General features: G+C 40.8%; 3 protein-coding genes across 5 annotated transcripts; all 3 read left to right on the top strand.

Annotated features, from left to right (window-relative positions):
- Positions 1–15,011: 15,011 nt before the first annotated feature.
- LOC309879497 (carnosine N-methyltransferase 2-like) lies at positions 15,012–28,558 on the top strand (the record flags this gene model as incomplete). Its single annotated transcript, XM_082763230.1, has 8 exons — positions 15,012–15,135; positions 16,646–16,784; positions 18,532–18,584; positions 21,898–22,005; positions 22,117–22,247; positions 22,837–22,930; positions 27,197–27,237; positions 28,385–28,558. 8 exons carry the CDS (start codon positions 15,012–15,014, stop codon positions 28,556–28,558), a joined length of 864 nt encoding a protein of 287 aa, XP_082619356.1.
- Positions 28,559–28,945: 387 nt separating this feature from the next.
- Positions 28,946–55,583, top strand: ERCC3 (ERCC excision repair 3, TFIIH core complex helicase subunit). 3 transcript variants are annotated; one of them, XR_014317761.1, is made up of 15 exons: positions 28,946–29,022; positions 29,124–29,329; positions 30,077–30,313; positions 30,403–30,452; positions 31,000–31,135; positions 31,342–31,506; positions 32,556–32,760; positions 33,770–34,084; positions 35,330–35,514; positions 38,141–38,343; positions 41,447–41,543; positions 41,737–41,854; positions 45,091–45,209; positions 47,186–47,339; positions 49,357–49,489. XR_014317761.1 is itself a non-coding variant. In XM_082763323.1 (15 exons), the coding sequence occupies exons 1-15, from the start codon at positions 29,004–29,006 to the stop codon at positions 50,226–50,228; spliced, it is 2,343 nt and encodes a 780-aa protein (XP_082619449.1). In that variant the 5' UTR covers positions 28,946–29,003; the 3' UTR covers positions 50,229–55,583. The 3 variants fall into 3 exon arrangements, 2 of the variants coding, with proteins under 2 accessions (XP_082619449.1, XP_082619450.1); XM_082763323.1 differs by lacking the exon at positions 47,186–47,339 and adding an exon at positions 50,094–55,583 and having other exon boundaries at positions 49,357–49,509; XM_082763324.1 differs by lacking the exons at positions 47,186–47,339; positions 49,357–49,489 and adding an exon at positions 46,028–47,162.
- Positions 55,584–59,369: 3,786 nt separating this feature from the next.
- CYP27C1 (cytochrome P450 family 27 subfamily C member 1) lies at positions 59,370–71,005 on the top strand (the record flags this gene model as incomplete). The annotated part of the gene is made up of 6 exons (XM_082763325.1): positions 59,370–59,708; positions 63,468–63,658; positions 65,267–65,466; positions 66,825–67,034; positions 68,509–68,672; positions 70,835–71,005. The coding sequence occupies 6 exons, from the start codon at positions 59,370–59,372 to the stop codon at positions 71,003–71,005; spliced, it is 1,275 nt and encodes a 424-aa protein (XP_082619451.1).
- Positions 71,006–71,343: the final 338 nt, after the last annotated feature.

Genomic DNA, 71,343 nt, shown 5'->3' with positions numbered 1-71,343 from the left:
TCACTGTGAAGTGTAAGGGCACAGGACTCCACCATCCCTTGAAATGGTGTAGCGTTTGGCTATGTTTGGTGATGTGGTTATATTTACACCTGGGGAGAAAAGAATCGCCCTGAGTGAATTGTTAGAATGGTAATTGTAGGTACAGGATGCTTTCTGCATGGATTTTTAGTACATACCCTTATATCTTCCAATCTGATACAGTTTGTCCTTACTTTAAAATGTAAACAACTTTCATTGGTCACACACGAAATGTCTCAGAAAAGAATCCAGAAACCCCATATTTGCACTTGCTGGTAATTATGTTCATTTGCTTTGATTACATGGTTTGTTACAATAGCGTATAGAATGGACTCTAGACAGATACACGGGTTAAAGCAATTTATGGGATTTATCCTGTCGGCGAAGAGATGTTTTGATGGAATGAAAAATCAGACTCAATTTCCTCTGATAAGGAAGAATGTTAATTTCCTCCTCTGCTTTATGAAAGTTCACCTGCATGTTATGAATATTGTGGTTGTTACATGCCAATATGACATTTGGAAAAAACTCTTCAAACATAATAACAGGGAAGAATCTTTCAACAGTCCACGGATGAAGTGGAGCACCCAGCATTAATTTTGCAGCTGAGGAAGATGGCAGTTATAATTTTTGAGGCAATCTGGCTTCCAGCCCATGTGACCAGGCTTCAAGTGGCTTTTCTGCAGAAGTGTCAGGTGTGGGCGCAGCCCAGAGCTCCTGCTTCCAGGCTGCTGCCTCTGCCCTGTAATCACACAACTGTGCAGCAGCAGGATTAGACCAGGGAACAATGCGACATTTCCTCTCCATCACAACAAGCCTTTGGGAACTCCCTTCTGAAACTCGCAGTGAGCAGGCAGTGACATGCAGGTAGTGTCACTCCTCTGACACTGTTGTAGCATCAGGCCAAACCCTTCCTGGAGATGGAGGGATGTATCTGATCCAGACAGAGTCAATACATGATGCCTGTTGATGTTACATGGAGATGATCACATCAGTTTTAAGCTTGTTGCTTCCTTAGTTTTCCAACTTTGTGTCCTTTGCAAATATGAATTCACTGATACAAAACCATGTAATTTGGGAAAGTAAGTGATTTACTTACACCAAGTGTGCCACAAGAAATGTGGTTTGCAGCTGCTCTGCAGCAGAAGGGTTAAGCTTCTTGGCTTACATACATTGGGTAGAGCAAGTGTATGCAAATTTATTTAGTTTGAGTAGTTAGGGTCCACCTGAAGACAGAAGTACAGGACAGTTTCAATTCTGAGAAACAACAGAGATTTAAATCTAGTTTATCATCTTTTGCGCTTTGAGAAAAAACAATGCATGAGATTCACAGTGGCAGCTGACATCTTGTCCTCAGGTAAGTGAGCTGGAGGAGGACTTTGCAGGAGAGATTTCACTGTGAGAGTGTTGTTTCTTCCACGCACGCTAAGTGGGACTGTGGGAGTTGCAGCACAGCCAAAGCATCAGCGACTACTTGTGTTTCAGCTGCTGTAGCTGAACAGCTTGTTTTAAGAGGTGTAAGAAACACATTTGCTGAAACCCAGGCAGTGTGTCTGAGCCATCTCTCCCGTGACAGACACAGTGAGGGACTGCAAGACAAAGTCACAGCAGAGACGGGTCAGGCCAGAGAAACTTACAGCTATGTGGTTTTCTCTAACCACCACTTCTGAATTGGGCAAAACACTTCATCTTGCAGAGTCTGGCAGTCTGGGAGTGGAGAAAACATGGTTTTATATTTCAGCCCCAGTTCTAGATCTGGTTTCTATTGCAATGGACTCAGCAGAGGAGCATCAGAGACAGGTATCTGCATAAGCTCTACCCCATGACCAACTCCCACTCTTTGGGGCAGAAACAATGACATTTGGGGAGGTTCCTCATTGCTCAGTGGCACCACAGGGCTGCAAGTTCTTCTCCAGTGGTGAATGGTGGAAAATGTTACACTCATACACCTAATGCAATCAGCTGACAGAGGCTATTAAAATCTGGATTGAGATGAAAAGCTATAATGCAGATGTGTCACATCACAGTTGCGTTGTCACTCTATTTCTTTGTATAATATGGCAGATCCACAGCAATTATTTTTAAATGCAGTCTCTGTCACTACAGAGCACTAACGAAATATTTACTATTTTGTTTGCCTCATGCCAAATGAGATTTCACTCAGTTCGTCATTAAAACTGCTGTCCTCTTCTGAGGAAAGAGAGTATATTTACATAAACTGCTCTTCAGTAATTCTGTGTTTTCTACAGGAATAGGTGCTGGCATCATTTCACAATCTCATCAAGCTTTGTCCAAAAAAATCTGTGCTGATAAGCCCATGGGACTGAAGGCAGATGCAAGGGAAAGGAGTACAGATCTGTTCATTGCACTCAGCAGGCTGTAGAAAGGATGATGGGATCAAATTCCCAGTCCTTTGTCACTCCTGTTCATGCAACGCAGGTCACTTGCGACCAGAAAAACCCACCCTATATCCTTCCATTTTGCAAAGTTGTGCAGTATTTTTGATGTACTGGCAGAATGCTGTTTAGAAATGAATGGCTGCTAAGATAAGCCTGCTGGATCCCATTTACAACGCCCACTTCACATGGCTGTGATTTGCTTTCTATAGAAATCATAAGACTTGCTGAATTGGCAACCCCTCTCACAAATCATTAGGGCTGACTCTCCCAAATAATGAACATTTTGAGGATTTTTCCATATAATGTTAGTGCTTTTACTGCTCATCACCTTATTTCCATCACCATGACAGCCAGGAAGATACAACTCTAAAACCCAGAGAACCGTCAGGCTCATGCAATTGCGTGAACCCAAGAAGCAGCCCAGGGCTTGGCCGGATTTGAGTCTCCCTTTCACAAGACAAATCATCTGTCTCTCTTCCACTGGAGTGACGCAGTTGTGGTGTGGCTTTCTGGTAATCCTGGCAGGACTGCATTAAAATGTAACCAAAACTAGAAAGAAGAGAGAGGCGAGGCGAGGCAAGGCAAGGCAAGGCTCGGCTCCCAGGTCTGAGGATAAACCCCACTGCTGCTCAGGACCAAGGGGCTGACATTCTAACAGTGATAGGCGAGCCAGTGCAAGGGTCTTTGGGAAAGAAATCTCCCCATTACAATTCTGTCAGTGCCCTCAGCCGCTGCTCTGTGCAGTCAAGCACGTCCTGTGTTTTGTATTTTGTTAATATTAGACACTTTGTCTGGCCTCTTCTGCTGTTTGCTTTGTTTCTATTAATTATCTTTGATTTTCTTTTGCTTCTTTATCAGCTTTGATTACTTTGTCTGTGAAACTTCAGATCAGCTTTCGAAAGCGAAGCAAAATGTAAAGTGGAGCTTTTTTCTCCCTTGCTGACACCAAGACAATGAATATGGATCAGAATTTTCATTTCCTTTTTTTACCACATCCATTTGCTTGATAGAACAAGCTTGCCAGGCTAGCTTTTCCTTGATAAACCTAATAAGGAAAAAGTGCTTTCCAACTCCATATTATTTTATGCCTTGTTTGTGACTTCAGCATCCTTTATACAGGTTTAAAGACAATTTATGTTTTATTGCCCTTGAGTCATTTCATGAGAGCACTTGTGTTTTTCCCAACATAAAAACATCTCCCCATAACGTGATGCATATTAAATAGGTGCTTGAATGAAGATGCAGGGGCGCCTGGCAGCTCCATTTCCCAAAATGTTGGTGCTGCCCAGCTATGGGAACACGGCCTGGCCTCTGAATTACTTCATCAAATGGCCAGTTTCACAAATGGACCTAGATGGGAAACCTCTTTAGGGGGAGCACATCCTGCCTGCATGGGGAGTGCACTTTGCTTCCCAGCTGGAAGCCAGCGCTGGCTCACAGCAGCTGGAGCGGGGCTGGCCTGGGGCCTCCCAAAATCTGGGAAACGTCATGGTGGTTCTGCTCTGTGGTGGCGCACTGCTGCTCTCCTGTCCCCATGCTGAGCTTCAACCCCAGCAGAGCACAGGCACAGGCCCAGCGACAACACAAGTCACAAAATGGCCGACCATGGTGCAGTGTGGGGGTGGCCTGCCTGGGCCACCTGCCTGGGGGAATAGCGGCAGTGGTGGTGCGGGTTGGGTTTGTTGTTCTCCTGCTGCAGGTGTTTCTCTGACCAGTGAGCTTCGTGAGTCCGTATTGCATTTGTCGCTGATGGAAAAGTAGCTGTGCTAATAGAGTGCAATGCGGGTGCCCTGATTGAGTCAAACGCTCTCTCTTTATGGTAACTGCTTTTCCACATGGGAGGTATTTATTTTCAGAGGATAGAAAAATGACTGCCTCTGCACTATGCTTATAAATACACAGGGGACAATCAGATTAATTATCACTTGCTTTGGTAAAAATGGCTGTGTAAAGGTGCAGAACAAATACCATAAATCTACCCAAGATTATGTTAACTAACTTATTCTCCCTCCTGAAATAAAAACAAAACAAAACAAAGAAACCACTCTCCCATACTTGCATTGGGTAGGGAAGTTCTACAAAATTATTAAGCAGTAGTAGATCTGGTAAGCAAACATGAGTATTAAGACAACATGAGTGTAAGACTATTCACCCAAATAGGATATTTTTAGTATTTAAAAAGTACTTTAGTATTAAAGAAGTACAAATTGAGTAAAGCTGTGTTCCCCTTCCAGGCCCTGACTTTGGGGTGCCCACGAAGGCACAGCACAGCCCCAAACACAGCATTCATTGCGCTCAAGTCATGGCTATAGGAAAAGAGAGCTCGCATATCTCATCACAAAACTAAAGGACTGTGGTGAAACAGCTCCCGTCTCTTATTTTCCCCACCGGTAAGTGCTTGTAGAGGTGTTTTGCAACCTTGCCGTGATGGCAATAAGCCTTTATCTGAACAAATTGATCCTGAGACACTGGAGTTTGTACCTTGTTTGCTGCCGCCTTGCCTGCTGTTTCTATCCTGGCTCCGAGCAGGTACAAATAATGAATTAACTGCTGGATAAGCCCTGTGGTCCCCTGAGCAATTATTCTGGCTTCTACCATAGCAGACTCAATTTGTCCTGCAATAAGTACAATTTTCTGAGAAGTTAGTTCTGGTTCAGGCACTAATGATCCACATCTGTGCAGCACAGTTGTTTTTTGGGGGAACCAGTTGTGAGCCAAGCTGTCGGGAAGAGCCATACATTGGCATGCAAAAAAGCACACTGCTCAGTGCTGCGGTCCTTCAGGGGATGCAAATAAACTCACCGCTCCGTGCGGTATTAGGTCAATTAGCAGAGAGAAGAGCAGTGTAAAGCATGCAGTGGTCTCCAGCACACGGGCAGCGTGTTAGCAAGCCTTGCTTCGCAGTCTCAGGAAGATTGGCGCTGGCAATTACACAAGAATTTCGATCTCAAACATGTAAAATTTGTTTGCAGAAAGTACTGCAGGATGGAAATGCAGGTCCTGGTTAGCAATGTTATTTCATACAGCTGCTCATTAATTCTGGGCAGGAAGTGTCATTGTATGGTAAGAACGAGCACCACCAAATTACGTGTTTGAGTAGCAGCAGAGGAGACTGTCACCACCTCCAGCAGGACAAGCAAGCTGGGTGGTGATGGGGAGCCATCAGGCAAGAGATGCTGAATGCTTGAGCCTTTTTGCTATTTGTTTTATCTTAAAGGTGCTCAAACATGGTGTAAAACAGGACATGATTTCCTTATTTTGCTGTTCTAGCAAGGTTTGTAAGAGTTTCCATACCAGCTTCATCATTGTAATCAAAGTTTCATTCTTTGCATCATATTCTGCTGAGTTAAAATTGCCTGGCCTGGTAAAAGTTACAACATCTGTAAACAATGGTAACTATACAGAAATGGTGTTAATCATGTGTGAAACCTCTGCTGCATCTCCAGAGTGCTACAGGTGCTTTGAGCACATACATCCTGCACACTAATAACCTCCCCGCGTCACGCCTGTGTCCAAAATGCAAAGTCCACTGCTGAGATGGTTTGGCAGTGAGGCTTTATGGTATTGTGCCCGATCTCTAAGTAGATGCAAAATCACGGACAGCATTATATCCTGTTTACTCATTTTGAATATATTATTAAGTGTTTATCGGTACCAAAAGGGCATAATTAAATAGCATGCCAGCTGCAGATGAACACTGTATTGATGATAGCTCATGGCACAGGAGATGAGTGAATTTTATTAACTTCATCATTTACAATCCTCAGCATTATAAAGAACTCAGACATTTCCTATTACAGTTGCAGATCTACCTTAACATCACTAAAGCAATCATAGGTATAAACTGAAAAATAATTAAAGGCCTGGTGACAACTTGATAACACTGGATAATTAAAGTGTTGGTAACAAAACCTGAATTTTAATTTTTCTCATTATACCTGATACTAGAAATTGAGATGGAAAACATCCTCACTATAGGAAAGCTCACCCACGAATGTATTATTTAAGGAGGAGCAGGTGCCAGAGCTGAGCACTGATTTTCCTGAGACATTTGGTGCTGGTCCTGTCATGATCTGTCACACCTGCCTGGGCTCTACCCCACCTCCCAGTTCAGTGGTCATGCCCCTGCTGGGGGAATTAGCTCAAAAACTGCTTGGGGAAAAGGAAATGAGATTTTGAGGCTGGGTGGGAGAGCAAGGACATGTGGAGAGGCCAGGACATCATCTCCTGTTGTTGTGTCAGTGCCCACAAAGGCAAATTTGCCTCTAGTAAGTGTATACATATATATTAATAGTTTGACATTGCTTCAAAGACATGTTTAAATAACATTGCTGAAATCTCTAAGCTGTACCATGAGTACAAAGAGCACCAGAGAGTGAGCACCGAAGACCATTTTGGCTCTGGTTGCATCCTTAGTGTTAGGACTGGCAGTGAGTGCCTCTTCAACTCTTATCTCTTCCACTTCTGATCCTTTCTAGGTTATCTTATTATCCTCTGTATCCTTGCCATCTCATTTGGAAGCTCTTTAAACCAGTCTATTCAGTCTTTACTTGGGATTCCAGTGAAAATCAAATTGTAAGTAGAAAACAAGCAAGAGTTTTGGTAGGACTGGGACATAGGTGATGTCTGGGGAATGGATATCTGTCTGCCTTCCCAAAGAGCAGTAAATCTTGAGATGAAATAAAGCACAAATACCCCAGAAAACACAGACTCTGCTCCCAGAAACCAATAATCCCAGGTAGCAAAAGGGAAGCCATCAGGAGGCAGGAAGGAAAAGAAAAAGTATTTTGCCGGGGGCTTGCAGCTCCTGTGCTGCAGGGATTTCCTCCATGAAGCTTACTCCCACAATTATAAGTTTCTCAGACATTTCTGTAATTCACACAGTCTCTCCTAAGGAGCCATGGGGAGCCTGGCCCCAGGAGGAGCAGCGGTTGTTGGGGCGCATCCTGCACATCACCCATTTTGGGACCACAGCTCTTGCCATGGTGCAGAGCCAAGGGCAGGATTAAGGTGCATAAAGGCAGGAGTTTCCACCCAGTTTGGCTGTGCTGCCTCTGCCAGAGCTGAGCAGCACAGCGGCAGATTGTAAAGGGACTCAGGGCCCTGCAACTCTATCAGTTTTGATCAATTTTTCAGCCGAGTTAGTAATACACCGGAGAGCGTGTCAACCTGCTTTATGGAGGTCTGCGAGTGCCTACCATGGCTAATCCATAACGCTCAAATGGTTTCCTGGAAAACAGACATTTTGTTGTCACCATGAGGAGACTGCTAAGCAGCGTGGGGGGGACATACAGAGGAAAACGATGTGGCTGCTGCAGTCCCTGCTGGAGCTACAGGTAGCTCCAGGCAGGACTCACCTGCAGCACACAAGGGACGGGCTGGGGGCGACGTGGGGCAGTGGGGAGCCCCGAAAAAGTACCAGCACTTCTTTTTCTTTTTAATGGAACCTAGCGATCAATTTTCAGCAGCTCATGGAGAAGCAATTTGAAACACAAAGCAGTTTCCTCTCCTTCTGCCCCCCAGTTCTGAAATCGTGGCTTGCTCTGAACTGATGGCTTTATCTGCGTGCTTTAGGCATAGTGGGTAAGAAGGACAGTTCGTCACTTAAATATGTGAATGCTTCTCCTGGTCTTCTAGATTTATCATTCTGATACAAGATTATTTTGCTTTTAGGGTACTTACCAAAGCCTTTTCTCTCAGAGTCCCTGTCGGAGCTGATTTTTCAGCCCGAGGCACTCTGACTCCCCTTCCCCTTCCCCTACTCACCAGCTGCTGAAAGCTTTCACAAAATTGCCTTTAAATGAACCTGTGCCTGGACTTCTTTCAAAGCATTGGTGTGGTTCCTGAGGTCCCTTCCAACACGAGCTTTTCTATGGTCCCAGGATTCTATGAGTCATCTTTAGGGTGCCCCATCATATCCCAATGGCCGGAAATTTACCATTAAAAACATGCTAGGAGAGCTTTTTCCCATTCACCTGACTCTGGGAGCTGGGAAAGCACCAGCATCCCAATGCCAGGTGCTTGGTGCAGCAGTCCAAGGCCAGGGCTGGTGCATGTAGGGGCCCTCGTGCACTGTGTGTCCCCGTATTCCGTATGTGCCCTACAGACCAGGGCTGACCATGCCCGTGCCGCTGCCAAACCAGTCTTTCTGACCATGTTTCTTTTCTTATTCATAGGGCAAATGCCAGTCTCACAGGAGGAGGAAAAAATTGCCTGGAGATTTGACTGCTGAGCCTGAGGAAAATCTCCTGACTTTTTTCCATGGTAAATGTTCCGAACTATGGCCATTTTCAGAGATTACCTCTTTCCTGACAACCCTTTTTTCCCCCACTGTGTTCAATATAAAGTACTTTTCCTTTCCACAGCCTATAAAAGAAGGCTAATCCGCAAACTGAAAGCCAAGTCCTTTGCCCTTCCCGGTGCTGAGCCGTGACGCAGAGAAAAATACTCTGCCAGCAGTAATCACGTCGTAACTGTTGCCTGAGGCCTGCTCTACACAGGATGGAAAGTCAGCAAGTGATATGTTTCCAAATGACCTCTGTCAGTACCTAAGAAGAAAAAGCAAAGACCACAGCAGCCCGTGTTACTGGGAAAGGCCGCCTCAAGCACTACCGAGGAAGAGCCGAGGGAAAGAGGAAGAGCAGAAAAGTGTCCTTACACCACCATCTAGTGGCTGCAGGTCGCTCTTGTTCGGCAAAATAAACCCAGCGCCCATAGGACCTTTCGTGGGGACAATTTCTCCCCTGCTTGTTAATGCCTCGCAACCTGCCAAATGATGAAGCACATTGCTATACCTGTATCAGAAATGCTGGGCTGAGACAAAGCTCCCAGATGCATTGTATTTCTGTGATACAGCTATAAAAGCTCCAACTTCCCATAAATGTACCATATTTTCAGGCTCTCTTGAACCAGAAACCCTGCTCAAGGAGTGTTTCTCAAGGCTCAGTCTCCACAGCCTTACCTTTTGCACAGCTGACTTTGAAGCAGGGCCAAGAGCTCTTCCACTGGCAAGCCTTTACACATCTGTACACTGGTGTTTGAAAACGCCCTGCTTTGGGGCACCATGTGTCAGATGTGTTGAATCCTGCCGATGAAGTGTTGTGAGCAGCCCCTTCCCCAGTCTCCAGCTGCTCCAGGCTGGCAGCAGCACAAGTACAGCCGTGGAAATTGAAATTCTGAGCATATTTTCCCCGTTGAAGACCTGTGAGCTACTGAGGGTAAAAGGCACACTTCACCATGACTGTCTCTGCTCTCAGAGATATATTTTTTAAATGCTTTATGGTCTGTAGAGCAAAAGCTGGTCTTCACCTTGAATCAAATATCCTTTTTGGAGGCGGTCACATTAGACTCCCCCTCTGCCCTCGCCTTAGCTCTATAATTACAGCTACATGAGATATGACCTCTAGTCAAATAGTCTGAAAAAAGGTTTTTTAAAAGCTCTGGAAGAACTGCACCAGCAGCCAGACTTTAATGAAAAGGCAGGAAGGGCTGTGTTAGAAAAAAAATGATCTCCAGACCTAGAAGCTTCAGTTTTTTGGGGAGATAGATTGAAATGAAACGCCACTGGGGCAGGCACTTCTCCGAAGTAAGCCCCAGGGGCTGCCTGCAGAATTGATGGGTTTGTTTTCCTCCAGAAAAGGGGCACTCTCTGGGAGGAGTGCCCTGAGGCTCCCTCTGCAAAAGCCAGGGCAGGCACAAGGGTGTCTCCTCTTCCCGTCCAGCATGGGCACATACTGCTGGTCCCCCAGTACGATGCTCCCTGCCTCTTCTGTAAGCATCACACGGGTGGGCACTGCTGCAGTACAAGGACCAGGACATGCTGCTGCCATGCATTAAAGTATGTAATGAGTAAATGAGTATTTACCCCATCCAGGTGTTTTTCCACGCAAATGAGAGAAGCATTGTAAACTGAGAAAATGTTTTTAATATCCAGATCAACCAACAGAGGCACTGAGATATGTTTGTGTTTCCTTGAACAAAGAAAATACTGAAACTAAAATCTAACTGTGGTCCTAATCGAGGTTTAAATCCAGTTTGGGTAGCTCCCAAAAATACAGGTTTTAACTCAGCCAGAACCTGATGGGTTGTTGCTCAAGCTCAGGGCTCTGTACTGCCCCAAGGGCCCAGGTGGATTATGATAACTGCCTCTTACAACCAGTACTTCTTTTGCTTTTTCAGTGCTTATCAGAAGTCATATTCTTTTCCCCATAGGAAAAAATCTGCACACACATATACTGCATTTTAAACTCCAAGATTTGATTCTACCTGGAATCTATTAAATATTTAATAGGATTGGTGCAAAATAAAACTTATTCCATAAAGAGAAATCTTGTTATTAACTACAGAATTGCTAGTTATCTTACTCTGCACCAGATCTTGCCTAATGTAGAATAACGTGTGCACCTTCACTTAGGAGAATACAAAAACTGATGGGTTTACCTTAGAAATTTTGTCTAGAAAACAGAAAATATCTACCTGATGAAAACACTTCCATTAAAAAAAAAAAAAAAAAAAATGCTAAGGAAGAAAAGAGCTCTGCTCATAATAAAATAAAAGCTGTATTTACATGGAACTTAATCAATTGTTCCAAACAGAGTTAAGAGATTTTTAAAAATAGGCTAAAAATACCATGAGGAGCTCTGTAAAAATGCTGAGAGCCTTCCTGACATTCATCATCCTAAAAGCTGATCGCTGCGAAATGTTAGAAGATAAATTCATCAAAATTCCATGTACTCACCGAAGTGAAATTGGCCAGATTATGATGTATTTTTTTTTTTAAATCTTCACAGTTCTAAACAATAACAGCAACAACAGAATATCAAAAAATCCCAGGTGGAAATGTTTGGGAATCAAGAGGGCATAGAAAACTGGGATTTAAAAAAGGATTTTTTTTTTTTTTTTCTGGGTAGAGCTGTTGCCCAGCACTAAGGAGTGGTGCAATCAAGGTGTATGTGCTTGACCTGGATTGGAACAAAGCACAGATTACCTAAACCCTATTTTCTAACATTAGTCAGTCCCAAACTGAATCCACAAGCTGCAAGGGCACTGGGAGCAGGCACATGAGGAACATGTGCCCAAACTATGCTCTCTGCATCCCCAGCCGCCTGTCCCATCGCATCCCAATTGAATCTGAAGCTGCATCTCGGAGGTGGGGTGAGTCCCCAGTGCATCTCACCTCAGGCCAGTGGCTCAACAAGCCATGACATGAGCCCAAACTCAGCCTGGGTGACATGCCATGGCAAATCGATCAGGGATTTCCAAGTAACCAGATGCACTTATTTGGAGGCACAGGTCTGAGCCTTGTCTCCGCAGGCTGATGGAGAAGGGGACACTGAGGGGGCATGGCACACTGTGGGTGATATCAAATCCTAAGGAACAGTGGCTGACCTGTTCCTGCAGGGCCAGCAGCTCCCATACTGGCTGCAGCATGTAGGGAAACAGTGCCCCCTTTTTTTTTTCCCCAGCAGGCGTCCCTTAGCTTTAGTCATCATACCCCTGCAACCCTCAGGGCCCAAACCCCAACCCTTCTACTTGCACAAAACACGCAGTTCAGCACAGATTTAGTCAGGAGCTTGCCAAAACACCCAAAAGCACAGTGTGCCAAGGGTCCAGCCCCCAAAGCTGTGGCTTCTCTGAGGGCTGGCAGTGCAGCAAGGCTGTGCACAAGGTGCCCTTGTCCCCCATGCCGTGAAGCAAAGGCTACTGCTGTGCGCTAATGCCGGAGGCTTGGTGGCAGGCAGGGGGGTGATGGGGTGGGAACGGGGCGGATTAGCCTCCAGTGATCCCACACAGAGCTTTCCGAGCACCCTGCAGCTCCCAGATGCTGGAGGTTTCTCCACAGTTCCCTGTTGCTTCAGGAAGGTAAGGCTGCGGGGTGCCCAGCCTGCTGAGCGCAGTGCCTCGGGGTGGGGCAGGCAGGGCTTTTGGGGTGAATGCTGAGAAAGTGAGCAGGATTTATGTGCCTTCTGCCACTAGCTCAGGGAGAGGGTCTTGTGGTTTAGCAAGTCCCCCTGGCCACCCAGCATCCCCTCCCCATGTCCCCATGACCCTGCTCCTGCCTTGTGCCCCCTCTTTGGGGATGTCAGTGGGAGGCACAGCAGGGCTGGGGCAGCCAGCACGAAGGAGAGGCAGAGTTCAAAGCAAATTAAAAAGTGCATAAAATAGCCCCTGGGTCTGCTTGGTAGTGGTTGATGTCCCTCAGCCACTTCCACTGGAGTTGTAAAGGTCTAAATCTGTCCCTTTTTTCCCCCCTTAAAAACAGCACAGCTCCTTGCCAAAGCGTTTCCCCTGTCATCCTCTGTGAGGGAGGACGGCACCGGGGATGTCACCGCTCGCACAGGGCTTGGGTTTCCCATTTTCACTCAAATGACGCTGTCTGTCCTGACAGGTGCCGGGCAAGAGGCTACCGCCAGCATCCCTGCAGGCTGAGCAAGCAGCTGGTGCAGAGCAGGACACCGGTGGCAATGCTCACCTAGGATACCCGAACCCGGGCACCCACACATGGTGCTGCCACCACACACACGCAGCCAGGTGGAGGAGAGACCCCAACTCCAGCCCCAACCATGGAGCCGGCCCCCAAGATGAAGAGCTATGTGGGTTTGTGGAGGGCGTCCCCATGCAACATGAGGATGCATGTGATTTGGGAATGAAAGCACTTGTGCCCATGTCCTGGGAGGGACGGGGGCTTTGTGGAGAGATTCTCTGTGTTTAGTGGTGATGGAATTAGAGAGATTCTGGGCTCATGGTTTGGGGTTTCAGTCAGCCCCCAAGGAGGCAGGAGCAGGAGGCTCCTTGTGCCTCTGCCCACACTGCTGCCAGAGGGAGCCTTTGGCTGCTGTGCTTAGTGCTCCCAGTAGGTTTCGGAGTCCTGGACTAGCCGTGGGATGGACAGCTCCAGCACAAATTGTTACAGTCAAGTCTATTTTTAATCTGTATGTCCAGAGAATGGAGAATGTCCATTTATTCCCAGTGATAAGTAAGGGTGTTCCACCTTACCAGCAACAAGAATTAAGCAGTTTTAGAAACCCTGCCCGGGGAGAAACACCGAAAACCTCAGTGGAAGAATTAACTTGGCATCATCCTTCTTGGTGAATACTTGTGCTGCACAGTCTGTCCAGGCCACCTGGCAGGTCTCCTGGGATGGCTGGAAACATTTGACCAGTCAGAAATGGAGTACGTGTCCCCGGACCATCTCTGTGCAGGGGGTACCATGCCACCTCTCAGCATTTTAGTGGGAGATTTATTCTGAAAACCATCTTGCTCGGTTCAGCCGGCAGAGAGGGCAAAAGAGTCCTCTCTTTTGACATGCAGAGACGGATGAGGTCAGAGGGTTGAGTGGAAATTTGAGGGACTGGCCTGCAGCCAAGCTGGAGCTCATGGAGGGAGGCTAAGTTCAGGCTCATTACTACTGAACTTTTGCAAGGCCTTTTCTGGGAGATTTGAGTTCAAGATGGTAGAACTGAGACCCTTGATCTGCCTATGGGAGTCAGGGGAGCTCTTTCTACAGGATTTTGGCCATGATCTCCTGTAACGGACTGTTCTTGAAGGACTCTGGCACTGCCCCAGCGTCTCCAAGTATTCTGGGACACTTTTGTCTCTTCTTCATTGACCAAAGCAGTGCGTTATTTGCACACGCACCCATTTCCATGCTACCTGCTAGCACAGTCATTGTATATTTGTGGTTCAAAGCCTCCACTAAAAGACTCCCATTTTTCTTTTCTACCTCCTGGCTTGTTTCCTATTCATGTGAGAGATTTTCCCTGGCAGAGGGGAGTTGAGGGCTGCTTACCGCTTTTGCAGACTGTTTGTCATGAAGCATTTTGTAATGACAAAGCTTTGGGAGCAGCAATATGGCTAAACTGAGGTTATACAGGAATATCACTCCTAAGTAAAAGATGACTTTGCATAGGTAGATTCATGTTAAAACTTTCTTTGTAGAAACGAGGTCTTCAATTTCATTTCTTACCTTCCTGAAATGGTGTCTCATCCCTATTTCATAGATGTGGCACATTATCATAGGAAAATGAAGATGTGACTTCATTGCTGGAAATCTTCACATGCACAAAAAATAATCAAAAACCTATATTAGGAATGAAAACAATACCTGAATGAAAATAGTAATGGTACAATGGCTTCTTTGCCTTTTGCCCTTTGAATGTTATGTCTTCTAATATTCACCCAAGTAACATTTGCATCCAGGAAAAACTGAAGTTAAAAAACAAAAGCAAAACAAACACTGAAACATTGGGCCAATCAATGCACTTCAGATGCTGAAGCTCACTATAGCCTTTTCCTAATTTCACTGTTATTTCTTCTACTCCATTCATGATTAAAGGCTTCACAGAGTGTGTAATATCAGTTAATCTAATGCCTTCCACCGTATTGACTGGTTAATGATTCTTCAGAGGGAGAAAAAGCTTCCACGGCACATCTCAGACAAGCAGTGGTGCAGGTGGCCACTCCATTGGTGACACTTCTGGGTGATCAGCTAACCAAGAAGTTCTGACTTTATTTTAGTAAAAGAACACAGACACTATTGATTATTGAGCAAGGACAATTTGTCCTGGAGTATCTTCCCTTTGTTCTGCATTTTCAATGCGGCTTCATAAAAGCGTACAGGTTCTTCAAATAACTGAAGTGCTATACTTTCCTTACAGGAATAGGTTCCCCAGCATGAACTTTGAAGCAGAGATTCTGGCAGCTCCACACGATAATTCAGGTATTTGGGAGAAAAATCAAAAACTGAAAAGGAGATCAAAGTAAACTACCCACTCCACTTGCTATCACTACAAATATATCTTGTTTTGGAAACAGAGTTGGAAGTTGTTAAAAAAAAACAAACAAGCAAACAAAAAAACAGGATACTACACTGAATACAGTTCAGGGGATGTCCCATATACACTAGGGTATAGTTCAAAGTGCTGAGGTTAGATATTGATACCTTTTCCTCCAATAGGGCTAGACATTGGATTACCATTTATACCTTGCAGAAAAACAGCAGCCAGGGACATGTGATTTTGGAAAGAGCATAGGTGTCCACTTAAGATTGCACAGTCCTGTATGACACATACGAAGTCTTTTTACCAGTAGCAACAAAAAGCAGAATATCAATAAGCAACTCCTCAAAAGGCAAAAATGAGGATGAAGATGCTCTGCTGAATCCCGTCCTGTCCTTCATTCTAATTTTGTTTAGGAGGAAAAGCTGTTTTTTTTGTGGTTTTTTTTTTTTTTTTTTTTTTTTTTTTTTTTTTTTTCTTTCTGAACACTACCTTTTTAACGCCGATCTCAGATGTTGAGGCTGGCACTAGCACTGAATCCCTACTGCAGTCTTCTGTCTGTGATAGTCCCCACAGGCAGTAGTCAGCTGAATAGCAAATTCTGGTGAGCCTCAAGTCCTAGTCTTAGCATTGCTCCTCAGACCCAAGCAGCTGGCCAGAGCTTGTGCCCTGGCAGGAGCACCGTTGTTAGGATGAGACTGCAAGAAATTGTGTTTTTGCGATAATTGCTTTCATCTTCTTGAGTTGCCCTGGGCCTTTGTTCAGAGCTGCAAATCTTCTTAGTCTCGGTGGCCTGCACTTGAGCATGAACCCATTCAGCTGAAATGCTGTCATCTGCCCTCATGGCCACAAGCTGAAACTTCCAGCAGGGAATTCACTTACCCGGCAGAGCACTGCTGTCCCACGCCAACGAGAGTCGGAAATGAGGCACACAGTGTAACTATTTTTGCTTCAGCTGCAGGTGTGCATTTTTGTGTTGCATCACCCCGAGAGCAAGTGTGCCAGCAGCTGGCGGTTTCATTTATCCTGTCCAGCATGTGCGAGAGCCACAGCCCTTCCAGGTCTGGACCTGCTGAGCAATTGCCTTCTCATTCTTTGCCTTTAGTACTTCAGTCACTTCCCTTTCTGCAAATCAAGTCGTATCCAGCTAAGCATCTTCAGGAAATAACGGTGCCATTTTCCTAAGGGCAACCTGCAGTACTGATGGTGACTTAACAAATATACTGGTGTCAAGGGGCATCAAAGAATATTTTTCACACCTTTAGTGTCAACACACAGACAGTTTTTGTGTGAGCCTGCTTGCATGGATGGCTCCTGGGCTCTGTGTCCTCCCAAATCTCTGGCTTCTGTTGGGTTGGGCTGGGTTTGGTTTGGTTTCTTCCACGAGGTAAGTGTTTCGATCCTTCATTTGCCTTGAAGTCACTAACACACAATTCATATTTGTTTCTCAAGAGCTATATGTGGTCCCCTCCATGAGAAGTCTCATGGCTGAGGAGTATGTAGAGGCCTTTAAGTCATTTTTGGATCATTCGACAGAGCACCAGTGCATGGATGAGTTCAACAAGGAAGAAATGCCTCACATCATGGCAGGGTAAGGAGCACGTCCACCGAGGTGTGAAAGCCATCTGTTATCTGGGGAGGGCAACCTGTGCATAAGGGTCAGCAAACATGTTTAAGGGTTTTCTGGGGCGTGAATGAACTTTCAACGCTTTTCAGTTTTAAGTCCCTTAACAGTGGTCTTTAGGATATTCGGTTTAATGTCTCAAGTGTACACGTAATTTCAATTAATACATTGTGTTGCTTCTCAGCTTATGTTAGGGAAAGAATCAAGACCTTATTTTCATGTCCATCTGCTTTCATTAGTTGATTTTCAAAGGATTAATGATTTTTGGATTTTTTTTCTCCCCCTCCTTTTTTTTTTTTCGTCAAAAGAAAGCTCTCTCTTGTGCTCTATGCCTGCTTTTGGGACTTCATCACACATCAGTCCAAACAGAAACACATCTCTAATTCTATTCTAGTGACTAATTCTTGCTTTTCTCAATCCCCTAAGACCTCCTTATTTCTATCCTAAGTCGATTTACATTGCTTAAGTACCAAATGATAATCAGTTTTGTGAAGTACTGATGTAACATATTAAGCCTGTGTGACTGCAGATAGTTTCAGAACAGGCTAGATCCAAACCACAAGAAAAGTCTTTCAAGTCTGGATAATTTTTGGATGCTGTAGAAACTGTATTCTCCTTTGAGAAAAATACTTAGGCAGGTAACTTCAGATGCTTATATCTATATCTGTCTGTCTCTCTAGCTAGCTATCTAAAGTAATAGAAGCAATAATAAAGAAAGAAATTGTTTGGGGAAAATTTAAATGCAGCATTTCCTTATGTGAATTTTAACCAATACTGTTTGCTGGACCAATACGAAACATTGCAGTTTAGTAGCATTCTAGTTTGGGGTTGGTCTGAGCTTCCATCTTCCACCCGTGACATCTTTAATCCCGGAACAATACACCTCCAGCCCTCACTAGAGCCAAGGCTCCCTGATTGCTCACAGCCCCCAGGATTTCCTACTCTGTCCCCTCTTTTGAATCATTGCTGTGGTGTTTCTTGAGATTTCATAGGGGAAACTCTGTCCCTCTGCACAGGCCATGCCTGAGGCAGAACAAGGCCATGAAGTATTTCTATGTAGAGCAGCAAGCAGCCTCGATCCCAGGAAGCTCATCCTCGAGCCAGGCTATTATGAAATACACTGCCAACAACCTAATGATTTTTTATTTTTTAGATCTGAAGTAGTTTTTCTAAGGTAAAAATTATTGAAGTTTCTGACTTTTGCTCACAATTTCAAGCCAAGGTGAATATTGAAAAGAGAATATTTACAGTCACATGGATAGCCCAACTTTTGATTTTTTTCTGAGCATTTATAGCCAATGTCAGAAAACCTGACTTGTCTCCTGAGAGGTTTACCCCAGCTCACCTTGTCCCCACAGCCCTGGCCAAGCACAGCCTCACTCCCTGCAAAGGGAACCCCACACCCCAGATTTTCTTGAGGTTGTTTTTGCATGGTGCCAACCACAGTTTGAAGAAAACTCTGGCAAGGGAACAGAAACACTATATCCTGCTGCCTACTGTACTTTTAAAATATGAGCCTGCTTACATAGGGCCAGATCCTGCCAAAAATAAGTTATAGCTGTGCTCCACTGTGATGCTCGAATTTTCATCTCAATTCACGTGGCACATCTCAGTAAAATTCCTGGGCCACTGTGGCATCCAGGATATTAGAATTAAAACACAGAGTTGTGTGACACAGTGTGGTTGAGTAACATGCGTGTACTTGTAATTTCAGCCTTGGCAATAGAAAATCCACGATAAATATTCTGGGCGTGGGGAGCAGCACAGGTAACGAGCTGAACAGCACAGCTGATGCTGGGGAATGGGGGTCCCCAGGGGCAAGGGAAAGCTCTACCCAGGTTCTGGGCAATGGGGAGAATTACTCAAGCATTAATAACAGTATTTGTCATGGATATACTTTCCTCTTGATGACTCTCTCCTGACTATATGTCTAAAAGCAAGGAGTCCTCCAGGTTAGGTAGGAGAGCACCTTCAAACCTCATCGGAAGGAATTACAGACACCTGAGATTTGTTCCACCCAAAGGTCATGTCTTAGAGTCTCCCACCCAAAGGCACATCCCCACATTGTGCATTGCCTTCAGGGTCTGCAGAGGTGAAAGCTGGGCTTTGTTTGGCTGCAGGTGGTACTCAACCAGCAGAGATGAACATGGGCTGGCCACAGCCATTAGCATGGGGCTTTGTCAGCTCCTTCAAGATGTGCTTTTTAAAAGTTATTAATGTTTTTATCTGGTGACATGTGGCATTTAACTGCAAATGGAAATCTCCACCGCCCCCAGAGAAGAAAAATCTTTTGGCAGAGATAACCTTAAAGCTGTTGTAAATGCATTTTCGGAGGGGAAAGAAAAAAAAAAAAAAAAAAAAAAAAAAAAAAAAAAAAAGCATGCAGCTTTGCTCCTAGGGAAACTGGGAGGAAATACAAAATAGAGAAAAGAAATAGCAGTTTGATTTGTCAGACTTTGAATTTGTTTTAAAGTATTTTCAACTGAATTATAAGTGTTAATACTTTCTATTGAAAGATTTTTTCTCACTTGTTTTGATTGTTTTCCTGAGTAAGAGGAAAATAGCAGTGATTGTTTTCTCCAGCTGGGAATATGTTGGAGCATATAAGAGAGTGAGGAGGAAGAAATCATTCAGTTCTCAATTACACTCTGTTCTCATTAAGTAATGTAAAACCGATACTCTGTTTGACTCCAAGAAAGCACAAGGGAAAGGGGAACCCTTTACAGTGCCCTCATTTTTCCTTATTTCCTCTTTAGAAGAAGTTTCAATGGGAAATAAATGCCCTAAGGCAAGCTGGCAGAGGCACAGGCTCGCACCCTGCAGCGTGCCGAGGCTGCCTGAGCTGAACTTGTGCGTGCTGCACAGGAGTGAGCCAGTGTGGCACCGAGCGAAAGGTCATGTGTGATCCCTGACCTTCTCGGGCTTGGACTCTGGTTTCACACGGCTGAAATCAGTTTAGTTGACTGAACTATTAATGGGGATTGTGACCCACTCTGCATCTTAAAAGGCTGCTGCTTGATCCTGGCCATGCTTACTCATTCAGCCCTTGTTCCCTGCGGCTGGTGCAAGCACCTCAGCTGTCAGCTCCCGACGAGTGACTGGGTGGGATGTGGCTGCTGTGGGGCTGCACCCCCATTTCAGCAGTGCCCCGATGTGGTTTGTGCTGAAGGGTTGTTGCTCTCAGCTTCCCTGCAGGAGGCACATGAGCCTGTGGATGGGGAAACCTGAGCAGCGTCAAATGGTGAATCCCCAGGGAACATCTTTGTATTTTATTGCACCTTCTCAGCCCTGTCTTTTCTTTTTTGTGGGGAGATCTTGGGAATGTCCTGTTTGACCTCACAGAACATGTGAAATTGTTGTCTTACCCACAGACTTTCAAGGTATCAGTATCTTTGCTTCAAACTCAAGCCAGCAGCTCCCACCTGCCTCCACCAACAAACACATCCAACCTGTTGGAAGGTGGTGACCATGCAAAGAAAGAAAAGGAAAAAAAAAAAAATTATGTAACCATTCATTCAGGGAAGATCCCTGTAGCAAGTGGTTGAATCAATTTACAGTCCTAAAGGCCAGCTGGTAGTGCCTTGAGCTGGGGAGCATCAGCAATTAGCGGTTCCCAAATGTGAGCTCCCCACACAGAGCATTGCTGCCCCATGCCCTGGAACCTCTGATGGTGGCAGAAGTGTATTTCAGCAGCAAAGGGGTATTTTAAAAGTGATGTGTTTTTTTGTTGTTTGTTTTGTTTTGTTTTGTTTTGAACTCTGTAAAGTTTTGTAATCCAGTCTTTGAATTAGCAGGTGATAATGCCCTTGGCAGTACATCAGCAAAAACACAGTAAAATACAGAGTTTCAGAGTAGGAACTCCTCTGCCCCTGCTCACCCGTAACACCAGTGCCAGCAACTAAACTGCCTTCAATGGATGTAGCCTCAGCATCTTTCCTTGCGCCTCTGGCCAGCCCTGCACTGCCCCTGCCACATGTCTCAGGGGTGCTGGGTACCTTTCTCCAGTTTCAAAAGACACGTCCTTCCTCGGATGGCAGTGCAGTGCTGGCATGGCTGGTATTTCCCTCCTTGAGTTCAGTTTAATGTAACACTTGTCAAAGATGACAGCTTTTCTCATAACATGTCCATCCACTAAAAGGCTAGAGAAGATGCAGTATCTCATGTCAAGCCCTCTGTGTGTGACATTTTTGTGGGCAGGACTATTTTTAGGCTCCACCATCAGCTACAGACAGGATCCTCACAGAGATCCACTGAAGGCTGAAGGCTGTCACCTCTGTTGTTTATTTCCATAGTCCCAAACAAACCAGATGGACTTTGTACACTTGGTGCATCACAGCCTTTCTGATAGAGAGCAAGGGTGACCTGCATCACCTCGAAAGGGGCTGGGTATTTTCTAGGACAGAAAGACAGACTGAAGCAGAAAGACAGACTGAAGCTTGCTCCTCCTGAGCTCAGACTGTGACAGAGGAGCATCAACAGCTAAATATGCAGGGCACCTACATGAGCTCAAGTCACAGATAAGTGAATATTTGCGGCTTCAAGATAACAACTGGGTAATGGGTTCCTAGAGCTGGCACCATGTGGCCTGGCTCCAGAGAGAACAAATCCTTTGCAGACCCCCAGAGCTCCAAGCAGTGTCACACCTGTGGCAAGGCAGCTGCCACCTCCCTGGGGCAGTACAAAGCTGCACAGCTTGGCAAAGCTGCACAGCTGTTCCAAATCTCTCCCTGTCCCCATGCTAACTTTGTGTTTTTCTTGAAAACTAATGATTCCTGTTTTTTTAAAAAAACATTGATCTTTGATTATTTCAACCTATTTCTCCCATGACCCAGAGTATTACCATTAGTAGGTTTCTGCTCAGTTGCTTAGCTCTTCCTTGTTCTTAGTCTTACCTCTAAGTGTATGTTAACTCGAGCAGTTAGACATCGTGATAAGGCTGTTACTGTCTGAGATGCCACCATGCAAGGTAGAAAATGCCTCGCTTCTGCTTTGGGGATTGCTGAGCAGTAGGTGCACTGGCATCCTTTCATCACCATTCAAGTTTTTTTTTTTAAATAATGAATTTGTGTTTATTGAATAGGTGAACAGGATTTGAAAATGATCAGGATCCTGCAGGCTGCACATCCAGGGGTCCTTATTAACAATGAAATCGTAGAGCCCAACCCACAGCATGTGGCTGCTTACAAAGGTGAGGCTCTTTGGGCCACCTCCACAGCCTGGGGTACAGCCAGTACCATTGATTTGTATGATGATTTGTTCTGCTGTTCTGTGATTTTTTTTTCTTCTACTTTTTAAACAGAGCTAGTTAATCAAGCTCCAGATCTGCAGGGTGTCTCCTTTATTTGGCACCAGCTCACTTGCTCAGAGTATGAACAACAGGTGAAAGAGAAATGCATAAACAAGAAATTTGACTTCATACATATGATTCAGGTAAGGAAGTATTTTTTTAATATACAAGTTTTACATTTCAGCACTACCTCCTGCTGGATGTTGGGGGGACGGGATGAACACAGCTCTCCAGCAAACAACAGCTTCTGCAGCAGCTGTACAAATATTAAACCTCATTCTTGATCCACCCAGGTTTTGGTCTCTGGTTTTCACTGGTTTAACTGTATGGTGGGTAATAAAACAGGACTGTTGGACAGACACATTCAACATCACACAGAGACCAACAGTTATGCTTTGCCACTTCAAAAGCTGGAGTTTTTTGACCTCATCAGAATAATTCTGATGGCATTGAATGGAAATGTTAGTGAACATCTCTATGTGTATCTGCACTCTCACACAGGGGCTTCAGCCGTGGGAAGTCAGCAAAGATAGTGAAGAACTTGCCTAAAAACTGATTAAAGGGATGCACACATCTTGCAGCCACAACACTGCTGGGCCTGAAGGGCGGCACTGGGCGGGAAGCGATGGGGAAGTCGTGTAAAGCACCAGCTTTATAGAGAGGGCCTAAACCCTTGCAGGGCACTTGCACCACACAGGAGGAGTAATGGCTGCATGAAACTCTCCCTTCCAGATGCTGTACCATGTGGAAGATACTCCTAATACCATCAAATTTTTCCACAGTTGCCTCGACCACCAGGGTAAACTCCTGATCATAATTTTGTCAGGTAAGAGGAGTGTCTCATTTTTTGGCATCATTGCTGGTAGTTTGAAGGGCTGTGAAGTATGAGAGCTACTAGTAATTGCCTCAGGATTTCAGTAGCAGTAATTCCATCACAATTAAACAAAACAATCATATTATACAGGGAGCATGCAACCATGGGCTTAGTGTCTTGGACCCCAATGTCTGATGAGACTACAGACATAGCCTGCGTGCTCTTGCTTCCATGCATGAAAAGTAGATGAATGACTACATACCTTGTAGAAGCCTCCTTCTGTGAAATTACTGGCTAGAGAGAAGTATGGCTACTCCTGGAGGAAAGCCAGTCCTTGTTTATGGTGAAATACTAGAGAGAAACATGGTGTTTAAATTAAAAGAAAAATATATGTGCCAAATATCAGGCTGGCTTTTCAAGCTCCAAAGAACCACCGACTTGCTAAGTTCCCCCAGATTTTCCCCAGCCCAACAGCACTTAGGCTTTCACTCCTCCACGCAGTTTCCCGAGCAGATAGGTGCATTTCCAGTAAGCAGATGCTCAGAAAAAAATCAGTGAGATGAAAATTTACTCATGTCTTTGTAAATAAATGCATAAACGCTCAAAGAAAATGAGCACTTCAAAGCAGGCTGTTCAGTGCCAGCCCAGGGAGATGAAACAGGGCACCCCATTAAAACACTGCTGCCTAATGCTTTAGCTGTAATTTCTCTTTTGATTCTTGGACAAGTCATTTAACAGTATCCCTGCATGTACACCTGGAGGAAATACTATCCTAAGTGCCTATTCCATTTATTTATATATTTATTCTCGCTTTAATATGTTATTTATTACCTATTTTTGGTGCTGTTTAAGACATGCCGTTTTCCCACGCAGAAGGTCGGTCTTTGAGGTGACCACGAGAGGGCTGCAGCAGCCGGCGGATCGGATCTGGCTCTGAAAACGTTTGAGATGCTGAGCTGGAGGAACAAAGCCAAGCAGGCGGGCAGGATAACAGCGCTCTGCCTTAGCCCCGCTCGCCTTGCTGGGTCAGCGCATCCTCAGGTCGGTGCCTGCTCCGTCAGCCGCACAGCTTGTCCCAGCTCTGGATGGAGCAAGCTTGTGGATAACCACGTAGTAAGCTGCCGTGAGTGCTCTGGGGTGAAAGGAATGCCTACAAAGACCAGACCGCATTATTTCTAAGTATTATTTCTAAATATAACAGTTGCAGATTTTATCCTTATTTCAAGTTAGTAGAACATCTATTTCAATGATATAGCATTACTCTCCTTGCATGGTATAGGGGTAAGAGAGAAAGCAGTTATTTTATGCTATCAATGAAGGACAGTTGGATTTTTATGCGGTCTGTATTCAGTCTTGGGGGCTAAAAGTTTTGCCTTTGTAAGGCACATTAAGGCTTCTCTACTCATGAACATTACTGGGGATGAAAATAGTGTAGGAACTGGAAAATGTTAGCAGCTCATCAATGAACTGACAAGCTCAGTAAAATACTGGAGCATGTATTGAAAAGATTAAAGCAAACTTCAACCAGGAAGCAAAATATAAAAGTACAGATGCTGAAATTCTTTTTCCTTCAATATTTGCCTAGAAAAATTTGCTGAGGTTTGTATCAGGAATTAAGAAAATATTTGGGCACTCCATGCATTCTTCATGAATAATTCATGAATAATTTTTCCATCAGAGTAAAATTTTTCCAAATATTTGTATTTTCTTTGCAGGTAAAAGAATAAGCATAAAGCCATCCCATTTATGCCCTTTATTTTCAAGCATTCCAGAGAAATATACAGTCATGATGAAAGAAAGGTTGAGAAATTTCAGCTCAAGCAATGAAAATTTGGGGCAAGTTCTTAAACATAGAAAAAGGAGATTTAGAATCCAAACAGTTCAAAAACCTTAATGATGGACATTTCTCCTGTTATAATCATATAAATTAAAAAAGCCTTATAAAGTGCAGCCTGCTAAGTAGCAATAGAAAACCCTGAGTTCTTTAAATTTTTATTTTATTCCTGCGACATTTCTCATGTCAGATAAATATTACCTGAAACAGAAGGAAATTACAATATCCACAGAATCTTAGGTGATGCTGTGATCACAGTACAGAAGGACTGTCCTGCTTAAAGTGCTTGGACAAATATAAAATTAGCACATGGCAATGTCATTTAAAAAGGAGTAAAGCCCCAGCAAAGTCTGAGTTTCATAAGACCAGGCTCAGAAACACAGCACCAGCATCAAAGTCATCCTTTTCCAAAGAGTTGCAAAGTTTCTTTTCTTTTTCCTTTAACAACAAATGCAAAAGCTCTAAATCTTCTCAGCCCTAAGTGCAGATGGTGTCAGATGAAGTCAACAGGAGACAATGCTTTTAGATGCTTATAAAAAACGTGATTTCGTGCATCTCTCTTCCAGGCTGTTATTCAGTGATAAATGTGCAGAGGGCCTTTGTGATGCCCAAAAAGTGACTGAGGCTCTTTGATAATGGCAGAACGTGGCCTTAGAAGCCCAGCCTGTGCATCTGATTTGAGATGCTCGTAGATAAGTTCCCTGAGCAGGTCATGTCAGTAGATATAATGTGTCCTTTGAACCTCTGGCACCTCATTTTCTGTCCTCTGCTGCGGCACGTCTCTTTCTTTGAGTAAGGGATGGTTATTTCTTTACAATGGAAATAAAAATAGTTGACACAGAAGTGTGGTGTTTTACTTATTCAGAATGACTGTGGAAAGTTGCACTCCAGAGTCAGCTTGAATAGAGTGAACACTATTAAGTGTCAACATGAAAAAGACCTCTCAGAGGAGATAATGCCTTCACCCAATTAATCTTTCCTAATGAACTTACTCTTTAGAGGTGGGTAGAGCACTTTCAGCATGAAGTTTGCTTCCTATGATCATTTGTGCCAATAAAAGTCCTGCGAGAATGCTGATGAAAATGGATGTGAATGTGCCTGAAGTGGATTTATTTTGATATTTTATTTGTCAAAAAAAAAAAAAAAGGTTTGTACTTTTCAACCAGACATGCTATTGTGCTATCTCTTGATGATTTCTGTTCTCTAATAACTCCTCAAATGATAATAAGGCTCCTAGACATGTGTTTCCTTTTGAATTTACAGCTGAGAAAATTCCATGTTTGAAGCACTTGGAAATAGACTTTCATTTGATAACCTGTATTTTTGAGGTGGATAGCTGCTTTCTGAACACCTTGATGGTTATTTTAGTAATAGTGGTCTGCAAGTGCTCTTCTGGCTCTGGGAGATTTTGACAGGAAAGAAGCCCTTTTCCAGCCAAGATGTATTCTAATGATACTTTGCACTTAGGCAGATTCTTTTACTGAAGCATGTTTTATTCATCTGTTACCAGACTCTCAATTGGTTTGTTTAATTGTCTGTCTTTCTATCACACAAACTTGGAAGTCCAACAGCAGGTTTTTTTTGTTTTTTTTTTTTTTTACTATTTTTTGTTGTGCTTTGGTGATCCTAAGAAAGAAAGTGCCAGAGAGAGGGAAGAAAAATGTGAAAATTCAAATGAAGCAGTGTCAGGCTAAAACAAATCCAGAGGGAGGAAGAAAGTCAGAAGGATTGATGAGAAGATTTTTAAAATTATATCCTTATGATGCATCAATTTCTTTATAAAACTGCAAACTACTGGTCACTGCCATTAGAACTGGTAGCTAAAACTGGGAGAACATCTCCAGATGAGGGCTCCCAAATTAGCTACCTAATTCCTACTGCTATTTTAAGGACTTGTACTAGTGATCAGATTTTCACAGATGGTGGTATTTTGGAGTCTTGGAAAAGAAAATGTGCCCAAAAATTAAGACTGGAGTTTATAAGCTAAAATACCCAAATTTAAAATATTGGCCACTGCAACTTGTCTTCTGCTAAAAACAATTCAGTAATATAATCATGAAAGGCAACTATCAGTCTTCTCCATCTCCAATCTAACCAGAAAAAGAAAAAATAATTAATGAGGACAATAGAGTTAATGTCTGGGGAGAAATTACTTTTCAGCTACTACTCATTTCTGGAGTCACGATAAAACTAGTCACTTTGTATCTGTGCAGCCTGGCTTCATACCTCAAACTGTGAATTGGGATCATTTTTGAGCACCGCAAGCAGATAATACTTTTCAGCCCCTGTGGCAGAAAAGGATAGTTTCTAAATTGCACTTCGTTGAATATGGTTGCAGAAGAGCCGGTGTGTCCAGGTGATAGGCACTGAACTCCTATTTCTTACCGTATTCTGGAAGAACCTCTCAGTCAAAGTGAGACTTTATGGCCTGTTTTTAATTTCAGTTATAAAGACGAACATGCAGCTTTTTCAAGGAAATACTTGGGTACTGTAGAATAAAGCACCTTCCTACCAAATAATAATGGCATATTTAATTAAGTAAAAAGCTATACTAGCTATAACAGATTTTAGTGTCTGTAACTTATTTCTATATTAAAGGGTATTATATAGCCCACCCCACTTAATGTATAATAATTTTATTTTTATCTGAGCGGCTACCAGTGATGCTTGTTGCTATTTGTGATGCAAGATCCAGGAGAAAAGCCAAGAATCATTTGTGGTGATACGTTTTTAATCAAGTGGCAACACCAACTACTCTAGAAATACATAGCACAACTGACTTTGCTTCAGAAGTGTTACAGATAAAATACTGTAGTCTTTCCAGTGCCAACAGTTTTGTGACCTCACCTGCCATATTAGTTTGTAATGTGTACCTTTCAATGTCAAAAATGTTTTCCTTCTAACTTCAGAAGTATGAGGATATCAGCAATAGTCTGTGATGGATAAGTCAGTTTTAATGAAAGGCTTCTGGGTGAAATCTGGAATAGAATGAAGTTTGAATTTGTGGGTTAGTAAAGTTTTCAGCATCTTAGAATGTAGAATCTTTCAAAATATCTTCTGTTTACAAAATTTCTGGTAGTTAGGTTAGTTCTGGAGAAAGCACCATATGTGTTAATGTACTTGCATATTGTTTTTCATGACTACAATATCAAGCAGTCCTCAGAGGCATTTTTAAAGTATGGTCTGTCAGTTGACATTCTGGAAAAGTTGAGAAATAAGGCTAATTAATCCAGTAGAAAAACTGAACTTTAAAAAAAAAAAAAAAAAATGTAAGTTTTGTGGTATCTTACATAAGGATCGGTGAGTTGATACACATCTTGATATCTGTGCTCTGGAACAGATATAACTTCAAACAAAATAAGAAGTACAATGAGAAGGGCAAGCGATTTATAGAAAATATATCTTTTTTTTCTTCATTTCCCTCAAATTAATGGTGTTATTTTCTGATTACAAAATGTGTAAAGTAAAAAACTTTACATAATCTCCAAGAGTGTTTTGTTACTTAGTTTACATACCCTTTCAGAACAGCAGTGCATACTGCTCTGCTTAAGAAAAATGAAATCAAAATCCAGGACATTATTTTAATATTACTGAATGACCACGGTAAATCTTGTTTGCTTTTTTCCTCGTAGGAAGTAAATGCATTTGAATGTGAGATTCAGCTGCTGAAAAATCTGCTGCATGAAAGAATTGTTCAGCATTACGGCTCCTTGAGAGACCCACCAGAAAGGACACTCTATATTCATGGAATATATGCCTGGGGTAAGCAGGAGAACCAGTCCAGATCAACCATCGCTTCTACGTGATGTAATAAGCATGGCTTTTGCAGAAGTGCACATAGGTAGTAAAGACATGTTCAAGTTAAAACAATAGCCAAAGATGGGTGCCAAAAGATGCCAGAACTGTACCAAAACTTTTTAATTTTTTGCTTTTAACCATTCAAAATGTATTTGTGTTTCCAGAATCAGACACGAATTGTACTCAGAAATATATTAAAACACTGTGGAGACAGCCGTGTGCCTAAGGGTTTTGTATTAATATTAAAAAGAAAAGAAAAAAGCAATCAACCTCCCCCTCCACCCCCTCCGCCCGCCACCTCAGCCATGGCGGCGCTGCCCCCGCCCCTCCCCCGGCCGCGCGTCGTACGGCGGCGCCTCTCCCGCGCGGCGGAAGTGACGCAGGGGCTGGTGGCGGCGGCGGCAGCGGCGGCCGGGACTCGGGTGCCGGTGCGGGGGGCGCTGAGCGGCGGCCATGGGCAGGAAGGAGCGCGGTGAGCGGGGGGACGGGGAAAGGGAAGGGGAAGGGCAGGGAGGGGAAGGGCAGGGAGGGCAGGGGCAGGGCAGGGCCGGCTCTGACCGCGACGCTCCGCAGAGAAGAAGAAGTCGAAGCGGCGGCACGCGGAGGAGGACGAGGACGATGAGGACGAGGCCGCGGGCCGGGAGCCGCAGGAGGCGGTGCCGTCGGCCGCCGGGAAGCAGGTGGAGGACGGCGGCAGCAAGCTGGACGAGTACGGCGCCAAGGACTACCGGCTGCAGATGCCGCTCAAGGCCGACCACGCCTCGCGGCCGCTCTGGGTGGTAGGTGCGGGGCGGGAGGGCCGGGGACGGTGTTTCGGGGGGAGGGGGCTCACAGCGAGAGCCGGGCAGCACAGCACAACAAGGGTGTGAAACTGGACCTGACCGCAGCCTACAGCTTCCTCAGGAGGGGGAGTGGAGGGGCAGACAGTGATCTGTTCTCTGTAGTCACCAGTGATAGGACCTGAGGGAATGGTGCCAAGCTGAGGTAGGGGAGGTTCAGGCTGGACATCAGGAAGACGTCTTGCTCACCAAGAGGGTATTTGGACACTGGAACAGGCTCCCCAGGGAAGCAGTCACTGCACCGAGCCTGGTGGAGTTTAGGAAGCATTTGGACTGTGTGTGTAATCACATGGTCTGAATTTTTGGTTAGACCTGTGTGGTGCCAGGAGTTTGACTCAGTGAGCCTTGTGGGTCCCTTCTAACTCAGGATACATTCTGTGATTCTGTGCTGGGGGAATGGGGCTGGAAACTTGTCTTGGCTCAGAGCAAGAAGCCCAATCTTTACTAGTTACTATGAGGGAAAAACACCCACGCTGTTAATCTGGGAAAACTTTGTCAATCTGGAAGGTTTGTTTTCCATGCTATAGAAGGGTAAATTCTTAGGGTAAATATGTATTTGGGAAACATAAATACATTACCACCTGAATAGTGGAGTCTCTCTGTATCATAATGGCTGCTCTATAGGAAAGACCTTATTTTCCTCAAGTACCACTGGCGCACCCTCAGCATGTCCTTGTGTTTCCGTAGGCTCCCGATGGCCATATCTTTCTGGAAGCCTTCTCTCCGGTTTACAAATACGCGCAGGATTTCTTGGTTGCCATTGCTGAGCCCGTGTGCAGACCAACCCACATTCACGAGTACAAGCTGACTGCTTACTCCCTCTATGCTGCTGTGAGTGTCGGCTTGCAGACCAGCGACATCACTGAGTACTTACAGAAGCTGAGCAAGACTGGTGTCCCGGATGGAATAATTCAGTTTATCAAGGTAAGGCTGCTGTACTGCTACAAGGAATACATCTGTTGCTAGAGTCACTGTTTGGCGTGTTCCTAATGACTGCTCTCGTCTGTTTGCAGCTGTGCACTGTCAGCTATGGGAAGGTGAAGCTGGTGCTGAAACACAACAGGTAAGCGGCTCTTTGCATTGGTAGTGTGGAAGAAGTCTTCCAGTTGCACAGCTGTGCATGAATGGCTGTGGTCTTAGTGCGTGTGGATTTTTACAGCTCCCAGCTGTGTGTGTACATGTGTTCATAAAGGGTCATGTTTTTAGTTGTTGAAAGTTTAATTCGTTTGTTAATGGTCCTGAGCTACTGGTGGCTACCATTACATTGTTAAATGTAGGATACAAATTTTCTGTTCTGGCATGTTTCTTTTTTTGCTTGGACCTACAATATTCTCCTATATCCTTAAGGTTTTCAGATCATCTTAAGGTGAGATCATCTGACCAGGGTAGATAACGTGAAACTACGTGATGCTTTTGGTGTGAGGCATCTTCTAAAACTTCAGATTGTCATAATTTTTTATTTATTTATTTATTTTAATTCCCTCCCCTAACACGGGGTACTTGAGAATGCATCTGGGAGAGCTGTAGATCTAAGCATCTGTGCCCCTCTTCCTATGTATGATTCTGTTGATTAGTTCATCCAGATGTTTTTCTTTGTTCTTTCCTTTTAGATATTTTGTGGAAAGTACCCATCCTGATGTCATTCAGCAGCTTCTGCAAGACCATGTTATTAAGGACTGTCGCCTGAGAAATGCTGAAGGTGAAGAAACGGAGCTCATTACAGAGACATTCACCAGTAAATCAGCGGTACGTGTGGCATGTTTTAAAGCAATTGAACTAACATTGGATAAATTATTAAGTAGCTTGGAGTGATTATTGTGTGCTTGTTGTGTCAGCAGTCACTTTCAGTTCTGTCAGCAATGCTCTGTGCCTCGTTAATCAGCTCTGCTTCAATCTGTGTGGGGGGAGCATCTCCTACAGATCCCTTAGGTGAGAATTCCTTTCTATTTCAGATTTCTAAATCCAGTGAAGGTGGCTTTGGTCCATCCACATCACAAGGAGCGGATGCTCAGAACAAGCCAGATGTTCCAGCTGACTTATTTGAGTTCTATGAGCAGATGGATAAAGATGAGGAGGAGGAGGAGGAAACACAGACAGTATCCTTTGAAGTCAAGCAGGTGCGAGTACTTCTGTCTGGTAGCATTTGTAGGTTTGAGGGATGTGCCTGGGACTCACAAATAAGTGTGAGAACTTCATATAAAGTACAGTGCCTCTTTGTTTGGTGGCAGAGATCGTTGGAAGGTGATAACATTTCTTTCCTTTCGCCTTCCAAATTGTTAGGATCTTCGTTTTCATTACAGAGGGAGGCAGACTGCACATGGTTCCTTCCCTGCCCAGAAGGGCAGTGCTCACAAGCTAGTGAAGGTTCCAGGAGCTGAGGGAGGTTCCCACTGCATGCAGCTCGATGCTGCTCTGTGTGAGACAAGGGAGAACTCAGTGGGGAGCAGATCTGCCAAATCCGCTGTTGGTTTCAGAACTTTTTTCTAGATGATTCATACTTACAGAAGGAACTCTTGGTGGTTCTGCTCTCAAAGCTTGAGATGAATGGCTGGAGAGTAGAGCACGGTCCTGGCTTGACCTTCAGAGAGCTTTTGTAACTTTATTCTAGTTGCTTCCTGGACTTGGTGATTGTAATGATGTCTTACTGGGCAAAACAGAAATAATAAAAAGAGAACTTTTTAATAACCAAAATATTTACTAAGAAGAAAAAACACAACTCTTGGTGATTGAATCAACTTGTCATTGTGGTGCAGTAACTGCATTGCAAGGGTATGAAGATTTTCCTTTTGACAGCTGTGCAGCTTTGGTAGGTCCTTCCATGTAATACACAGAACCTTTTGTGTCTGTTACTGAGCTCTCTTTGTGCAGGACTTCAGGGTGTAGTTGAGTCACTGCCGGATAAACAACACATCTGAGATTAATGCGTCATGTACTTCCATCTGTCTAAATAGTTCTCGCTAGTATGGACTGTTACTTAAAATGTTTGAGGGGCACGGGGGTGGTCACAAATGAAGTTTTTGAAATGAACTTTAACTCTTTCAGACTTCATGAGCATAAAAGATAAATGTAACTTCACCTGGTACTATGCAATCAGTGGTTGTTTAGAAAAAAGAAAAATAATTCAGATGTGGAGAATTTACCATCTGAAGCTTTGTCTCCTCCTCAGGAGATGATTGAAGAACTTCAGAAGCGTTGTATCCATTTGGAGTACCCTTTGCTGGCAGAATATGATTTCAGAAATGATTCTGTGAATCCTGATATTAACATAGATCTGAAACCTACAGCTGTCCTCAGACCCTATCAAGAGAAAAGCCTAAGGAAGATGTTTGGAAATGGGCGAGCCAGATCTGGTGTTATTGTCTTGCCATGCGGTAAATGCCTAAGTTATTTAGGGGTTTTGTTCCTTGGGGGTTTTGCTCTTTGTTTGCCTGTAAAAAAATAACTTCTAAATCTGATGATGACTGCTTAGGTTTCAAACAGTACTGGGGACTGTTCTGAGAACCAGTATGCAGAGTCCTGTTGGTTTTCAGCTAGCGGGTGATGAGGCAGTGGTGAGAGAGAGCCCAGTAAGTAGAGCTCTCAGATGTGCGCTCAGCAGTGCTGTCAGTTTTCCCTGTAGTGACCAAAGAATTGTTTTGTGTTTATGATAAGTTAGGTTAATGTTAATGCTTTCACTGTGCCCTCTGAGTCAGCTCTGCTGGTCTTCCAGTGAAATAAAAAATGGCTGGTGCTGGAATAACGTGTTCTTTAGGTAGGAATAAGGAGCCTGGGGGGAACTGGGAACACAAGCAGTGGCATGAAGAGGACCTGCACAGACAGGTTCTGGACCAGGGCAGTTTGGGAAAGAAAGGAGGAACGTGAGGGTTGGGACAGCTCACGGGAAGCTGTAGAAGAAGTAGAAAACAGGAGAAAAACAGGAGACTGCTTGGCAGTGCCCTCGGTATTGGAGGTAGAGGGCAGGCACAGGAGGTAAGGTGAGGGCCTGAAAGAGTGTGGAAGAGATGAGGAATGGAGAGATGGAAGGACTTGCTCTGTGGTGGGATGGGCATAGCTGGCAGGGGCAGTGGGGGAGATGACCCCTACCAGAAGCTTTCTGCGGCCACCTGGAATTTAACCTGCTTTTGAAAGGAAGAAAGCATAGAAAGCTTCTATGGCAAAAGCAAAGATCACAGTGATTTACTTGAGAAAGCTGCGAGGATGGGGCAATCCAGATGTTCTTACCGAAGACAGTTCATTCTTTAAGACTGGTATAGTACAGAAACAGTGAAAACTTTGCCCTTATATGATTTCATATCCTCTGTTTTCCTATTTCCCTTCCCTCTTTTTCTTGCAGTGCTGTCAGTGAGGTGAATGATGAGTGTCCCTCCTCCTCCCCTACAGGTGCTGGCAAGTCCCTCGTTGGTGTGACAGCTGCCTGTACAGTCCGCAAGCGGTGTCTGGTCCTTGGCAATTCTGCTGTGTCTGTAGAGCAGTGGAAAGCCCAATTCAAGATGTGGTCCACCATCGATGACAGCCAGATATGTCGGTTCACCTCTGATGCCAAAGACAAGCCCATTGGCTGTTCTGTTGCTATCAGCACATACTCCATGCTGGGACACACGACTAAGAGATCCTGGGAAGCAGAGAGAGTAATGGAGTGGCTTAAAAGTCAAGAGTGGGGCCTTATGATACTTGATGAAGTGCATACTATCCCTGGTAAGGAAATGGTGTACAAACCCCTCGTGCTATATATGCTGTTATTAAAGTTTCGTTGCTCATATGGAAGATTATGGGATTTTTTTTTTTGCTATGTTTCTCATGATAGTGTGTAGACCTGTGTCATAGGGTTTTGAGACTTAAACAAGTAAACTGCTTTGTTCTAATTTGCTTTTTGTCTGATGCTACAGAGTTTAGCTGACCATTGATTTTTTTTATTATTTTTTTTAATCCTTCAAACTAGCCACTTCATTCTCTATAATGGTAGTACAGTACACACATGCCTTCTCCTTTGGCATAGGGTGACAAACTGATTGCTAAGATACTTAAATTTATAGAATTTTGTTGTAGACAAATTTGTTATGTAGATGGTGGTACTCTCCTCAGGAATAGGACAGAAGTACTTCTGCTTTCTTTGCTTTTGAGATGTCATTGCACTGTAGGCTTAGCTTTTAATACCTATTTCTATTCCATAAAATACAGGTAACTATTAATGTCCAGAAATAGCTGTTGTATTTGAAGTTACTATGTAATTCAGATCTATATTATTGGAAAGCAACAATGTAGCATTAAAGTGTCTGGGATAATCCTGGCTAAAAGTACCACCCAGGATTCTGATAACTGCTCCACCTTGCTGTCATGGTATAATTTGAATAATTTGGTCTTTGTTGAAATGATAGAGATACCTGCCATTTTAACAAAGTAGCATATTGCTGCTCCAGTTCTTTCACTCTTGTTCTTTCTTCATTTCATAAAAAAAAAAAAAAAAGATACAGCACTTCCTGTGTCTACAAACTCTGCAATCACAGGATTTGTAGCAGTGCCAAAGATAAGTAATTCTGCCATATATTAGTCCTGAATTTGGCAAAGTCAGCCAAGAGTCCTCGTGTCACAGATCTTTCTGTGAAATACTACATGATGTTAGGTAAGTCATGTAACCTCTCTGAATATATTATGTTTCTTTTTGGGAAACAGAAAGTAATACAAATGCCAGAAGGTTTACTGGGATTTTCACTGTATGTTGAGGGTGTGAACTGAAGCAGCAATCAGTTTAAAGTGTTGCTGTAGCACAGAATACTGTTAGAAGTGTATGTGAAATGGGGTGATATTTCCTAATGTTGTACTTGCTTTGTGTTCAGGAGTGGAGTGTTTTTTTTTTTTTTAATTGCAGGACTTGTATTCTAAATCCGTTTAGGAAAGAAAATTTGTTGCTCTCAAACAGAAAACTTGTCTTATGTTTCTTAGCAAAAATGTTCAGACGTGTGCTCACTATTGTACAAGCCCACTGTAAACTGGGACTGACTGCTACCCTGGTCAGAGAAGATGATAAAATTGTTGACCTGAACTTCCTGATCGGACCAAAGCTCTATGAAGCCAACTGGATGGAGCTGCAGAACAGTGGCTACATTGCTAAAGTGCAGTGTGCTGAGGTGATGCTCTGCTTTTCAGTACTACCAGTATATATTTAATATGTTTATAACCTTTTTTCTTTTTTTTTCCTTTTTTTAGGGGGGAACAACTATAGAATTAAGTATTTATTTCACTTGTTCTGTAGCTCAAGCAAGGCTGTCACTGGTCAATATGAACACATTGCAAATCCAGTAGCATGACTTCAGCACTGTTTCTCTTCAGGCATTGTCGTGCTTGATCGGCTGTCCCCAGTTCAGTATTCAGGAATGCGAGCAGCAGCTGCAGAATTGTAGACCCACTTTGCAGCTGGCAGTCACGTTGTCTGATTCAATTTTGTACGTTAAGCTCAGTTCAGTGTGGTGTTGGTCAGGTAGTATGCTTGAAGCTGCTTTTAATAGAGACTTCAACTGGTAGTCTGTAGTCTATTGAGGAAAATTATTTAACAAAGAAGGACAGTAGAAAGCTTACAAATAAGAAAACAGCTGCTTATTTCAAGCCTTAAGGCATGAGGGTGAAAATGGAAAACATGAAATTTGCTCTTGCTATTTCTTTTCAATATAATAGTGTGTGACCTCTAGTCTTTCCAACAAATGGATGAGATAAAAATCTGGTATCAAGTAAGTGGAAACCTTTCAGAAAGGCTACTTTAACATTCTGCCTGTATGAGTCAGACTAAAGGTCTTGTTTAATATATTGTCTCTACTAATTGTAAAGATACTTAGAGAAGAGTATAAGAACAGGGCAGGTGTATCTGTTTCTTCTGATACCTCTCCAAGCCTTCGATCATTTATGAGCTATAACTGATACCTGCGTAACCCTCAGTGGGTTTCTTTTTCATGATCTCTTCTGGTCTCCCACTGAATAGAAGGAGAGTTTTAGCAGCCACAACTTGCTATGGTAGAGTTTCATAGCTTAACTCTCTCTTGATTTTTACCTGGATTAGTGTACATTTTTTGTATTTTATTTTATTTCAAACCTGTCTTGGCTAGTTTCATTTAATTCTTCCTAACTCCCATAGTGAGTGGGAGAAAAGATGCAGAATTTATTCCTTTTTATCCTTTCTGGGTCACTCTCGATTATCATCAAAACCTTATAACTGGAATACTAGTGTCAACTGGTAGGAAAACATCTTCATAATTGTTCATTATTGTCCTTATAGTGTAGAATCATGGGGGGTCTTCCACATGAGATAGCATTTCTTAAAAAATAAAATCCACAAGTAAGTGGATTGGATTTCCAGTCTCTTGCCTACTAAAGTACAAAGATTATTACGAAGATTACTAGCTGTGATAAATGTACTGGAGCTACAGTACATTACAGATAATTTATGAAAGCAATTGGTTGTATTTTTACATATTTATTACGTATAATATCCAAGGTTATTAATATGATCAGTCAATTAAAGTAAAGGAAAAATAAACCAAACTGACTTGTAGCAGCAGTATCTGCTACTTTCTCATGTGAGTCCATTGTTTTCCTTTTGGACTTTGTGCAAACCAGGGGTAGTGGAGCTTATGTACTTTTTAAAAGTAATAGAATGCAAAGAAAGAGTATCTAGAAAGTATCTAGGTGGAAAGGAGAATAATTGGTCTGCAAATTCAGATCTGACAGTGTTAAGGTACTTTGGTTAATTCCACCACCAACGTGATTTCTCTCAGTCCATGAAATTTAAATTTAATTTAAAATTAATAAATTGATATTTTTATCATTAAATTAATTATTTTTATTATTTTATTAATTAACTATTGATAAATTAAAATTAATAATTAAAAAGAAAAACTTAATTAATAATGTTCAAAGTTTAGGTATTGTTCAGTATAACTAATATTGAGACACTGAAAAGTAAAGTCTGTGTTGCCTTTCTCCTGAATGACATGTAAATTGATATTCTTAAGGCCAATGTTTTGAAATAATACTCTGAGATATTGCTAAAGCAGAGAATCAAAACAAAAAAAAATTGATGTCTGGAAAATACTAATACATGCACAGCTGCATTGCTTATTTGTTTGGATCTCCTTGGCATGCTATAGAGAAGTAGCATCTCTTACCAGCTATTCTCCATAGCCTTGCAAGATGTCTAGCTCACTCTGTAAGTGCAGTTCTTGCCAGGTGACAAGAGAGGGCAGTGCTGCTGTCTGATTAGGCAGGGCATGGCCACTGCAGGTATTACTCTTTCACGGTGCCAGAAGAGAGAGCAGCAGTTACATAAATAGCTGCAGTCTGTTAAAGTAAAAAACTTGTTCATACAGTTTTGTTCTGTAATGAAGACTAAATGTGTCTTTAGGTTTTCAGAATATGGATGAAAGTGAATTTTTAGGGAAAAGGCGTTGACTGCAGTGGCAGGGAGATTATACAAAGTTCGTTCCCTTAATACTTGCTTTCTAATATGTGGTAGCATTCAGTGAAACTACCAGGTGTGAAACTTTTTTCCAGTCCTGTTCCAGTCGGTCCCCTGCCTGTTCCTGTTGTGGTCACAGTGCCACAGCCTGTACCTTTCACCCTTTTAGTACAGAAGTTACTGTATTAAGATTTGTGATCTGCACTGTACAGAAAGCTTTCATGTATTATCAACCCCCAATATCTTTTAAATTCCCTCTGGGATACAGAAAATAACTGGGGGTTACTGTGTATGTTTTCTAATTCTAGGTTTGGTGCCCAATGTCACCTGAATTTTATCGAGAATATGTAGCCATCAAAACAAAGAAACGGATACTGCTCTACACCATGAACCCAAATAAGTTCCGAGCCTGCCAATTCCTGATTAAGTTTCATGAGCGACGGAATGACAAAATCATCGTTTTTGCTGACAATGTGTTTGCACTGAAGGAGTATGCAATTAGGCTTGGAAAGTAAGTGTTCCCAACCAGTGATGGCACTGTTGTTTTTCTTCTTCCTGGAAAGTTATCTCATAATCTCACAGATTTCAGTCACCTCTAGACATTTATTGTAATTTTTTGATTTAACTCCAATCCTTTTATATAGAAAAGAATTCAGGAGGCTCTTCTCTGGCATTACGATGTTATTCCAATGTAGAACAGTTTGAAAAGAATCTCTGATTAGCATTTGGCTCAGAGGAGTTTTCATGCAAGTTCACTGTGAATGACTTAGTATTTCTCCATTTTCCATTATTACTAGCTGGTGGGCAAAATCAGGGGGCTTCTTAAAAAAGTTAACAGAACTCTTTCTATAATAGAGAGGCAGGGGAAGCTATGATCTGGGAGGGACAGTTTCAAATGAACACTCTCTGGATCTTTCAAGATCTTTTGGAGCCCATGTCCTTCTTGTTCAGGTTCTCAAAAGGTCTTAAACTTTTTTTAAACAAAAGAGAGAACCTTATTTTTTTGTACTTTGGTGAAAATAGGCACAGAAGCTGGCCTTGTCCTTTCTGTGAAGAGCCCAAATAAAATTTTGCCGGAAGCTGTGGTGCATGTTGACCATATGATTTCATGTCTAGGAATTTCAGTAGTACTTAGCAAAGCCACAAATGAATCTCCTTACACTTTCCAAAATTTCTGCTCAGTTTTTACTGATGGTAGTTTAACAGCCATGTTGTGCTGGCTTACTGTGGCATCAAAGAGCAGAGCTAATAGTGCTGGATGAATTCCAACACCCGTGGTCTCTTTCATCATTTTTTAAATCTGTCTGGACAGAGATTAGCTATAATGATGCCTCTGGAATGTCGCTAGCAGCGTTCAGTGCACCACAGAAAAAGAGCCTTTAACAAGGACACATACAGGGAGGGGGTGCTTGCTAAATAGCACAACAGTTTTTAAATGGGGTAGATGCTGTAGAAGTATGGCAGCAGAATTAGTTGAAGAAATATTAGGTACTTGCTTTTCACGTTCTTGACTCAGTTCTCCTTTCCACGCATCATGTATGGAGTTCCAGTTTACAGAGACATGTTAAAAGGAAAGGACAGTTGCAGTGCTAGATGAGTGTGAGAGTGTTTTAATGACGCCCCTGTGCCCGTTCTCCTAGACCCCCACGTGTTCCTTTGGTACTGGCAGGGAAAGGCCATGCACATGACAGGAATTAGTTTGTCTATAACTTCTGGGGCCATGGAATTCAAATTTGCTTGGCCAGCTTTTACTGTCATGAGTCATTCATCGAGAGTTGTATAACTTGGGCTGTTTATTTTTTACTGGTGCTGTTAATATATTTAAATGGCTGTTTTTGAAGGACTGTCCTTGTGTAGTTTTAACAATATGTCAAAATATGGGAGAGGCATCTTTATAGATCCCTCAAACACCTTTTTATAGGAAATGAAAGGTTTCATTTAAAAAAAAAAAAAATCAATCTAGCGCTGCACGTTCTGTGTTCTGGAAAGTACTTAGATGCGTCTTAGTTATGGTGAAGTAGGGTGCAGGGATGGTGGGGCTTAAAATGGAGGACTGATAGCCTAGCACTTCAGGTTATTCTGTGCTTAATTTAAATTTTCTTCCTAGTAGCTTGTATGGTGCTATGTTTGTATTTCTGATAAAGATAGTGTTGATAATACAATGATGATGTTTTAGTTGTTGCAGAGCAGTGTTTTCACGGAATTGAGGTCTGTTCTGTTTCTCACGCTGCCCCACCAAGCGAGGAGGCTGGGGGTGCGGCAGCTGGGGGGGCTGCAGCCGAGGCAGCTGGCCCAGGCTGGCCACAGGGGTGCTGTGGACCACAGGATGGGTGTCCTGCTCAGCACTAAAAGCTGAGCAGGATAAGTGTGCCAGGGCTGCAGTTGCTTGGGGGCTGCCTGGATATTGGTTGGCTGGTGGTGAGCCATTGAATTTTACTTCACTTGTTCTTCTTGGTTTTGTTTCTCTTTGTGTGTTCGTTTGTTTTGTTCTCCTCAAAACCTGTATGAAACCTATGAGTTTGCTCACTTCTGCCCACTGATTCTCTCCTCCATCCCACTGTGGGGAGAGTGAGTAGGTGGTGGTGTGGTGTTAAACCACAACGCTCATTTTTGGCACCCAGTTTGGGGCACGGATGAGATAACAGGTTCAACCAGAGTGCATTGGAGGAAATTTAAAATTACAATATCAGTTTTACAGTTTCTGGTTGAAATATTTGCTAATTCGTTGTCAACATTGTTTTATTTAGTCCATGCCATGCTTCCTTTTTTGCTGAGTACCAAATATGAGAGCTTGTTAAAGGCTGTTCTTGGCTTTTTCAGTTTGCTGTGATGTGTAGCACTTTAGTTTTGTTTTGCTTGGGAGATGTATGGCAAAAGCATTGGCCTTGAACCTAACCTGGTATTTGGGCCCTGAATTGCTGGCATCCCTGTACTTTAGGATCCATCTGGTAGAGACAATTAAGAATTAATGCTTTTTTCCTTTTTTTCCTCTCAAAGCCAATTTGTGGATAAAACAAAGAATGACACCTTCCCCTTTTTTTCCTGTGTTGTAAACTGCTTCTGTGTTGTAGGCAGGTACCTCTGATGCTCTGGGACTTCACCCACCCCGAACAGCTGTGGGATCCCAGTGAAGCGATAAAATGTTTGAAGGAAGTGAATTGTTAGAGAAGCATGGATTTTCAAGTGTTTAAATAGGAAGCAAAGGTTGCAGCTGTTAATGTGCTAACTCAGTAGATTTGAGGAAAACGTCTTTTATTTTAACAGCTGCCTCTAGTCTTTCATGTAGGCCTAGTACATGTATTCGGTCTCATCTACAGCTTCACTGGTGCACATAATTGCAAAACATTTGTAACTACCAGAATTTATTTCTGGCAGGCTGGGTTGTTGTAAAGGGTTCCACAAGCTGGATAGCTGCCATAAACGTCCCAACAAGCTAAAAGCAAACTGTAAGCTGTATCGAAATGTGGTCTATTCTTTTATCAGTTCAAATGTGTTCTGTGCTTCCTGTTGTGGTATCTTTGTGAAGAAATGACTTAGAAACCTTGATTTGGTTTAATTTGCCTTTGTTCTGTGGTTTGTTTTGTCGTTTTTTTTTTTTTTTTCTTTTTTTCCAGACCCTATATATATGGTCCTACTGCACAAGGAGAAAGAATGCAAATTCTACAAAACTTCAAGCACAATCCAAAAATCAACACTATTTTCATTTCCAAGGTAATTGAGGACTTAGTGTGTTATTGTATCCATTTTCAGAGTGAACTTTATTTAAGAGCAAGTTATATATGCACATTGTGCATTGGCCATCTTTGTATTGCAGGTAACAAAGGTGTACTTTGTACTCAGTCTTTGTTTATGAAACCTGCATATAAATATAAGATGCTGCTCAGAGACTGCTTCTGTGTTGTAGGTAGGGGATACATCCTTCGATCTACCAGAAGCCAATGTTCTGATTCAGATTTCATCCCATGGTGGGTCTCGAAGACAGGAGGCTCAAAGACTGGGGCGAGTGCTGAGAGCCAAAAAAGGTAAATGAGATAGTTCTTAGGCTCTGTTTAGCATTTAAGTAATTATTCAGTTTAAATGGAATACTGAAACGTAAACAAAATAAACTGTGTCATCATAAATAAGCTGTTAGGTTGAGATCACATGGGAGAGGTTTTTTTGACAATAATATAGATGCCACCCTGTCTTTCACTTGCATCATATTTTCTTTCCTTTCTTTCCAGCCAGAAATGTATTTTCTTAAATATTTTCTCACATCTTTTTTGCCCTTCCATTATAATGTTGTTTCACTGTTGCCAGAATAACTCTCGAGTTTTTTTCCCAATTTTTGTTTCACTTTTAACAACTTAAAATTAGCTTTGTCAAATATGCGTAATATCAGTAGAAGCATTCAATGTTTCTGGAGCCAGAACTCATGATGATTTTTTTTTTTTTTTTTCCAAAATTTGTGGATTTTGAATATATTGTATGACCATAAAACAAGTATTGTTGCTATTATTTGATTCTGGCCTTTAACGACTGGGGGATTCTAGGGGATAAGTAAATTGTAAACTGCAAAGCTATTTGTTTGGGGTATCTGTGGAGTTCTTCCCCTGTAGCTGAAGTGCCAGTGAGCTCTGCTGACATGAGAGACAGGAGGATTTCTGGCTGGTGTTAGCTCCAATGCTTGCAGTAGGTGGCTCAAGCAGCCTGACTGACAGTGATACGATTGATTAAAAGATGTAGTAGGCAGCTTTTTCAGTAGAAGTTTTTCAGGTGGGCTTCCTGTCCAGCATTTTAGCACAGTTGTTAGTCACTAGCAGGCTTGTATAAACCAGTTGTAACCAGCCTGCTGGTTTGGTGTGGTTTAGGTTAAGTGCAAGTTGTCAAGCAATTGCTCTCATTGAGAACAAATAAATAGAAAGCCACCACAATGGAAAAACTTTGTCTGAAAAAGGGATAGATGTTGTCCGCTTCTGTTGAACCGTGGTTCATTTTGTTGTAATGAGGCTGTGAAATTAATTCTTTATGGTGGCTTCTAGAGTCAGTCAGTAGAGATCACCTAGAAAACTGTCTGATTGTACTGACTTTTTCATTTTTGTGATAGATAAGCAGAAGGTCGGTAGGATTTAAACTTTTGTGTAGGCAGGGTTTTAGGAATCGCATCTTTGGTTACTGGAAATCTGACTGATGACTCCCATCCATTTTTAGTTTGAGGAATATTATTGGGAAGGTGGTAGTGGGGTGCTTCTGTCACTTTTTTATGTTTCAGTTTGTGTGGAACTAAGGAGAACTGTTTCTTAGACATGAATTTCTGGTTGACTTGATGAACTGAATGTTTCCTAACAGACACTGACTTAAGGCTGTTCCATTAGCTGTTAAACAAGGAATGCTTAATCTGCTGTATTTCAGTTTATATCTTCCCAAGACAAGTTAAAAAGTAGCTCCAGGCAAAAGTGGTTCTGCTTCAAGAGTTCTCTTGTACAAGGTGGTAATAAGTTTGAAAGTTGGTTTATGTCACAGCCTGTTAGCACTTATTTTAGAAAGAGTGAGTATTCACTAGGGAAGCAGTCATAATTTAGTGGAGGCTGTAACTGTCAGCTGGAGAGTGAAATTATTCATAGTTCTGTGTTTGTCCATCTGGAAAAATGACTCTTGTAAGCAGGGTAGGGGTTTTGTTTTTTACCTCTGTTTTTGTGTCGTTTAGGAAATCTGACTTTCTTGCCCTTACACAGACTTGCTTATACCTATAATTTTCTTCCTGCCAAAGCACTCTCTGCAGTGTTGTCTTGGTACCGTTCAGCAAAGGCTCTTTTTGTTGAATGGAGCTAAATGCCAGAAACACGACAGACCCTGGGACTTGCCTGGTTCACATTAAATCTTCAGGCAGAAGTCATGGGTACTTATTTAAACAGTAAAGCCGTAAGTCATTTTCAGGAAAGAATGAGGTTTTACTATGGGCCTTAATGCTTTTTTTCTGCTTACCAACATGCCAGTGTTACAGAGCTGTTGGGCTGGAGCCAAAACCATTTAAAATGGATTCACTTAAGATAAATAACTCTGCTGCTGCTTTTCTCAGAAAGCCCTTCATTTGGTCCAGCCTTCCTATATCCCTTTTTAAACCTTGCTGATTTTGTTCGTTCTTTTTCTGGATTACAGAGAAGAAATGGGAGAATCACATAGAAACTGGATATTCATGATAGTTCTTTATATTGACCTTGTGTTTTTTGTTTGTTTGTTTGTTTTTTGGTTTTTTTTCAAAGAGTGTATGTCTGTACATCAGTGAAGGAAAATAAAGTGTTTTTTGGGAGAGTAATGCTTTGAGTTAGAAACACTAAAAATCTGAAGGAAAATTAACTTTTTTCTCTTTAGTTCTTCTTTCAGTTTTTCATTCCTTGATAATTCCCTTAGCATGAGATTGTTTTAGAAAAATTGTGTTACTCTAAAAGAAAATGTCTGGAAAGCACATTTTGAATGCATGCTGACTATTTTCTTTTTAAAATGGGATTTGTTTTACAAATAATTGTGGTTTTGCAAAACATAAAGAGCTTTTTATAAATAAAAATTATTCTTAAAACAATTTGTACTTGCACTTGAAATCTACATACACAGTTATTTTATGTGCAGTTTGTACTTACTGCTGAGGCTTTGTTTGAAGATGCATACAAAACCTGTGTTAGTGAATTAACAAAGTCTCGGTGAGACCTTGTTTTTTAAAAGAGTACCTAGTGCTGTTTAGGTAAGAGATATAACAACTTCAAGGTTGTTTTTGTTTGCCTTAAAAAAAAAAATGTTGATGTTAAAAGGTGCACAGGCTGGTTTATCCTAAGACTGCTAACTCTGGTTTACATTGATAAAAGTTTTTCTTTGTATTTTACGTTCAGCTTTTGGATGTGTATTAAAATCCTTGTTTTGACTTTTTACTACTTATTTGCAAGTCTGTTATGTAAAGAATTTTATCTTTTACTTTGTCTAGCATAGCAAAGAAGCAGGTTCTTCTTGGAGTACCAGCATAACTGTGATAGTCTAAAGTTCTTTTTCCAGTTTTTTCCCCTTAACCCTTGCTCAAGTTACTAAGAACAAGAGTGGGAATTTCCATGTGATATGCTTTGTCGATCTATTTATGGTTTGGGTGCAGTTTGTCTTTAAAATAAACTTTACAAATTGATTTTGTGGAGAGATGGCTTATTTAAACACCTGGTTTTACTGTTTAGTCCTTTTTTTTTCTTGGTTACAGTGTTCCAGATGGAATTAATCATTTGATGTCTTTGTCTCCTAGGCATGGTTGCAGAGGAATACAATGCCTTTTTTTATTCTCTTGTGTCCCAAGACACTCAGGAAATGGCATATTCAACCAAGCGACAACGGTTTCTTGTAGATCAAGGCTACAGCTTCAAGGTAACTCATCCCTTCTGTTTACTATACATATATAACATTCACAAACCACAGAATTGTAGGGGTTGGAAGGGACCTCAAGAGATCATCAGATCCAACCCCCAGCCCAAAGCAGGTTCCGTGCTTTCATATTCATATATTCATATTCTTTCATTTTACTACTAGGTCAAATACTTGAGAACTCCTGTTGCGGAATGTATTAATGAAGGTTTTGCTTGCAGGCAAAAACTGTTCCAATGTTGTTTTTTCATCTATATTACTGTGAGGGTAGATACAAGTAGTTTAATACAACTTCTAGGAAGGTCAGTATTCTAACTTCAGACCAAGTAGGTGCAGGGGAGTGAGGCAGAACTTCACTTGTGTGGTTGGTTTATGCTCATCCTCTTCAGTTGTCCATCCATGCAGGCCTCTTATTAGTATATTATCATACTACTTGTACATTAAATATTGTTGATGGTTGGTCATGTTTTGGTGGCCAGCAGCTATTGAGAAAATTTCCAAAGCATCACAAATCACAAATAATGTTCTCTGCACTTCGTTCTGAAGTATATCACTCAAATCCAAAATGGCTATGTTGAATGTTGATTGGTGAAGAAATGACAGAATTTACTTTGGAAAAAAACTAACTGGGGAGTAGAAATCTTCCTACCTACAGCTAATATGTAGTCCTCAAAATGGAGAAGATTTTCAGTGTTGACTACATAACAGAGCCATGACTGTAAGTCAGAAGTTTCTCCTCGAGTCCTTTCATAAAGGACTTAACACCATCTCATTTCTCCAGTCATGTGTTGTTTCCTCTCTTCTTATTTTTATATTTTTAGATGTGTGATGACCTGTAGGGATACTCTTCAAACCATCTGACTTTCAAGATTGTTCTCTTGATTGTTGTTTCATTGGCTAGGGTAGTCAACAAGCTCCAAAGCGTGTCCTCTCTTGGATACAGTGATAGTGAGACATCAAATTAGATACAGTTACAGCACTGTCTGTCCTGTCAAAAACTAGCTGCTGCAGCCAGTAGGCACAAGCCCTGTCTTCCAAGGAAACCCTGAAATTTGTGCACCCTTTGTACTTCGGTGTATTATGTACATAGATATGTCATCTTCCTCCAGACATAAAATCTCATTCCACCAAAGTTCCTCGATTTTATAGAGCCCAAGGCCTATAATTTTTATTTTAATCTGCAGGCTATGCTATATGCTCATCTCTTTGTTTGTTAGAGGCAACAGTGTCTCATGATAGCCCTTGCTTTCAAGTATATTTATTCCTTTACAACTGGAGTTTCACTGCTCTTATTAGTAGCATTCCCAAAAACGCTTCTTCCAAGAAACATGGCTGAGAAGTAAAAGATAGGGTTCCCATACGTGCCTTTAGGAAATGAGCTCTAGCTTATGATGTTGAAGAATCCTGCAAGAATTGCACCAGGTGAGAGAGCAAGCAGCCTCTGCTGGATTGCACTTGACCCTAGCTGTTGAAGATCTTTATTTTTGTGAGGCATATGTGCACTGTGGGATATCTCTGTGGGTAAAAACTGAACTGCAGCCACCCCAAAGTAAACTGCCTTGTAATCAGTGCCCCCATTAAGGAGAGCTTTAAGGAGCTGAAACAGATGTCACAGTCTTTAGAGGTAAAAGCCTTGTTTTGCTTTGGAGTGAATATACTTTGTCAAAATTGCAGATCGGTTAGCTGCAGCTACTTAAAACTGTATCTGTGTAGCTATAGCCAAAATGTTCAGAGAAATCCCTTTGCTTATATTTGAATGCCTTGGATGATATAACGAAATAAGGAGTTAAAATAGAGGGTTTGTATTTTGCAAGGAAGACCTACTTCTGGGAGCTTTGAGTTGGTATGGGAGTAAAGTATTACAAGTGGCAGCTGTGAGTGTCTGAAGCAACATTTTAGCTGACCAGTCCTGGAGTGTTCTTTATTTGCAGTTGAGTAACAAAATGTTAGAATATCTATTTTTCTTCTGTTTGCCAAAGTTTAAGCCTTAGTCATAGCTGGCATCAAACAAGAGCAGGGCTGGAAGAAACTTGAAGAAACCATCTATTGTGTTTCTTCATTACAAGCCAGGATCAGCTGTGTATATGTCATTCCCAGCAGATGTTTGCCATCATGACTCTACCTCATCTTTAGGTAATTATTTCAGTGCTGATATCTTCTCCTTTGTAATTTTTGTTCCTAATGCTCAACCTTACTAAAAATTCAGTACTGCCTTAAGAAGGTAACAGTTTGCGCTTTTCTTCTAGGATTTACTTTCTTCTTTTAATCTTTCAATAGCTCCATTCTCTGCCTTTCACCAAAAAAGAGAACTAGATTAATATTTGTTTGCTAAGTCACACATTTTGTCTTTGCTTCTTAAATAGAGACTTGTCATCACAATTTGCTACTTGGAGTCTTAATTATTTAAAAGATTTTTCTTTAGCTAACCAAAGTTTAGTTTTTTACTGTGTTGTGGTTTTGAGGTTGAATGTGGGATATATTTGAATTTTAAACCAATACCAGAAGTATTAGTATACTATATCAAAGACCTGGGGATCACTTAAAACTTGGCATCTGATGAGCTGCTTAAAAAAATTATGATGCAGTGGGAATTCTTTCCGTTCTGTGAATCATGTTAGCACTGTTTTGCAACAACTGGAAACAGGCTAATGCAATTTAAAATTGCTTCTCGTGACTCCATTTTAGATTTGAGATGGTTATAGCACATGTGCTTCTTAAACAACAAGAGAGACAACAGTGTTAATTTGACCATGTAATAGGATGGATTACTTCCCTGATTGGATTCTTAAAACTAGACTTTTTCAGACATCCATTTTTGATTTAAAAATTGCCGTTGACAGCAGCCCACAACATGGATTGGTCGTACTAGTATTTCCGTTTTCTCTGTTTTTCAAAAACACTGCTTTGTGTCTAATGTGAATTTGTTTTGCCTTAAGCTGTATTTCTGTTGTTTTATCAGTCTTTGAGATCAGATGCAGCCCAGATTACTGATGTAATTACTTTCTAATTCTGCTGACTCTAGATGAACTGTAAAAGGAGAATGAGGAGGGAAAGCACTAGATAATTGAAGGAAATGGCTGAATTTGAATGTCTCAAAGTGTCTTCAGGATGGAAACATGGTGGGAAAAGTGGGATTCTCATGTATAAATGTATGCTTACCAGAACACATTTAACTGCGGGAAAAATTCTTGTGAAGTGTTCAAAATAACTTGCTTAAGAAAGCAAGCTGCCTATTCTCATGCTTCATAACAGAAACTTGAGAGCTTTACAATTCTTCAGAAAAGGAGAATTTTCAATTAATGAAATATATGGCACTATATTGCCAGTAGATGGCATGTGCCCTGCATCCATGATTATCAAATGATTTACTAGGAATTTTGAAAAGAACTAACATAACACCCACTTTATTTTTGTGTGCTTAGACACAAAATTGAAAGAGTCGTTTTGCTATGCTGCTGCTGTTTAGTTGCAGATTGCTGTTTTGTCTCTCAACAACTGATTGGGAATCTTAATGTTAATTTTTTTGCCCATATTCATAAATATTTATGCTAAAATTCTTAGTGCCTGGAAAGCTAATGGATAAATTTTATGAACTATAAAGTACTAGTTCATGTAACAGTTGGGGCTGGAAGGAATGTTAAACATTATTTAATTCTAACCCCCTGCTATGGGCAGGGACACCTCTCACTAGACAAGGTCACCCAAAGCCCCATCCAGTGTGGCCTTGAACACATCCAGGGATGGGGCATCCACAGCTTCTCTGGGCAACCTGTTCCAGTGCCTTACCACCCTAGGAATGAAGAATTTACTGTGTTTACATAGTAAAGAATTTACTGAATCATAACTAGACAAACCTACAGCCTGCAGCATGAAGTTAACTTTCAGTAAAGTTCCTGATCAAGCTGGTATGGAAGTTGTTCAGCTGACATTCTCTGTCCAGAACTGCCTTTTTTAAGAAGGAGAGAGGTTTGTATTTCGCATTTCTAGCCAGAACATAATGGGGGTACATAATAGGGTGGGGGGTACACTTGCACTCCCACCACAGGTAATAACAGTTCAAGGCATTTTCAGCAGGATGCCTTCTCTTAGTTTTGAGCACCAACACTCAAAGAATGAGAATCCCTACCTTGTACTTTGCTTTGTTTCTTAGGTAATAACAAAACTTGCAGGCATGGAAGAAGAAGAACTGTCATTTTCATCCAAAGAAGAACAGCAGCAGCTTCTCCAGAAAGTCCTGCAAGCATCTGACCTAGATGCTGAAGAGGAGGTAGTTGCTGGAGAGTATGGTTCAAAGTCAGTTCAGGTAATGAAAAATGCTCTGAAAATGATAACCACGTATGCTGCAGAACTGAACCATCCCATTTTAATTCTGAATGTGATGACATCATTGATGCCTTAATATCTTTGTGAAACATTGGAAAATGTTTTTAAGCTGTATTAGTACTTGGCTGTTAATTCATTTGTTGGGCACTAGAAGGAAGTTAGACAAACAGAATTCTCGTCCTGCCTCATCGTATTTGAAGATGATGACCCATCTATTGTTGCAGATTTTGAAGTTCATCTTTTCAGTCACAAGCAAGGAGTATTTTAAAACACTTTTAAGATAGGCATATGTCAGAGCACATACATACCCTCTTGTGATCCTTGTGATCCTTGAATCGTGTCCCAGTTTCTCTATGCCACAGGGGCACTGTTTAAAGTCTATAAACTTAGAGTGAGTGGTGGGCAGTGACTTTCTTTGTAGAAGTTCTTTAAGAAAAAAATTTCAAAGGCTTTTGGTGTTGAGGTCAGTAAATGAATAGTGCTGCCCCGTAACTAGGGGATCAGTAGGTTTGAGCTGATCAATGTAATCACACATTAATCACCTGTTTCTCCCCTTTCCTATAGGTGTCACGTCGTACAGGCACAATGAGCTCTCTGTCAGGAGCAGATGACACAGTTTATATGGAATACCACACATCTCGGAGTAAGGCATCTACAAATAAACACATCCATCCACTTTTTAAACGATTCCGGAAATGATGGTCTTCGTGTGTGCATCTTGTTAAAACTCTGGATCCAGTTACCTGTTTCTATAACTAAAACTATGGATTTGCAATTTCTGGCAGGTCCTCTAAAAGACTTTTTTGAATGCATCTATATGGCCACGTATTTGCTTGGCAATGTATGTGCTCCTATGGATGAATGTGAAAGGAGAAAAGGAACTAAATCCCATCACAGCAGAGACATTATCTTGTGATTGGATGCTGGTTACGCCTGTCTGATTGCCAGGGTAACTAATAGAGTTTATTTTTATCAACTGAAGACTCTTTTTCAGAAGAATTCTGAAAAGGTTTTGTATATGAAGTTTGTACTGATGTTAGAAATATTATTTATCTGATTACTGTGTCTGCTTAACAAAGTATTGACGTTTAAAATGCTTAAAAATCATTCATTGAACTGAACAAGTCCTGATAGGAGCACTTGACAGAATGTTTTTAAACTGGGAGCTAGTTTATACTCATGACTTAGCTCATCTTAAAATTCTAACAAATTGTTTGAAGAATTTTGAATTGCTAAGATAAGAACAAAGAGGGATTCTATCTCCAAAGTAAACTAGAGGAAAGCATTAGTAAATACAAATAAACTCTGTGCTCCGTTTTCCTCATTTTTCTTGCTACTGTTGAGAAGTTGCTGAAATAAAAACTTTCTTTTGTCATTTCTATTCTATTTATTAATCATGCAATAAAAACATCATAACTGTTAAACAGTGCAATGCCACTATAGAAATTACTGTTGAATCACTGTTTGGACTAGCCACACGGTGACTTGGAAGCAGAGATATGAAGAAGAGAATCCTGGGTTTGAGGCTTTTTTCTTAATGAAGACAATGCATTAATGTTCTAGAAAATGTGAGGGGAGAGAGACCATTTTTAAAAAGACTAGCATTTAATATTGTGACAATTATACTACTTAGTATTGTATTGTGGATTTGTTTTATTTTTATATTTTTGTGAGTATAGTGTTTTAGAAACAACCTGTGAAATAATATTGATCTTGACTAGCTCTTCTAGCAACAGTTAATGGGAAGATAATTTAGCATACTGGGAGGGGTCTGTGGCAATGGAGTAGCTGAGAAAGTAAGCCCATGGCCCTCAGCATAATTCTCTGTACCACACTTTATTAAGTGCTTTGGAACTGATCTCTGCTCTATATAAACTTGGAGAGGGGAAAAAAAAAAAAAAAAAGCTAAGGTTGCAAATTGCTTAATAGCAATGCTAGTTTTAGTAATTACAGCATTAGTAGCACCTGGAATTAGAACAATGCTGTAGTTCTTACACAGTAAATCTTAGCTATGATGTCTAATGACTGTACTCTTCTAAGTAATGGGTCTGTGTGGGGTGCAGTACTTCCACCATCAAGTAAAGCTTAATAATTTTAAGAGGTAAGAATCACTCCATGTTTCAGCAATAGTGTTGGTGTTCACAGTTTAGATTTAAATACCTTGATACAATTACTGTAGTAATTGCTGCCTGCTGTTACACCATACAGATGACTGTATCTGAGTGGCAGACTGGTATGCCATTACTCTATACTAAACAGTTGCTATTGTACATCTTTACTGGAATACAGCCACTCAATTCTGCCTTCCAGACAGGAGTTGGTCGCTGAGAAACACTGCTTGTTCCCTGCTTTTGTTGTGCTTGCCCCTTTCTGCGCATGGTCCTGCAGTGCTCTAAGGTACAACTCAACCCCATGGGCACAACAGACTTCTCCAGAATTAATCTGTAATCCCAGCCGTGCAGGAAACTGAACTGTTTTGTTCAGCTACAAAACAGCATTGAGTTTTGTCCGCAGGTGTCTATTTAAAGCAGGATGGTAGACTGTATAAACATAATGCTTCACAGTGACCACACAGTATGCATGGGAGGATCGAACTGCCCCATGGCCTGAATCTAAAGATTCTGGGCCCCAGCTCTTAAAAGTACAGTCAGGCCCTCACACACTTTACCAGACACTTGCTGGCCAGTGCTTCTCTTGTGCAAATGGACTGTGAGACCTCCTAATAAGTGAATTGTAGAAATAACGTAGCCAAGAGCTCCATGTTTGCCTTGAAAGGGGGAGCATGTAGCAAAATTTTGCTTTTCTGCCGCTATGCTGCTGTATGTGTACCTTTCTCAGATGCTGCCTTCAGCCCTCTGGGAGTATTTGGTGCAATGCTGCGTTGTCTAGCAACAGCCAACAAAGGGCAATGCAGTTCGTGGATCCAGATGACCTGCAAATTAACAGCGATAGCTCAATGATTATCCAGAAAATATTTGCTTTAGAACTCTCAAGAGCCAGGGGCAAAATAACAAAAATTTGTGTAGCAAAACCATTTCAGACTGTGAGTGATGATAGAGACAGGTGAACTTTGGGTTATGTACATTATTTCTTGGAAGTCTGTGAACAGAGTTGCAATTTCCTTGGACATAATTCAGATTTCCTTAATGAGATAAAAGCTTATACTTGGCTTTTTGGCCGCCTCTCTGGCTACACTGAATTCCGTACTGAGAAAACTTACTCTTTTTAGCATCTTTTAAGAATTGGCTTTTTATATATATATGTGTGTGTATATATATATATCTGTGTGTGTGTGTGTGTATATATATAGCATTTTTGACAGGCTGTAATACTGAAATTTGTGTGCTCTTCATTCTTCATTCTTATGTCAAACCAACAAGTGCCTGCGAAGGGATTAATGCTTGAAGAATATTGTGGTTATTCCTTAAAATTACTTTCAAGATTAAAAGGGCACAGTGGCATTGGGGTTGCAATTTCAAGTAGTTCTGCTGCTCTGCAAAACACTAAAATACATGCAACTGTTATTTTTCTGCAGTTTCCTATGCCCTCCTGATGGTCACAGTTTTTAGTAGAGCCTTACTTCTTTACAGTGTATTTAAAAACATGGGGCTTACAGGCAACTATTTACAGGGTAGTTTAGGGGCTTACAGGTATACAGACAGAATAAGGATCTATATTTGCTTCAAGAAATCAACAGATTTCTAGAGCTGAATTCATTACATGTTGTATGTGATTCATATTTTTCTGTTTAAGCATTAAACCGTAAATCATGTACAGTGTTGTCAACACCTGTCACTGGCTAACCAGCTCAGATTTGGGTCTTCTTTTGGTACAATATTTGATCGATATTTTAATTGTCATCATATGGTAAATGAAACCAAATATTCAGAAGATTTTTCTTTTTTTCTTTTAGGATAAAACTGCTTTAGCAGTAAATGACCTAAAAGCTCCGTTCTCACCTCGTAGTCCGTTAAGTTCAAATTTGTACCTTTTTCAGGAAAAAGAATGGGAATTTGGAAAGCATTTAAAATTCCAAATAAGTGACTTTACAACTTGAAAAGATCTTTGAGAAGATGTGTTTAAGGGCAGTCATAAAAAGCAAAAAATATGACTAACAACGTGGCTTTTTCAGCAAAGAGATGTTTCAAAGTACACTGGAAATTTTTGCTGGAATTTCTGACTTACCAATGCTTTTTCAGCTTTTCTTCCTTTCAAAAGTTCTGAAGAGACTATCTTTTAACATGTTAGCTGATGGTGTTATTTGGGCAAAGTTAAATGTCTCCCATCGAATCTCTTTTATTTCCATAAATACTTCTAGATGCATTAGCTATTTGAACACCGATGTTTTTATCTGCAGTATGATATTTATGATACTCTTCAGTTAATTACAAGGCAGATACAGTCAAGGCTATTGAGAAGTAAAATAATTCTGAGAAAACAGAATTCCTGCTAAGATGGTAATGTAACCACTGACTGAACAGCAATGTTATTACTACACAAAGAAAGCTTCAACTGAACTTTGTCAGAGTTCACGTGAAGAGGAGGGCAAGTTTAAATTGGATTTAGAAATAACTCAGTGAAGGTAATAAAGCACAATTAATATGACCCCATTCAGGGGTCTAGACTGAGAGAACATAATGATTGTGGATTTGGAGATGACTCTCATCCAAAAATAATACGCTTAAATTGTCGATAGTCTAGTTTATATTGTGATTCTGTTACATACCAAAACTTACTTAAAATTGAAGCATTTCCACTGTGAAGAGGCACGTGCTCCAACTTGTTTGAAGTAACAGAAGTCCAAACTGACTAGTTACATAAAAATTTTTCAAAATCAGCAGACCGACAGGCTAGGACAAATGTCATTGTTTAAATGTAAAGAATTGTGTTTTCAAGTTGCTGTTAAGTCTGATGAATATACGTGGTGGAAGATTGTGTAAGTGTGAGAAAATGTTTATCTTCCAAGTCACATAATTGTGTTTTGGGTGGTGCTGGTGGCATAACTTCTTGCATCTTCATGGTTCAGTGGGCTTACGTGGATTGCAAGGAAGAGGTTTTATATTAGGGCTGCTACATTCACCATTATTCCTGGGAATTACATAGCTCTCTGGCACTACTGGATTTCTGTTACCTGAAACAAATCTGTGATCATATCTGGTAGGAAAAGGGGACCATACAATGTTGATCCCTCCACCAGCTTAAGTCACACCCTAAACTGAAACCTGCTGCTGTTCTCTCAAATGTGGGTAGGTTTCATTCCTTCATTCTTCTTTTCTCCTTTTCTAGTCTACTCTAATAAACTGTTGTTTCAGCTTTGTCTGTCTCTTGTAGCATAAACGCTGGATTTTATTGATAGTGTTGATTACTTAACATGCTGTAGTTGGCAATTTTGACCTCCATCTTGGATTCTGCAGTAGTAAGGATGTGATGTGTGGCAGTATAGCTGTAAACTTAGTGGTGCATACATTAATAACTCTTATTTGAAAGTCAAACAAGTCAAACAGAACCACAAGATTATGATCTGGCACAGCTAAGAGAAGAAAATAGTTTAATTCCATATTCAATGCTGTGGTAGGCCACATGTTTTGATTCACGTTCATATGCATTCCCTTCCTGGTCTGGGCTATTTAACCGCCATACAATTTGGCTACTGTCATTTGAGGTACTATTTTTCTGCATGTTACCTAGAAAAACACACTTCTATCTGCACTGATGGATTACTATAGTATTATTGATAATTACTGTATAGTATTATTGTATAATAGCATTATTTTAAGTGTATCTGAACTTCTGTAGTGCATTTCTGCTCCATCTAACAAACCTCATAGAAATTTTATAAATAAATTTTATAAATAAAGTTTGGAACATAATATTATGACAGGGTTTTTTGGTAAACTGTTTTGTGACCCTTCTGTCTGCTACTCATGGCAAACTATGGTACGTAGGCCTCTTAGTCCTACTGGTACTAAGTTTTTGCCGACACTGGTCCTTAGAACTACTGGTCCTTAGAACTACTGGTCTACCATGTTATGTTTCTGTGGATGTCAATCCACTTGTATCTCCTTTTGTGCCAGAAAGGACTTATTTTTACAGATAGGCAGAACTGCAGTGTTATTCTCCTTTAAGTCCCTATTCTGCTATATATGGGAAAGTTGACCATTTTCATTATCAGTGCGTTGCTATTTTGTCCTTTCTTCATTTATTTATTTTTATTATACTCAGTTGATTCTAAGCAACTTTGCAAATTCTTTGATATTCTTTATGTGGTGAGGGGAGAGGGGTTAGACATTGATGGCACTTTCTAAGCAATAAAAATAGAAGAGAGTAAGTAGTTGTGGAGGTGTCTCATAGGAGCTCCTTGGTTAGGTCTCTTTTCTCAAATGGCAAATAGATTCTGCCTTTTGTTTAAAAGCAGATAGCCAGTAAGTACAAAATGTTATTCCAAATTAATTACAGGTATTAAGTTTCTCCTATTTTTTTTCCTCTTTTGACAGTAATAAATCTTTGCATGTGAATAATGGGAGAAACTCTCTTAGACTTTCAAATGTTGAGCACAATCTCGAAATAAATAATTAAAAAGTCTATCCAGACAGTGGAGAGAGAGGTGAATTCCTCACTGTGCTTAAGACAATCGATATCTAGGTGTTTTGTTTTATTTTTCTTGAAATTGGCTTTATTGTGATAAACTTGATAGCTGGCAACCATAGAATGTTTGAGTAATGTTAAAGATTTGCTGAGGATTGTCAATAATGCCATCTGAAGGTCTGCAGCTGTTTTGTATACCACACCAGGTAAGTTAGAGAACAGTAAATAGAGAATATATATATATATGTAAATGTATACAGGCAGCCATTACATTGGAGGATGCATTACTGATCAACGTAACTATTCAAGAACAGCTTAGCAAGGTAGAAATTATATAATGAAAAATCCTCCAGAGAGACTACAGACATGAAAAAGTATAGCTGCCTCAGCTGTAATTAAGATAGCTGTACTTAAAATTATTAAAATCATAATAGAGCACTGTGTTGTGTTTTCCCCTTGTACACTGTATGAAAGTTCTATGGTTTAGTCTCCCCTGAAGTGAATGGAATGTGATTAGCATTGTCTTTAACTCACCCTTTACAAAATTTCATTTTCTCTGAGATTTATCTATTTATTTTAAATAGAATCTTTGTTTCAGACCATTTTGGTGCAAACAAACAAAATCTAATGTGAACTAAACTGCCTAGAAATATGAAAGTGAGGATTTACAACACAGTTCCTTTACTGGGACTGCTGCCACCTCCAGAAACTCCTCAGAGGAAAAACAGGTATTGTTCTGGTGACGTACTTACAAAACTTCTGAAACTCTTTTTCAAGTAGGTTGGCTAGAAAAACTCTCTCTCACGATTAATGTCATGAAAAAGAGGTAATTCATTCTGAAGTAAGGGGGAGGGGGAAGGGACTGAAAGTCCAAATATGGAATTAACTGCAAAAATGTATGACCAGAGAAAGCTAGTGCCAGCTGCAAAATTGTAGTCTTACAGTATAATATATCCTGAGTTTCAAACTAGTATACTAATAGAAGGAGATGCAGATGCTTTGCATTATATTAATGGTGTTTGACTGATATAAAATACTTACCATGCTGACAGATGCAAAAAGCAGTTTTTTAGGAAGAGTGCATATATTCCCTCCATCAATCTAGAAATTAGAACACGAAAAAAAAAATTTTAAGACTGGAGAACTGCATAAACTTCAAAAAAAAATCAATTTCAAATTATTATCACTGATATTAAGAATATATTTTTAAAACTCATATATATAATTCTTAACATGTCTAACTAAAGGGTTGTATCAGTGTTGATTGCAAAATGAACTCATTTCTCTTCATTGTATATGTTGACTTAGAATCCAGGGACATCATCTATTGTTTGGTAGCTTTATTTTTTTTATGGATATTGATATTATAACATGGGAAATATAATTTAGATAATTTAGTTTGGATTGTTCATTGCATGTTTTAGGACTTCTGTCCATCTTTCTTATATAGTAAATACCTGTTCTGTTTTTAGATCCTGCTGTAGGCATCTCTTAGTGCATCTACTGTTTGCTCTGAGAGATACTCACGGTTGTTCTTCTCCACTGTCCCTAAGCAAGGCATGGAATTAGCCTTTCTCTTACAATTATAAACTTTTTCTGAATTCCACATTTACCAGCTGTTTTTTCATTTCTTTCCCAGAAGTATTTATTTTATAAGTAATGGTGTCTCCAAAACCAACATTTAGAGAAATGTTAAAGAAATAATGTAGCTACACCATGCAGAAATGTAGATGGTAAAAGGAAACTCCAGAGGTAATCTAGACTGTGATACGCCCAGACTGTGCCTGACAGATGTTTATCAAATCTGTTCTTACAAAGTTCAGTGATAGCAACTACATAACTTCCTGGGGTAGCTTGGCTATCTGAAATATCTAGGAGACCCCAGAAATCTGAGATAGCAAGGCTATCTGAAAATCTAACCAAGAAATTTGTTGCTGCAAACTAAGCCTGTTATTTTTTCCTTTCCTCGGATATACATCTCTTTTTAACAAAAGACGTATACCTCTGTAATCAGTTGTTTAGCCCCTGGTAGTCATCTTTAGCAGATGAAATAACTCTCTCAACCTCTTCCATATATCATTGTTTAAAAGCTTCTAATTTTTATGTTGCTTTTCTCTGGACCTTTTTAAATATAATGAGGTCTATTTTAAAGACATTAGTTTAGCATAAACCAGTATGTACTTTATAGATACTAAGGCTGTTTATCATGTGCCTTTTATTCCTGCAATATTTAATGCCCTATCTACCAAGAGCATGATGCACATCTGACTCAAGAGAGAGACTTATTTCAATGGAGTTGTCCTCAGTGATAAAAAGAAGCATATATAAAAATCTTAATTAGATTATGCCTCCCAAAATACAAATATAGAAAAATATAGAGAATACAAGGAAAACAGAGCTCATTAAACTTAGTAGTGACTAAGTTGCTGGAAAAGTAAGTTCCGTAAATGTGAATCTTGCTTGACATGTTCCTCTGTCCTCACATGTTACCTGAGCTTCTGATTCACTTTTAACTGAGGAGATCTCCCACATCATTCCTGGAGATAATCAAGTTTTTGCAGATTATCAGTAATACTTTCAGAAGCATGCAGAAATGGGTATGAAGACAGCACAAAGGCTTTTGAAATTGTGCAGAACAGGTTGGAGCTCAAGTTCTCTGCATATTATTGTAAACTGATGCAACTGAATTGAGAAAAGCTGCGGTAAGGAACTCTGCATGCAGTTAAAAGGTTATTTTCTACAGAAGCTGACACAAGCTGCTTACGAGGTTTATCATACCCAAAAGATAGACTAATCTGTAATACAAATAACATCCCTGGATATTGTAATTTACAGGAACTGTTTGCAATGTTACTGTGAAAAACCATTGCTACTTGTATGCAGATGTAGAAATGTTTTCGCATAAATCTAAACCCACCTTCTCAGTGAGGGAGAAAGTTGAGATAATCCACGTGTGAGATTTTGCCAGCTGGGGAAAGAAGGAAAAACTACACTTTGGCTGCATGCTTAATGGGCAAATTTATCTGATTTGAATTATACAAAATAATAGGTTCGTTCTATTCAAGTCTCATCCCAGACCCACCCCCCTTTTCCAGCCCTAGGGGAGGGAGCGTTAAATAATGGTCTGTGTAAACTGATGCTCATGCAGTAAGAGTTTGGAGAAGTGCTGCTTGTACAAGTTAAAGCAGGCAGCGAGGAAAGCAACCACATAACAAGCCGCTGCGGGAACAAAGTGGACCTTCCTGAAATTAAGCCATGTCTTTCCTCACGAGAGTTTTGACAACGGCATGCAAGCAGCCACTTGAATGGGAGAGGACTTACTTCTACCAGGAGCTTTTTGCCTGCGGCTTTCACCAGCTGCCCAAGCTTTCCAGCAGCCCATCGCTGGAGGTTTCGGACAAGTCGCCGGGGGCGGCAGCCAACAAAGCCCCGGGGCCGGAGGCGGGCTCGGGGGGCGCAGGGGGGCTGCTGGAGCCCCCCAGGCAGCGGCTCGGCAGGGTGAAGAGCCTGCAGGAAATGCCGGGACCCAACACCCTCTACAACCTTTACGAGTTCTTCTGGAAGGACGGCTTCGGCCGCATTCATGAGATCCAGGTACAGCCGAGTTGGAGATTTCGTAGATTTTAGTCCCGCCGGGGGTTACTTCGGCTTTTCCCCTTACAAAAACGTTGCTCAATCCCCGAGCTCGCAGCACCGCGCTCCTGTTATGAAAGAGCCGGGGCCAGGAGGAGCCCCATTCAATCTCCGCGTCCCTTCAGATGGAGGTTTAGCGGTTTTGTCTCGGCCAAGTACGGGGCTTTCAGCCGGGCGGGCATCCCCTGAGGAGCCCCCCCTTCCCCTTGTGCGTGTAGCGCGTACCCCCGCTCCTGGAGCTTTCTTTTCATCTTTATGCGTGTAGGTGACTGGCTTAGACTCTCCGGGGAAGAAATAAAGAAAAGAAAAATAAAAAAAACGGGATTTTTTGAACCAGGCTGCTTCACGCACTCGCAAATTACCTATTTGCGGGCATTCCTCGCCTCTCGGACCGCAGCACCCCCCTGAGGCGGGGGCAGCCCCGGTCGCGCTGAGGCCCCTCAGCTCCCTCAGGCAGCGGGGGCGAGCTCCCTGACGGCGCTCCCTCGCCGTGGCCAGAGACCATTTTGTCTCCCTGGCCTCCCCTTGTATAAATACACCCCGCAGGACCAGGACCGGGTCCTCCCTCCCTCCCCTCAGCGGGAGGCGGGCGGTTTGAAACCTCCCCGGAGCCGGGGGGGCGCCAACGGTCGCGGGGAGGCGGGAAGCGGGGCGCGGTGTGATGGCGGCCGGGCAGCGACCCCCGGGGAGCGGGGATGGCCCCAGCCGCCCTGCCCCGGCCCTGCTGAGGGAGCGGGGTGTGTGGAGGGGGGAAAAAGGCAGGAAATTGGGCGCTGGGGAAGGTAATAAGTTCCTCGGGTTTGGCTGGCTTTGTTGTAGTTATCACTGAGATAAATTAGATTAGATTTAGATCACTTTCTATCTAAAAAGTGTCAGGCTGCACGGTGCTTGGTGTGCCCTGTGTGATGGCGGCCAACCTCTATATTGCTGCTGATGAATTATTTGTCTGACTTAATTACTTCCTAACGAGTACATGCAGATAAACTGCTCTTCCTAATTGCTAAAGTGTTTTCCTACACTATATATCTTACATTATGGTGTTTCATTACTGCTCTGTTAGCACACAGAATTTGCAAGGCATTCGCCATAGTATTGTAACACTAAAATCCTACCTTGTACACTGAATTCAAGGCTTCCTTGAGATAAGTACACAAGTCAACACACTGAAAATTATTCCAACTATTAGAAAGAATGTAAGAAGAGGTAAAGAGTGTGCTTTTCACTACCGCTAGCTGAATAAGAAATTTTCTTCTTAAGTGAACATTATTCATAGAAAGAAAAGCGGGAGAAAGGACAAAGAGGAGTTGTAACACAACACTAGTTTTTATTCTATTTAGAGTCTCCAAAATCACTTTGCAAATCACGGCTGGCCTGTTTGCAAACATGCTGGATGCAAGCAGGCATTAGCCGGCTTAATAACAGTCTGTTAAATTTAACAATACAGTGCACATCAGGAATGAATTAATCTGAAACCCTTTGGTAACCAGCACAGCTACTTAAACGATGTCCTTTGGCGCATACAAGCACTCGTACGCTATATGCAGAAGGGGTGGGGAAGCCGGGTGTTTTTCACAAAGGCGATTCTGTTCTCGGTAACATGATTCCAGTTAGTCCTGGCCAAAGCAGTAATGCCTACAGCAATTATGACGAAGGAAAGGTATTTTTAATTTGTTGGGGGTCACATCTCATGTCTCTGTATGAGTATAAAGAAAAGAAAAGTGAGGGGAAAGGGTTTTGATGCTGACAGTTTGGATTTATGATGTGTGAAATGGTGTGAGAATGGTATGAGACATTCAAGTCTAATATTTGTAAGGTCTGGAATAAGGGAAAAAAAACCTATGTTGTGACAGAAAATATGGAAAAGAAATTCCAGGCATTTCTTTAAACATCAAGTTGATACAGTGATCACCATTCTGCTGAAAACTCCAGAAGTCCTCATCAATTTCTGTTTTAAAACTGGCATATGTTGGATTGACTCCATTGACAGTTTACTTTCTGGTAAATTTTATCATCCCTACATGATAAATTTCTTACCATGAGTGGATAAAAACAGTCAATTCCATAAATAACAAATTTGTTGAACTTCTTTTTGTGGGATTGGTGATCTGTATCCCCCTCACGCCACTGCGTTTTCCTTACAGCACTTATCTCCCACCACAAGCTTGCCTTAAAGCCTCTTGGTCTCTAAATCTCTTCAGTATTTCTTAAAATACCTCTGGGGCAAGAGCTGCTTTGGGAATGTTTTTTCATCACCCATTGGTCTGCATGTGATGTTTGGTTAGCAGGAGAAAAGCAGAAATAGTAATGGTTGAGTTCCTGCTGCTGCATATCCCTTGTCACGGTGACAGATGTATATGTATCGTTTGAATCCAGATGCTGGTTGTTGAAAATGGAAGAATGTAGTTGTAGGAGACCTTTAACTGTGTTTAAACTTGGCTGAAATTGGCCAATGTGTTCTGAAAGTGGTCAAGTGGAGACTGTCAGACACCACAATTGCACAACCCTTGTTTTATTTGGAAAGTAGGTAAGAATAATTATGTTTTAATAAGCGCTTGGTACTGTATGGTAAAGAGCAATTCATATGTCTTAAATTTACTGTTGGCAATTAAATGTTTCGTCTCTGATTAAAACATATCTCATAAATTAATCTTGGGTCAACACTAGATTTTCACTAGCTTAGTTGTATCAAACTTGTTTGATTTATAACAAACATGACTGCAAGCAGATGCCTTTAGGTTAGATGCAAGTAACATGTCAAATTTGGTCTATTTAAATTATTTTGCTACTTTAAAGAGAAATAAAACCTTTAAGACCTTAAACTGTTTTAAATCTAAAGTCCTAATAATAAATTTTAACAACTCCTTTGCAGACTCTTTTTCCAAACATGATGATGAACCTCTACTCCAAGTGAATTCCTGGGAGTTGTTTTGTTTGACAACAATATTGTAATTAAATTTATTTAAAATAATCAGTGAGATTTCCTCAGACAGTGACACATCACTTAATGTTTAATTGCCTGTTGCTTGCCTCTGGCTTGAATCATACAATTTGTGGATCAGTTGGCCACTAAACAAACCTCACTGCAGGAATAACACTTCAACTTTTCCTTCCTTTTTCAGAATTAATGTATGGCTTTCTCCAAAGTTTGCCATTGATGAATGTGTCCTAAAATGTACTTTTTTCACTATCATCATCCTAGGTTAGATGTAAGAAACTATACACTTTTTTTTTTTTTGGCAAGAATAAACTGGTAGAGTAAGTCTGTTTACAGAAGACATTGCAAGTAAGTTATTATACATCTGTGTTATACTTCCAGATTCACCCTATTTACCTCCTTGTTTTCCTTTTTTTTTTTTTTTTTTTTTTTTTCCCCTGACATTCTTTCTTACTTGATCTGAAGATGCGTGTGCTTTTAAGTGCCCCAATCCCTTTGATTTTCTTGGTATTTGCTTTCACTGGCACTTTTGCACCTTAGAGGTTTGGGTATTTTCAGTCAGGGGTCCTGAACAGCGCGACCCCTCTGTTTTCCTGCTGAACACTTCACAGTAACACTTCAATGCTTTCCTGTGACATTTCAAACCATTCCTTGATGGGAAAAGCGGGAATCGAGTTCTAGATGCAATACACTAATTCTCTGTGTGACAAATTGTCAGTTTCCTTTTCTGTTGATTTTCCTTAGTAATACTTTACTTCTGTTTCTCTTTGTTGGTGATATTGTAGCAAAAACACACTCAGGAATATGGAAAGATCTTCAAGTCTCACTTTGGTCCCCAGTTTGTTGTATCCATTGCAGATCGAGATATGGTTGCTCAAGTCCTCCGGGCAGAAGGTAGAGCACCACAAAGAGCTAACATGGAATCATGGCAGGAATACAGAGACTTGCGAGGAAGAGCAATGGGACTTATTTCTGCGTAAGTGGTGTTATCCCTTCATTTTCTGTTTTATTGTAAAACTAGTGATTTTTCTGAAGGACTGTACCGGTCCTCTGGGAATTCATTCTCTTCTGCATGGAGATATTTGTATGTTTAGTATGGGGAGGAGGAGGATATCAATTTATAGTGAATTGTCTATTCTGCTGTAAATTTTAAAAGGATTGGTAACGATGCATAGTTTGAATGAAGAATGAGCTACCTCACATTAAAACATTCTTGGGGACTGATTATCTGGAAGCAGTATATAAGAGCAGGGCTTACTAGCTTTGGCATAACACTGCACAAATACGATGTTTTGATCTGCTTCAGATCCAGATGACTGCAACAATTTGGAAGTGTGTTGTGTGGACTTACTGACTTGGGTTCACCTTAACTTTATTGTTCACCAAAGTGTTCTCTCACTAGATCAATGCAGAGAAGTCACTGTATCATAAATTTATACTGTAGTGCATCCCCATGCAGATGTATCTTTGTGTATGGCTGATTGTAGAAGTCATCTAGCTTTAAAGCTTGCATAAACTGACAGTGCATATGTGGGTGTGGTTATTTGCCAACAGGAACTGCTCACAGTCAGCACTGACATAGGTTGTTTATTTAGAGGGAAACTGATTTCCTGAGTAATGGCCAGTTTATTTCTTTAATGGTGGCACTTCAGCTTCAAATCTTAAGCTGCCCTGCAGAATCAAACAAGCAGTTCCTTGATGTTTTGTGTGAGGAAAACTTAAATCAAGAGAGACCCAGAAAGTGTCTGTTAAAGAGATTAAATTTTGCTGCTGGCCAGTAAGTTTCAGTACCTTTTAGTAGCATTATTCCAGGAGAAAGAAAAAAAAATCATGGGAAATACATTGCAATTCAGAATAAATTCATTAAAGACAGTTGCCTGTCTTCATGAGAAATTGCAAGTTATCCCTGGAGCCACAGTTCCCAACCGTTCTGCTTGTATCAAGCAGGCAGATGCTACAATTCAGAACTCTAGTCTTCAACAAAAAGATTTCAAAATATACCTAAAGGAGACTTTAGCTGTAAATAGTTTCTCAAAGCTCAGTCTGCTGTCTTATTTCTTTGTAGAGTTAGAATTAACATAACTAAAAGTGATTTATCAATAATGGGATTTACAATAGTAGCTTAAATTTTTGATTTGTCAGATCTGGATGTGACACCCACCTTTGACAATTAAGTACCAATTCTAACCAAAAGCAAGTTTGCAAACTATTCATTCAAATAGTTATTTAAAGTAATTTTAGTGAGAAAATTGTGTAAATCTAAATTTCTTATGTTAAGTATTGCTAAAACTAATTTAGAGGCACTTGTTAAGTTCAGAACACTGAGCTGACAAATTCTGTCACCCAAAGATTGCCTTCAGATATATAGACATGTTGCAACACTGAATTCTAATGTGAACATGCAATAAATATGAAATGAAAATGTAGGAGCATAATACCGAGTATACGGTATCATAACTCCATTATTGTCATTTCACTACTTAATTTTTCATCTCAATAATATAAGTAGTTGTCATTTCAGAGCTCTCCTTGAACTAGTGATTGTTAAGAACAGTTTTGTATAGAAACTAATAATTTTTTCTAGGGAGGGGGAACAATGGCTAAAAATGCGAAGTGTACTGAGGCAAAAAATTCTGAAACCCCAAGATGTGGCTGTTTACTCTGGAGGAGTCAATGAAGTTATCACAGATTTAATTAAAAGAATCCACACCCTCAGAAATCAAGAGGATGATGGGGAAACAGTGACCAATGTTAACAACCTTTTCTTCAAGTATTCAATGGAAGGTAGGTCTGAGCTGTACAACATCTGTGGCGAAAATTAATGTAAAATGATGTGCTTATGTTTAGGTAATTTTGTCATAAATGACTTTTACCCCATTGTGATTAATCTGAAATGGTAAGCTTGACAGTTTGCATTTGGATACCTTCCTACTGAAGGCAGTGGCTATCGGTAGAATTCCTTTGTAGACTTCAAACAGATGATACTTTGTAATAAGGGACAATTACTGTGTAAATGCTGACAAATAGGCAAAATGTACGGTCAGGGCCCTGACCAGTTTCAATATTCCATGTTTCTATATAAATTTCTCAAGAATAAGAGTGTTAACCTTCTAATCGTTTGTTTTCTAAGACACGTTAATAGTCTACTGGACAATTTCCAGATAAGCAATCACTATTTAAATTCTGTTCATAGTATGTTGTGGGAAAAGATAGTGCTTTTCTCTGCCTACAACACACCAAGTGTGAGATGGTAATGCTTGCCTTAAAATCACCTGGCACTGGCTACCATTAATGAAGGAATGTTGTGCTAGATGGAACTCCAGCCTTAGCTAGTCTAGGATTTCCTGTGTTCTTATAGAGATCTAATGGTGATATGCATTCACACATTCCTTTGACTGGCTTCATACTGCCTGATGCTATTAATATATAGTACCTTTTAAAAATACAGTCACTCTTTGCTGACAGACATCCGAATAACTTCAGTTTTGCAAAAACTTCAAAATTGCTCACCTATGAAGATGCTGCATCAAATGGCTGTCTGTTTGGCAAACTAATCTGAGTCTGTTCTACGTTATTAATGTCTAAAAATCACATTCAACTAAGTTACAAATTTTATGGAATTTTAAACTCTGAGCTTATGGATTCACTCTAACTGGCAAGTTAAATTCTTCACATTCTTTTAGCTTTTATTTATAACTCGTGCCTGGCACTCATTTATATCCTGTATCAACTGCATTTTTGATCAACTCACTGTCAACTGTTCAGAGAACCAGTGTGTTAGATTTTTTGAAAAGTCTATCTAAACAATAAAAGAATGCATAAGAACTGGCAGTTGCTGAAAGATGTGCAAGAGAAATAAAAGACACATGAAAATGAAGGTCTGCTCTGCTTCTCTTGGAATTCCTGTCTTCTCATGCTGAACATTACTGACATAGTAGCCACGGTCTTTCTGTGATGTTTAGCTAGGATTTTTATTTTTTTAATGTTTTCAATTTTTATCTACTCACAGCTGCAGTGGTAGTAACAAAGCTTATGAAAGTTAGAATAATTAAGATTATGATTATGTTAGAATTTTAATTCCTCACCTTATTAATATCTGTATATGGAAGTGTATACCAAATTCTTTGATCTCGTATGTGCAGGTGTGGCAACTATTCTGTATGAATGCCGGTTGGGCTGCCTGGAAAACAACATCCCACAGCAGACTGTTGAATATATTGAGGCTCTGGAGTTGATGTTTAGTATGTTTAAGACCACTATGTATGCAGGTGCTATTCCCAAATGGCTTCGTCCTCTTATTCCAAAACCCTGGAAAGAGTTCTGCAGATCCTGGGATGGACTCTTCAAATTTAGTAAGATTTAGTAGTAGAAAAGTTCTGCTGTTTTCCTGCAGGTTCTTTGTGTGCTTGAACCGGACTTACTGTATTTCTCATCTCAAATTATTAGGAGGCATTGCAGCAGAAGAGATGCTGTGATAATGAAACAAAACCCCACCTGAAATATTAACTAATGGTCAGAGTAATAATTTAATTAAACTCACTATGAAGTTTAAATATACACATACAAACACAGAAGTTGATGTAGAGATATAGCATTGTACTGCAGTATCTTTTTTAAAATAAAGCATTTTATACTACTTTATGAATCAGCCTTCAGTCATCTGAGTAAAAAGGAGGAGTTATCTTTGATATATATACATATATTTAATATTCTGGAGTATTTCAAAGGTCTGAACTTTCCCTGTCTAATTTTAGGAAACTGCATGCATCTTTGTATTTATTTTATTAACAATATTTGTCTAGGTAGGTCTGTGTAGGTCTTTTTCAGAACAGATTCTTAAGTTTCTTATTTTTTTAATCTGCCTATATGTATTGATTTGTACCTACACAAAGCATTAGGGAATCTGTTTAATGCTGGTATAGTTGTGTTTTCTGCAAAACATGTGCTTTTTTACACTGCCACTTTTAAATTATTTCCCACGTAGAAGTTCTCTCTTTCCCTTTTGTGGGTTAAAAACAAGAGCAGACTTCAGTTAAAAGTAGGTGAAAAACTGTTCTTGAGGGATTTGTTCTGTTTGAAACTTGTTATGCTACTTCTTTCTTTAATTCCTCTGTGAAAAAAGGAATTAAATGGTAAATATCACTGTGATGTGTGTAGTTGTGGAGGATTCAAAAAGGAGTATGTCGATTCTAGTTCTTTTTGTAAGCTCATTCTGAGAGACATTCACTTTCAGAAGAGTTTTCACCTTTGAAGCACTTGTTTCACTGAAAATGTTTGCAGTCACAAAGGTATAAATGGGACTGTGGGTAAAATTATTCAAAAGAAAATACCATTCACTGAAGTTTTTCCATTTTTGTTATTACTTGATGCTCCTCATCTTTGTCTTCAGTGTGATTCAGTTCGGTGGCTTTGACCTCCTGGTTGCCGCTAACATCTTGTAACAGCTGCTGTGTGCTGACTTGCAGCACGCTCTGCACAGGTCTTCTTGCAGAGTCATCAGAAAACAAGCCAGGTGGGCGTAAAACTCGACCTTGAGCTTCCTTTGCTTCCAGTCAGAATCTACAGCCTCTTGTGTCCTCTCCTCATGCTCAGTGGTCTCGTGCTGAGAGTCACCAAGGTTCCTATCGGCTTAGTCTTTCCCTATCATGAGTACCCAACGACCTACACCACCGCGTTTTAATTTTTTCCCTGTGAAAATAGATTTAAAATATTTTATGTGTTCGTGGCTATGTAGTATAGCATAACGGAGAAGTGGAACTGAAGTTACTGAATAGAACCAGCAGAAAAATAGAAATGGAGGCCTAACAATTTTTTTGAATCCCAAAGGTCAAATCCATGTCGACAACAAATTGAAGGCTATTCAGTCTCAACTGGACCAAGGAGAAGAAGTGAATGGTGGGCTACTTACATACCTCCTAGTGAGTAAGGAGCTTACTTTGGAGGAGATTTATGCCAATATGACTGAAATGCTGCTGGCAGGAGTGGACACAGTAAGCTTGTTATCATTTTTATTGAGCACAGTTGTTTTGTAAATCAATTCACAGTACCATTCACAGCTACCTTTGTGAGTGCAGGAGGGATGTGTGTATTGTTTTTAAAGACTTAATTTCTGACACATTTAAGTCATGATATCTTTTATATGATAGAAAATAACTTGCTACACTGTCTAATCTCCCTACTGGAACGAAGTCAGTAGTAAATCAACGGGGACACATGTTTTGGATCCGGTGTATCTGCTGCAGTTAGGATGGGGGCCACAGGCATAGGCTTGGCATGAGTTCACTCTACCTCTACTTGGGATGGCAACAGTCAGCCAGTCTGAGGCAAAGAGTCATGGTGATGGGGCTCAGTGTTAATTAAACTGGAGTACGAGGTATGTTACCCCTAGGGAAACATTTCAAGTGTGCCAAGCTAGACCAAATGATGCATTTGTCATCCAGAAAAATGTAAAAGCCATGTATATATCTTCCCTTTTTCTCAGTCCTGTTACATGGAATCAGTGCAGCTTAGCATTGACTGCAGCAAGGCAATCAGAAGAACAAGAAAATAAGAATTACTGTATTGTATATGCTATATATATGGATTTAGAGTATCAGTAAACAGTGTTACTATAAGTGAATGTAAACTTTTTTATTTAATAGTGCATTATGTAGGACTGTGTTTAATAATCTTAAAGTAAAAATGATTAAGTAAAAAGTATCTTTAAAGTGTTTTTTTAAAAAAAAAAAAAAAAACAAAAAACTCTTGATAATTGAATACAGATTTTTTTTTTTTTAATTTAAGAAAAGTCTGCAAGGTTTCTAAGGAAAACAAAACAAAACAAAATGGTAATACTTTTGAGTTCCAAAGTAAGGAGCATATGTAAAGCTTATATGCTAAAGATCATTCTGTTGGTTAAATATTCCACGGGCTTATGAGTTTAGACAGCTTTTTGTTGTTTGGCTCTTAAGTAAAGCACAGTTATTCTTCCTATTCATTTTCTAATCTTTCAGACCTTTAATTTTCCATTTTTAGTGTGACAAAGTTTTCATTAAGTTATAAGGAGAGTGTTCAAGTTCATGCCAATGAGTTTTTCTTTCCATTTGACGCAGCTTTCTCAGCTGGCAACAATTTTGTAAGAGTATGGCACTTGTGATTTCCTCATTTCCCAGCACAAGACAGAAATAGAGGAAACCTTTTTTTTCTCCTTCTGCTGTCATTTCAGATCTCATTTTATCACAGAAAATGAAGGAGGCTTGGAGGGTTATAAAAGCTTTCAACAAAATTGTAAGACAGCTTTTGGCTACAAAGCATTTTGTCTGTCCCTGGAAAAGTGCTAATTTTTAAGAGGTTATGAAGGAGCTGGGAACCAGGGAAGAAACACTGTTTACATCACAGGAAGTTTTGTATGCAGTTGGCAAAACTGCTGGCTCCTCTGAGCTCTGAGAGGAATAGGGCAGGGTTGTATTTAGCAGGGGGTAACCACTCAATATTACAAGAAGAAGAAAATAAAGCTGCTGAGAATTACTTCTAGCACTGTACCCCAGTTTGAACATGATATAAAAGGTCACCATCATGATGAATTTGCATTTTAAATTGCTCTTAAATGCAAGCCCCAAATAAGACATTACCAGATCTATTTGTTTTTAAACCCATACCCATACAATCTGATCTTCTCACCAATGAGTGAGAAGCTAAAAATGAAACTGTTTATTGCTAAGAATGTGAAACTGGTTGTCTATCTTCATTATGCAAGTAGAAAAACAAACACATTTTCAATTATTCAAGAAAATTAAGGTATAGTTTACAATCTGTCTTAAATGCTGTAAGATGCTAAGAACAACACAGGTTGCTGTTTAGTGTGTTTATGTTTTTGTATTGTTTATGTAGTTTTGTTTGCATTTGCTTTTTCTGTTACTTTTTCAGTGAAATATTAAAAAGTATCAGCATGGATTGTTTTAATATATGGAGGATATTTGGGCAGAAAAGGGCTGAAGGAGGAGATAGTGGAGTCTGACAACATCGCATTGAATCCAGATGTTAATCATTACAAGTCAGTTTTATAACCATAAACATAAAACACATAGGGGAAAACTTTGCTTTTCTTGGCTTGAAATTGTTTTTAATCTACTCTTGTTGGACTTCATGATGATGGTAGTGGTTTCTCCCTTAGACTTCTTTTACTTTGTCCTGGGCGACATACTTGTTGGCAAAGCACCCTGAGGTTCAACAACGTGTCTATGAAGAAATAGTCAATAACCTGGGAAAAGACCAAGTTCCTGTTGCTCTTGATGTCCCCAAATTGCCTTTGATTAGAGCTGTGCTGAAAGAAACCCTGAGGTAAGGGTTTTTGTAATTGTTAATTAAAAAAAAAAAAAATCCATTCGGTTGTGATGAGTCTTGAGTCAAGGCTAATGTTTATATTTAATATTTATTATTTGCTCCTTCTGTTTTTGCTTACTGTAACAGTATTGTGCCCAAGGATATCCAGGGAATGAAATAAGATAGTTTATATAATGCTTTTTAAGTATGGTAAAATTAGTGTCACATATTTAGGACATGTCTGTTAAGGGAGGTAATTAAAAGCTTGATTTTGGCCTTTTAAATATTAGTCAGTATAAAGGACTGTAATAACCTAGTCTTCTCCACTCCCCACACTATGAAGTGGTACTTCTCTTTTTC

This window comes from Aythya marila, assembly GCF_965140915.1.
Source record: "Aythya marila genome assembly, chromosome: 6".
NCBI classification, from domain to species: domain Eukaryota; kingdom Metazoa; phylum Chordata; class Aves; order Anseriformes; family Anatidae; genus Aythya; species Aythya marila.
This window is presented reverse-complemented; position numbering and strand designations above follow the sequence as displayed.

Excerpts from the sequence above, each read along its gene's own strand:
- ERCC3 (XM_082763323.1), top strand. Across the intron at positions 30,314-30,402 it reads GAATAATTCAGTTTATCAAG|CTGTGCACTGTCAGCTATGG; the intron begins GTAAGGCTGCTG and ends GTCTGTTTGCAG. Across the intron at positions 45,210-49,356 it reads ATCAAGGCTACAGCTTCAAG|GTAATAACAAAACTTGCAGG; the intron begins GTAACTCATCCC and ends TTTGTTTCTTAG.